This window comes from Triticum urartu, chromosome 7A (genome assembly GCF_056163025.1).
Source record: "Triticum urartu cultivar PI428250 chromosome 7A, HENAU_Tu73, whole genome shotgun sequence".
Classification (NCBI taxonomy): domain Eukaryota; kingdom Viridiplantae; phylum Streptophyta; class Magnoliopsida; order Poales; family Poaceae; genus Triticum; species Triticum urartu.
This window is the reverse complement of record NC_141879.1, coordinates 89,741,289-89,813,377: the sequence shown is the minus strand read 5'-3', so window position 1 is coordinate 89,813,377 and position 72,089 is coordinate 89,741,289. Positions and strand designations below refer to the sequence as shown.

Below are 72,089 nucleotides of genomic sequence, written 5' to 3'. Positions count from 1 at the left end.
CGACGGCTTGGCCGTCGGCATAGGCGTACACGTGGCATACAGAGATATGCCAACGGCTAAGCCGTCGGCATATACTCACCTTATCCATCCCCTGGGGCGCCCCGTCCAGTCGTTCTCCTCCTCTCTACCCGACCCCTCGCGCCTCCCAACTGCATCGCCGCTGCCGCGCGCCTAGGCCTCCACCCGCCCACGCCGCCGCCTCCTCACAACCCACGCCGCTGCCGCCGCCGAACCCCGCGCCGCCTCGCCTCCACCCCGGTCCAGCCCCGCCCCGTGCCGCACCGCCGAACCCCGCGCCTCCTCACAACCCGCGGCGCCGCTGCCGCCCAACCCCCCGCTGCCTCGACCCCGCCCCGGCCAGCCCTCTCCAACCCCGCGCCCCGACCGCCCTTGTCTCTCCAACACCCCGCCGCCCCGACCACACCGCCTCCTCCTCGACCCTGTGCGGCGCCGGCGGCGGTCCCGAGCACGGCTGGCCGCGGCTCTCGCCGGCCCGCGCCCCTGCTGTGTTGGCCAGGCTTCTCCGGCCGGCCCAACCCCGCCCCGGCCCTCCCGTCACCTCCACCGCCGGCCCCTGCCTCCAACGCCACCACCACGACGCCTCTCTGCCCGGTGAGCTAACACTTCTTTTTTTCATTTTTTTTGCATTATTTAGCTACTGTTGGATGTATGAATGGATGCATGGATGGATGTTGGATGTTGTTAGGTTGCTAGATGGATGAATGTTGTATGTGTCTGAGATGGATGGAGGAATTTCGGAAAAATGAATTATTTTGCTACGGTTAGGTTGCTAGATGGATGAATCTCGGCAAAATGAATTATCATAGTTAAAAAAGCAACTTGAGTCACTTAGTTTATAAAATTGTTAACGAAGATTTTATTTTCAGTTTGTGATGTTGTTAAGTAGCTATGTGAGATGTGCTTCAAATTTGGGATATGATAAGTGGTTATTTCATCATGATGATCTTGCTAAAAAAATTGATGTGTCAATGCTTAATGTGAGGTGATGACCTAAATTGCGATATGATTAGTTCTTCCAAATTTGAAAGTTGACAAATTATGATTTTTCTTTATAGTTTAAAGTGTCAATGCTTAATGTGAGGTGATGACCTAAATTTTTTCCACTCGGTGTAATTAACAGGATTTGTGGTGTTCCATCTTCGTGGAGTGATTGTCGACGTTGGAGGTGTTGGTCCACGATCGTCCCTCTGCTTTGATCGACTACATCGGAGGGTGAGCAACAATTCCATGACCTCGTCCACTTTTTTCCATGTCACTAGATTAAATTTTCACATCAAGTCGCGTAACCTAGGTCTCCCGTCCGAAAGGGTTGCATCGATAAATATGCATTCAATTGCATATTTATCACCGCAGCTCTTTCGGATTGTCCAGCGTTTTCCATGGACAGCCCGAGGATGTGTAGATTGGGTATGTTCTCCATGTTCTACCCCATTCCGAGACAGGATTTCGGCAGCGCCTCCCCGTTGTTCTCCGGAGCACATTCTCTCAGCTATTTGCCGAGACGTGTATCTGGAGAACAACGTGGAGGTGTTCCCGAAATTTTGTCTCGGAACGGGGTAGAATGGAGAACGTACTCAATCTACACATCCTCGGGTGGGATTAGGACCCATCTTTACCTATTAGAGATGTAGGTGGATTAAACCCGGTAGAAACTGAAAATTTGATGTGATTAATTTAAGTGAATCCTTAATTATGTTGTGTGGGTTGCAAAAAAGCAGAGGATGGCAGATAATCAGTGGATGTACAGTGGTTTTATCTGTCTGAATCGAGTAACATCAGAAAAATTCCAAGATTCAACCACTAGCTAGGAATGGTCATGCCCGCGGTTTTGACCGCATTTTGAAACGGGCATAAAAAATTCAAAAAAAATCAAAAAATTGGGAAACCTTTGCATTGTGTCATTATATGTGACCAGGTTTCCAGGAAAAATAATAAACTTATAATACGGCAATTATTTTAAAAAAGTGTTCTCAGAAATGAGCTATCACGCGTGAAGATTTAGGGTTTTCAAGCCAAATGATCAATCTTATGGCCACATTCATGGCATAGTTTGTTCAAATGATCTCATATTGTGCACAAGGGTGCATATTGGAATGGCAAGCAATGTTGCCTAAGGGGGTTTTCATTTTCTTTGTACGAAAAATCAATTTTTCATTTTTCGAGTGCCCAAAAGGAGGTTTTTTGTGAAGGACCTCGCAAATAATTGTTGCAAAATTGGACGAAATCAATTTTATAAAATACTAGGACATATTTAATGCACAATTGACAAAATGGTTGGGTGTAAAAAGTTTTGATCCACCTCTCGTGAAAAAGACAAATTTCCGTCGATTCAGTTGGAAGCGGGTCAAATTTGAACTGTAGCTGCCTCATAGTTTGCTATTTATTTTTTCCAAAAATCATTTCTAGGTACATAAGTACCTATTTAATCAGAGAAACACCAAAAAAATTCAAGATTCAACCACTAGCTAGGAACGGTTATTCCCGCCGTTTTGACCGCATTTTGAAACGGGCATAAAAAATTCAAAAAAATCAAAAAATTGGGAAACCTTCGCATTGTGTCATTATATGTGGCCAAGTTCCCAGGAAAAATAACAAACTTGTAATACGGCAATTATTTTAAAAAAGTGTTCTCAAAATCGAGCTATCACGTGTGGATATCAATGGCTTTCAAGCCAAATGATCAATCTTATGGCCACATTCATGGCATAATTTGTTCAAATGATCCCATATTGTGCACAAGGGTGTATATTGGAATGGCAAACAATGTTGCCTAAGGAAGTTTTCATTCTCTTTGGACGAAAAAACCATTTTCCATTTTTCGAGTGCCCAAAAGGAGGTTTTTTGTGAAGGACCTCCCAAATAATTGTTGCAAAATTGGACCAAATCATTTTTATAAAATACTAGGCCATATTTAATGCACAATTGACAAAATTGTTGGGCGTCAAAAGTTTTGATCCACCTCTGGTGAAAAAGACAAATTCCCGCCGATTTAGTAGGAAGCGGGTCAAATTTGAACTGCAGCTGCCTCATAGTTTACTATTTATTTTTTCCAAAAATCATTTATAGTTACATAAGTACCTATTTAATCATAAATACATGGTTTGATGGCGATACGTCGAGGTTTGGGCGGTGGCCAAGGCCCCCAACTCTAGAGCGCGTAAACTCGCATGCCCGACGTGTGGTCACCGCGTGACCGTGGCATTGCCATGTGTTTTGGGCAGCCTAGGCATGTCTAGTGGGTTGGGCACTCCCCAGGTAGGTTCTAGGAAGAAAATTACAACATAAGATTCTCACGAGGAGACCGATCGATGCTCAAACATGAATTAGCAGCCAAGTGTTTGATTAGCGGTACGGGAAATGCACATGGCCAATGGGCGTGAGTTTTTGCTAAGGATGATCATCTACTAAGAAGAATGTCTTCGCAAATTTTCAAATCAAAAGGAGGATCCTAGGTGGTACTTGCTTTGCAAAGTACCACACTGGACAGAAATATGAATGTTGAAGCTGGGCTCAAAATAATGAATGGATTGAGCTGAAATTTGGTGGAGGGTGATTATTTGGGCATTGGAAAGCACCGTAGAAAAGTGATACCATTTGGACATGCCAAAGTGGTACTTCCTTCACAATGCTCTTCTATGGATAGAAACTTGGGAAAACTAGTGAGAGAAATTGGATGAATGAAATGAGCTCAAATTTGGTGTCAGTAAGTTACATAGGTATGGTTATGCCTTGGTAGATATTTAGATCATTTGGGTAAGCCTAGATAGTACTTACTTCACAAAGCTTCTCTCGAGGTAGAAACTTTGGAAATTTCCTGAGAAAGATTTACTAGGAAAATGGAGCTGAATATTATCATGTGGCAATGATTTGGGAATGGAAGAGTGCCCAAAGAGTTTGAGGTTAATAGGAGGGGTCTAGATAACACTTGCTTTGCAACGTGCCAATCTAGCCATAAAATATAAATTGAACCTGGGCTCACATAGATAATTTTCCTGAGCTGCAATTTGGAGGAGGGTGATAATTTGGGCATATGAAAGAACTGTATAAATTTCATGTCATTTGGATATATAAAAAAGGTACTTCCTTCACAATGCTTCTAGGTGGACAAAAACTTTGGAAATTTGCCGAGCAAGATTTGCCAGGCAAATGGAGCTGAATTTTGTCATGCGGCAATGATTTGGATAGGAAAGAGTGCCCAAGAATTCTGAGGGCAATAAAGAATATATAAATAGCACTTCCTTCATAAAGTGATGTTGTCAACAGAATAGGAAAATGAATATTGTTGAATTATTTTTGAACTAGGCAAGGAAGTATTTTTACATATTTGACGAAGATATGACCCAAATAATTTATGAGATTTTTTTGGGAATTTTCGGAATGACAGAAATATATGTTGCTTCACAACCTAGGGCAAAAATTGACACATGGACATGACACATAGGCAAAACTGATGAGGTGGCGCCAAGTCATACCAATCCACCACAATTGACAAGGTTATGACCATCTATATTGGTCATGATCAGCTAGAAATAAAGCAGCGGACTAGTGCTATCTGCTTTATGACCATTTCGTGTAAGGAAATTATGACCTTTCTGACCAAAATGGTTGCAATGGTTTAGGGTTTGGAGCCCCCCGAACAGCTTTTGACCAATTGGTCTAAAATGGTCATAGATTTATGACCAATTCTTCCAGGGTCACTGACAGAAGGTCATAAGTTGACATATTGCTTGTAGTGGTTGTACATTTTGCCTGTATTGCTGCACTTGCATTTATAGCTACTTGGTTATGTAGCATCACTCTTCATCTTATCTTAAATATTCTCCATTTTTTCGTATATTATCACATCTATATTTACTCTTAACAAAATGTAGAATAAAGGCAATGCTTTTGAAGAAGATTCTGTGGTAAACTTCTTGAATTGCCTCCCCCATCGGCATGGACAAGGCCTTTATAGAGCCTGTCTTCACCAATAATGTAAGTTTGTCCGTCTCAAGCCTTCAAACTTTGTTGTATATATTTGGTTAGGCATGACTGCAACAGCTGTTTATTTTTTGTGTTTGCATCAAATTGCTTGTTTAAAGTTTATTATGTAGTTCATAAACAAAAGTTTGTCCTTTCTCAATTTAAGTTTTGAGTTTTACAACCAAGTTCCTTCTTCATACCATGTAAATTAAACTATACAGAGCAAGTGATCTTCTTTTGCACTGCATGTATGCTTCTGTTCTTCATCCGTAATCCAGTGGTGTGGTGAACCTACCCACTACAGCACAATGTCATATTCTGCAATGTCTTAACTATGAACAATGTCATATCATTCTACTATTATTTAAACTGTCTCTTTATTTGCCAATCTAAAATGGTATAAATTGACAGCACACTAACCATTGATACTTATGAGTTCTTGATCTGTAATCCAGTGGTGTCGTGAAGCTGCCAACTCCTTCACAATGTCATTTCCTGCCATGTCTTGACCTGAACAATACCATATTGTGGTAATGCAATTTTAAACTGTGTCACTTTATTCGTCAGTAAGAAATGTGATGAATTTTCAGCACTGATACTTTTATGTGCAAAACCTGTCATTTGTCTGCTTGTTTATCTTTCAGAGTGAGGAAGATATAAGTGTTGAACAAGCGCAGTCTCATCATCTTGCTCAGCTACTTGCGCTGCAGCTCCCCAGCAGTGCTAACCTTTCTTGAACTTTATTGAAGTGCTGTCAGTTTTGTATATTATTTTGTCGGCGTGTTTATTTGCACTGGTGGCGATCTTTGATACCCAGTGTATGTAATCTCCTATCTGCTTGTGCTTTATTATCATAGTGGCGAACTTTGATGCCCAGTGGATGTAATATGCCGTAATTTCTTTATTGTATAGTCTAGGTTTTTTCTTATTCACGATGCTGCAGTTATTCTACTGTATATATATATATCCTGTCTTCGCAGTAAACCAGCCAAACCGTAAAATTACGATACATAATCGGGCCGTCATGCAATCACGACGTAGGTTGGGCCTGAAACATGCCGAACAGCTCATGGGGCGGCATCAGCCCGAAATGAACCCCGGCCCATGATTGTGCGAATCAAATCACGGGCTTTTAACAGGCCAAAATTGTCTCGGTCCTTGTTTGGCCCAATCAGATATCGGCTGCGAGCAGGCCGGATGCAAACCGGGCCGTAGTTAGGCCCAACTATATGACGGGCTTTTAACAGGCCGAAATTAATATAGGGCTGAAATGTTAAACGGGCCCTTAACAGGCCAAAACTAATATCATGCCGAATTACTAAGTGGGCCTTTAGCAAGTGGGCCCAAAAGCATAGTCTACAGTTGACAGGCCGAATCTGATATGGGCCATAATTGAGCCCAAAGCCTCTTAAAGGGCCGGACCTGATCTGGGCCGTAATTTAGCCCAGAACGTGGTAGGTTTTTAATGGGTTGGATCTCATATGGGCCACTATTAGGCCCGGAGCGTGGCAGGCCATTAATGGACCGGATCAAATATGGGCCGGCATTTGGCCCAAAACATGGCAGCCAGTTAATGGGCCGGCCTACTAGGGTCCTCAAAATCTTGTGGGCCTACAGCTGGGCCGGCCCATTAATGTCGGCGAAATCTCGTGGGCCTTTAGCTGGGCCGGCCCATTATGATCCGCAAGAATCTTGTGGGCCTTTACCTGGGCCGGCCCATTATGGCACACAAAAATCTAGTGGGCCTTTACTTGGTTCGGCCCATTATGGTCCGCAAAATCTTGTGGGCCTTCAGTTGGGCCGGCCCATTTAAACTTGATAGGTCGGTCCACGTGTTAACATATCATAGGCGCGTCTCGCCCATTGGATGAGTGACACCTGTGCCAACGCGGACCTGACACGTGTCTCCTCCAGCCAATGATGATTTTACACGTGGAAAATCCCCATTGGTCAGGGCTGTTAACGGGTTATCAGATCCAAAACCCGACCCAATAGCTTAACGGCGTTCCGTTACGGTGGATGCCACGTGTCGGTCACCCTTGACGAAAGCACTTCTATGACGCGTGATTTATCGTCATGGAAGTGGACACTTCCGTGATGATAATATTGGTAATGTCATGGAACAATTCTACGACAGCACAGGTATGACTATCTTAATTCTGTCATAAAATCGTCATGGATGTACATGCATGACAGAAAATGCGACCTACTATGACAAACATGTATCATCACGGAAGTGTATTTTTTTGTAGTGCTCCTTTGGCATCCCTCCGCTTACGAGGGTGTTGACATAACTCTTACGGCTCAAAGCATCTGCTGCGACATTGGCCTTTCCTGGATGATAATGCAGCTTCATATCATAATCCTTTATGAGTTCTAACCATCCCCTCTGCCTGAGGTTCAGCTCCTTCTGTGTGAAGATGTACTTCAAACTCTTATGATCCGTGTACACATCACAATGGTTTCCGATGAGAAAATGTCTCCAAGTCTTGAGTGCATGCACTACCGCTGCCAACTCCAAGTCATGCGTGGCATAATTTAACTCATGCGGTTTCAGTTGTCGTGAGGCATACGAAACAACTCTTCCGTCCTGCATCAGTACTCCCCCAAGTCCTAAGTGAGAGGCGTCGCAATACACTTGGAAATCCTTGCATATATCCGGCAGAATCAGCACTGGGGCTGTAGTCAAACGTTTCTTGAACTCCTGGAAACTTGCTTCACATTCTTCAGTCCAATGGAATTTTGTGTCCTTCTTCAACAATGTCGTCATAGTCTTCGCAATCTTAGAGAAATTTTCAATAAATCTCCGATAATATCCCCCGAGTCCAAGAAAACTGCGGATCTCTCCAACTAAGGTGGGTGCCAACCACTCAGTGACTGACTGAACCTTGGTTGGGTCCACTGCTATACCCTCTCCTGATATAACATGTCCAAGAAATCCAACTTCCTTCAACCAAAACTCACATTTGTTGAACTTGGCATACAACTGATGTTCACTGAGCTTCTCGAGAACTAAACGTAAATGTTCCTTGTGCTCCTCTTCACTCTTCGAGTATACCAAGATATCATCAATGAACACCACAACAAACTTATCCAAGAACTCCGTGAACACCTTGTTCATCATACTCATGAAATAGGCAGAGGCGTTAGTCAATCCAAAAGACATGATCGTATACTCATACAGCCCGTACCTTGTGGTGAAAGTTGTCTTAGGTATATCCTTCTCTTGAATCTTGAGCTGGTGATATCCTGATCGCAGATCGATCTTCGAAAACACTTTAGCTCCTGTCAACTGGTCAAATAAATCATTGATCATCGGCAGGGGGTACTTATTCTTAATCGTCACTTCATTCAATGCACGATAATCAACAACCATTCTTAGAGACTTATCCTTCTTCTCAACCAAAAGCATTGGGGCTCCCCATGGTGATGAACTCCTTCGAATATAACCTTTCTCCAACAACTCCTTAATATGCTTCTTGATCTCTTCTAGATCATTTGCGGGCATTCGGTAGGGTCTCCTTGATATTGGCCCGGTACCTGGCAATAGCTCTATCAAAAACTCGATGTCTCGATCCGGTGGCATGCCTGGTAACTCCTCTGGAAAAACATCTGGGTAATCCTTCACTATGGGCACTTCCTCCTGAACAACTCCCGTGAGGGTATTTACTTGGCTCCTCCTAGGCGCATGCCTAGATACATACTTGATCCTTTTTCCCTCCGGGGTGGTGAGAAAAATTGACTTACTCACGCAATCGATGTTTCCCCCATACATCAATATCCAATCCATTCCCAGTATCACATCCAATCCTTGTGACTCCAAAATTATCATGTCTGAGGGGGAACATGGCTTCCAATGGCTAATGGCATCTGAAAACATCCACTGCTTGCCATATACTCAGCTCCGGGTGAGGTTACTAGCATAGGTGTCCTAAGAACTTTAGTGGGCAGTTTATACTTATCCACGAATCCCCTTGATATGTATGAATGCGATGCACCAGTATCAAAAGGAACGATTGCAGTAAACAGCTTAACCAAATACTTACTGATAACGGCATCAGGCTGCTCCTCAACCTCCTCCACGTTCACGTGGTTCACTTGTCCCCTGTTGAAAGGGTTGGGCTTCTTCCCAGCGCTTCCATTGCCATTTCCATTCTTCGCTTCAAGGCACTCAGTGGCATAGTGTCCAGTCTTCCCTCACTTGAAACAAGTAATGTGACTTAGGTCCTTCTTGGTGGGTGTGGCTGGGTTAGAGCGATTCTGATTACTACCTGCTCCGTTCCCGTTTCCATTCTTGGGGCCACTATGGTTGTGAGAACTCCCTCCATTGTGGTTGTGACCTCCTTGGTTATGGACAAGTCCTCCCGAGTTCGGGGTTAATCAAGGCTTCTGTTGAGCTCCTGAGTTGTACCTTCCTTGTCCATACTTCCTTTTGCGGCTCTCAATTTGCTGCTACTTCCCTTCAATCATAAGAGCCTTGTCTACCAACTCCTGGTAGTTGTTGAATGTTGCCGCCATCAACTACATGCTCATCTCATCATTCAGCCCTTCCATAAACTTCTCCTACTTTGCGGCATTTGTGGCCACATCATCAGGGGCATAACGAGATAGCTTACTAAATTCATCCATGTACTGCCCCACAGTACGGTTCCCTTGGCGTAAGTTGCAAAACTCATGCTTCTTCATGCTCATAGCTCCAGTTGAGACATGGGCTGTGCGGAATTCTTGCTGAAACTGATCCCATGTAACAGTGGCTATAGGATAGGTGACATTGTAATTCCCCCACCATGAGGCTGCTGGTCCATCCAACTGATGTGTGACAAATCGCACCTTCTCAGCATCTGTGCGTCCTGCAGTGGTTAACTCCCTTCCAATCCTGTGAAGCCAATCATCTGCCACTATCGGCTCGGTGCTACTGGAGACACCGGCGGCTGCAACCTCAGAAAATGGGCTAAGTTGTTAACTGGTGGTGGTGGCGGTGGGTTGTTGTTGTTGTTGTTGCCTTGGTTCTGAACTAACAACTGCATCAGTGTATTCTGCTGCTGGATCAACTGAGTGAGCTCCGGTGGAAAGGTAAATCCAGGGTCACGTCTCGGAGGCATCTGAGGGTTTAGAGGGAAGAGAAGTAGAATAGAATGAGGTCTAGTGAGGAAAACACTACCCATATGCACATGAGACAAACACAATCATATCACTCAATCAATCAAGCAAGGGCATACAAATCGATCTAACTATCATTATAAAAGTGCTCAGACTATACTATATACATGGTAGACTACTACTACTGTTTTGGTGGTCATCTAGAAATTTTGATCAGTGGAAGACTCCATGATGTCTGCTCCAGCTTCGTCTTCAAAGTCATCATCACTACTATCCGGGTCGGAATCGGTGTCGTCGATGATGATGTAGTCTTCAGAACGAATCTCCTTAGGTTCGTCGTCTTCTCCTCCTGGCGCGGGGTCTCCCATAAATACTCCTAGCTTCCTTGTCAGATCGTCATTCATCTCCACTAGTATCGTCATCTCCTCCTCGTATCCATCGCGTGTAGACTTGAGTTCTTCTTCAAGCTCGGTGATCCTTGTCATTGCCTTCTTCAAATCTATCATGCCTGCGCACACCTGATTCTCCTGGCGACGAATGTGCTGGTTTAACTCCTGGATGAAAGCTGCGATTGATCTATCCTTCCTGGTGCTGATCATCTCCCATTGCTCATCTCGGCGCCCACAAATCTGGTAGATAGTATCCTTAATCTCCTTATGGTAAACTTCTCCAATGCGCCCCATGGTGATGTGGGCTGCCATACTCTTTCCTAGACTCCAGGTTGGTGCATCAAAGGAAAACTCTATGGGCTTAGTGACTGGCGTGAATGTCCTTCCTGGAACTTGAACTTGAATCATCCAGCGCTCCTCTTCTGGTAAAGTGGCGTTGTAAGTCCCGGTGAAGCTTGGTATTCCAATGTTCAGGTACTTAGTGACTTCCTTCAAGTGTCGTCCAAAAGGTACTTCTTCATCCGGTTGTGCAAACGTGTTCCTTGCGTCCGCCATCCTAAAGAGTAGAAAATGGAGAGGAGTGAGAAATGAGAAGAGAGTAGTGATCTAAGGCTTTAGCTTAGTGGTCGTGTCCTACACTCAGCGTGTGCTCTGATACCATCTTGTAGCGACCCGACCTCAAACGGTCAAGTCTCTGTGCTTTAGTGTCATCCCTAGATCGGTAATGCTGACACACACAATACTCGAAGGATGTATAACAGAGTAGCAATCACACACTTATTACATCGAATGTCTCCAAAAGAGAACTTATTACAATAAATATGGCTTAAGGCCATCTAATACGATAACAGCGGAAGGCTTGGAAGATAAAGTGAGTCCATCAACTCCAACGGCATAGCTGAGCTGCACGACAATGACCTAGCGAACCTTACTCCTCGTCTGAAAAGTCTGCAACGTGATATGTTGCAGCCCAAAAATGGGCCAGCACATGGAATATGCTGGCAATGTAACATGGTAGAGAATGAACAGAAGTAATGCTAACACTATATGCATATCTGGCTAGTGGAGGCTGTATGGTTATAATGTTTTTGCGAAAAGCCAATTTTTTCCTACAACAAAGGAATAAGTTTTATTTTAACTATCATGGTAGTTGAAACATCACTGAGAAGGTTCCTCCAACTCAATCCCAATTAAAGTAGTTCATTAACCCAACAAATTAATTTAGAGTGATGAGATACAATAGGAAAATCCAAGTACTAGATACTCAAGATGTCCATAACCGGGGACACGGCCAACCATGATTAGATTGTACACTCTGCAGAGGTTTGTGCACTTTTCCCCACAAGACTCGATCCCCTCCGTTGGATTTCTCGCACTACATGATCTTGAGAAACGGATGACCGAGACACAGTCTTTCAGAAGCATTTACCCTTTACTCTGGGTGGACAGTTACACCTACTTTCCCTCTACATCTGCTAGCCCACCACTGAAAGAGGTCACACAACTTACTCATACTATGCCAGAGCCCATAATGGCTTGTGGCTGCACACGGAAGTTTCTAGCATGAATAATCTTAAGATCTCTTTGAGCCTGGGTGGCGGACCGTAAGATGATCACACGGGTACTCCGGGATATCCTAGGACAACACTGGATTCTCCAGGTGCCCAAACAAGCAATCCACCCATATGTGTATTAAAGTTGACACCTTAAGTTGAACCATTAATTAACAATCTCACATCTGTCATGGATACACTCAAACCCAATCCACGTCTATGAGCATAGCATAGCAATATAAGCAACGTAGAGGTAACTCCCGAGGGTTTGATAATAAAACAGGTAATAGGTTCTACCTCATCATCTACTTCCCAAACCCACAAGTTAATCACATCCTAATCATGCAGTGTTTGAGGATTGGAACTAATGCATAAAAACTGGGTAATAAAGGGGTATGATCAAAGTGTTACTTGCCTTGCTGATGATCCGTGAAACCTAGAGACTCGTAGTAGCACGCTTCGCACTCCGGGTGTTCTATCGTAGACAAACAATAGCATACATAAGCAATCAAACAAAGATGCATGGGTAAAACTCAAATAAGAAGATCTAACCAGAAAGTTCAACTTAAGAACTCTGGTTTGCAAAAAGAATCAAATCAAACGAAGTAACGAAACACAAACTGCGAAAGAAACAAGATCCGATTACTAATCTGGACTAAAGTCAAATTTTACAGTATCAAAATCTTATTCAATTTGGTTAAACGGAAATAGGGCTTCGAGACGAAGATCTAGGCGCTTGAATCGCCTGATTTCGATAAACGAGCGAAAAGAAAAACTAAAACGAAAATCAGATCAGAAATCGCGATTGAAAATAATCGCGAAAAACCCGAGAAAAAGAAAAATGGACAAACAGGCTAACGAACAAACGTTCGTTGTCTGTGACTAACGGGCGAAAACCGTTCGTTAAAACGAACGTACGGACGAATGTCCGCTGAATAAACTAAACCGAGAAAACCAACGAATCGGTCTAAAAAACATAACTAGGGTTTTTTTAAAAACACCGGCGATTTTTACCTAAACCAAAAAAAATGAACGGCGAGATTCGAACTCCGGCGGCTTCCGGCGAGCGGGCGGCGGCGCGGGCGACGGCGGGGTGCAGCGCGGGGCGGCGAAGCGCGGCGCGGCAGGGGCTTGGCGGCGGCGCAGCAGCATGCGGCATGCGGCGGTGGCGCGAGGCGGCTTGCGGGGGCTGGCGGTGGTGGCGGCTTGGGGCTCCAAGGGGGGGCCCGGGTCCGGCTTTTAAAGGGGGAGGGGAGGCGGCTTGCGGGAGGGGGTGAGGCCATGGCGGCGGCTCGGACTCCCTCGAGGAGTCCAGCTCGGAGACGACGGCGGCGCGGGGCTCGCTGGGCCGCGGCCCAGTTCGGTCCGGCGGGCTTCCTCTTTTTTTTAACATATTCCGCCAAAAAGACATCCTAGAAAAATAAAAAAATCTAAAAATATCAAAACAAATTTTCACCGTCTTAATAGAATATTTAGAACAAGGTGAACATTTTCTTGGCCTAAAATGCAATTTTTGAAAAATACATATTTTTTTCCTGTGCAAATAAAAATAGCAATAAAATCCGAATAAAATCAAAAAGTTGATTTTAATATTTTTCCTCCGATATTTCATTTATTTTGGAGAAGTCATATTATCTCCTCTCATATATTTTAATATGAAATATTTTTGGAGAGAAAAATAATAAAACAACTGATCCTCGTTTCGATATTTGATAAAATTCAAATATGAAAACCGTGAAATCCCCAACTCTCTCCGAGGGTCCTTGAGTTGCTTAGAATTTTGAGGATCGCGAAATGAAAAGCAAATAAAATATGATATGCATGAATGACCTACGTATAACATTCAAAATTGAAAGTTTGGGATGTTACACCCCATCTCCATCCCATCCATCTTTGTACAATTGATGTGAATTGACTAGTGTTATCACTTACCAGTGCTCTCTAGTGGTGTCCATGTGAAAGTCGACTGCATGGCACTTCACCTTTATGGTCCTAGAGGAGAGCATGGTGTTATAATAAGTTTATGATGGGAGGCGAGAGTGGCAGAAATGGTGTTCCCTGAGTTTATGAGTTATGGCTGAGTTATGGCATGAGGCTTCAATAGGGACCCTAAAGGAAGTTATGGCTATGGTTGATTATCATGCCTTAATCAAACTTAGTTGTTTCGGATGCTTGTTAAGTGCACAATCATAAGTATATGTGATTCAATAGTTTTGAAGCACGTAGAAATAGGCTATATCCCTACAACACTGACCACACAACAATATTCGATGCAACTCGTTATGGAATTAACAACTATGTGATATTCCCTTCGTCATCAAGAATCTTTGGTCATCGTAAGTAACACATCCGGCTTATCCTTAGCATTACTAGGGATTGAGTCACTTGTTGCACTCTTTTACTTTTTTCTTATTATTTACATTTTGTGGTCATACCATCCCTACAAACCACAACAATATTACACTGTTTAGCATTTACAGTGAACTCTTGCTATAATTGTACTTACCAATTCCTTCAGATCCTCGTGGGATCGATACTTTTATGTATAGAAAAGATCCACAATTCATCACCTATATTTGTGGGACATCAACTAACTATCACAATATTGTTCTGTGTTAAATGGATGCGGAAAGTGCATTCCTCAATGGTAACATCAAGGAAGAAATACATGTGAAATAACCCCTAGGTTTCAAAGATCCAAAACGTCATGACAAATTGTATCGGTTTCACAAATCTCCCAGTGGGCTCCAGCAAACTACTCGAGCTTTGTATGATACACTCAAGGACTTTATGGAGTCAAAAGGCTTCACCCTAGGATCCACATATTCTACTCTATTTACTAAATCTGGTGATGGTGAATTATTTATCTGTCAAATATATGTAGATGATATTATCTTCAGATGTACAAACCAATGTTACAGCAAAGAATTCACTAAGATGATGTCCAAGAGATACCAAATGTCCATGATGGGGGAATTAAAGTTTTTCCTCAGACTTCAAGTACAACAACAGAAGAATGGCATATCCATCTCTCAGGAAAATACCTCAATGATTTCCTAAAGAAGTTCAACATGGAAAATTCCAAAGGCATCAAGATTCCTATGCCAACAAATAACCACCTCGACTCTGGAAAAAAATTGTAAAATGTTCGATCAAAAGGTATATCGCTTCAAATTCGTCCCCTTCTCTACTTTTGTGCATCTAGGCCCCGCATTATGCTTAGTGTTTGCATGTGTGCTCTATTCAAGCCACGCCAAAGGAATCACATCATCGCACAGTGAAACAAATTCTTTTATATTTTGTTCACACCCCCACCATAGGCTTATGGTATGCTAAGGGAGCACACTTTGATCTCATCGGTTATTCTGACTTGAACTATACTGGTGGCCACGTGGATCAGAAATATACCTCGGCAACTTGTCGTTTCCTCGGATGGTCTCTGGTGTGTCGGTCTTCGAAGGAGAAGAATCACGCCTCTCTCTCTCTCTCTCTCTCTGCACCGCCAAAGCAGAAAATTTTGCTGATGGATCATGTTGTTCCCAGCTCCTTTGGATGGAGCAAATGCTCAAGGACTATGGCATCAATGTGAAGAAGATTTCACTTCTCTGCGACAACGAGAGTGCAATCAAGATCTCGCACAACCCGGTGTAACACCCTCGTACAAAGCATATCGACATCAGACATCATTTCCCCAGAGACCATGTGCTAAAAGAAGGTATTATCATCAGCCACGACAAGACCAAGAACCAATTGATTGATATCTTCACGTAGCCTTTGGATGAGGAGAGAATATGTGTGTTACTGTGTGAACTAGATATCTTAGACTCTTCGAACATGCTGTAATCTTGAACATTACAGAAATTACATACATTGATGTGGCCTGGCATTACACCCTTGTTACTCATGGACAAAAAGATTCTCGTTAAAATCACCCGCACAAAGCCACAAATTTTTTCCTTGTGTATGAAGTGTCTGAAGTCCATTTGTTATCCCTTAGCTCTTATTTTGTTCACCATCAGTTCCGGTTAAGCACCACTTGAAGCCATCCATCTCTGTTAGACTGTGACCACATCATCTATATGCATTCAACCGTTCGAAAGCAAGGCCCCAATTCCAACTATATCAATTCGTAGCCACAATATTCGATAAACCCAACTTACTTGTATGTTTCCATCACATTCATATCTGAAAGAAATAGTATATTGGGGTCCTCCCACTTCGTATCTGTTTGGTAATGTTGTTAAACTAAAATATTTTGCAGTTGGGTTGTAATAAGTTGTGTTTACCGATTTCAGTAGTACTAAGTGCCGACTTTTTGTTTGGCTGAACATTCTGTCATCGGAGGTCAGCCCCATCATTACAAAGTTTCATTTTGAAATGAAATGAAAATGGGAGCTTTGCTTCTCAATTCAAAACTAAAAAATCCACAAATTTTGGCTCTACAAAACGTATCTCTATTTCTCATCATTTTTATAGAAGTATATCTCCTTTTTTTAGGAGAAAATATCTCCCTTTGCCACGTCTAAAGTAAAACTCGGGAATACTGGGCCTCCACACACAGCTGATCCGAGTTGGGCCATGGTGGCTGGTGGATTTGGGTCGTCGAGTCAGTGCCGCACAGGTCGACCCAGAAGAAAAAAAAGTGGGCCGAATAAACCGATCATGCGTGATGCGTCCCAGGTCATGACAAAAGGAAGATCCGATCAAGACACGGCTTGGACATTCTCAAAAGTAAAGAAAGTCGACCGAATAAACTAAAGCTACCGGATATCGCAAAGACGATCGGTTTTTATTCGATCGTGTGTGCGCGCGAGACGGACGTGCCCGCCGCTGCTGCCGTGCTGCGTCCGCCGGTCAACTCCCTCCGGCGCGGCGCTCTATCCCTCGGCGGAATGGGATCAGGTGCCCGCTCTCATTCCAGCCGTAAAGCGCTGTGGGCGACGATGCGCTACACCTCGTATATAACGGAGGAGCGTCCACCGCTAGCTCCATCAGTGGCACGCCGGTCTCCGGCCGGACACTAGCACCACACACCCTATGGCTGGTACGCCGGGACACAGCGGCGCGCCTGCGGTGGCGGCGCACGAGCGCGACCACCTTGGAAGACCACCGCATACTTCCTCTACTCTGCTTTGCCCTCACTGTCAGGTGTGTCTGACCTTTTTTCTTCTTCTCACGATGCTTAATGTCCATTCTTTACTGCAGTGGTTTTTTTTTTTTGCGGGGTTATTGCAAGTGTTTGTGTCCCCGGCTCCGCTGCTTTTTTTATCATTCAGGAACAGACAACCTTTAATTCTTTTTCTTTTAGGTTTATATAACTTATTAAAACAGGATGATGCAACGAGGATATTATTCCGCGTAAACATCCCTAAAAGCTAAAAAAGGCCGTTGGGAATATCTAGGCTAGTAATGTCTACTTTCATTCCGGAAATGCACTTACAAGTGTAGATACTCCCTAAGGCTTTAAATGTGTTTAGTTATTGTGCCGACTTATAGCATCTATAGCCCTTATCAACGAGTTGTTATGCCAAACTATTTTTCATTGTTAATTTTTGACAGATCTGTTTCTTTATTCTCATTGAGCCAACAACTATCACATCGGTTTGAATGTCTGCCATCAAACAAATGTTGACATATTGACAAAAGTGATGCCTTTTTTTGGAAAAATATTTGAAAATTATTTAATAGCGCTGACATAAGTTCTCTTGATTAATCATGAAACGTTGGTGTTCTTGGCCTTCTATATTCCTCTTTTCTATCTATGAAAAACACCTATATAACATCTCTTGTGAAACATATCATAAAAGTTTGATGCATGTTCTTAACACCATATTCTGAACACGCCGCAAATGTCCACACATATTTCAAATGCATATTCACTCCTTCAATCGCTTTTTTTTCTAACAACATGATCATCTTATATTAAGTTGCATCATTTCCATTTGAAAATTTATTAAAATATATGACATTGTCTTATACTAGAATGCATTTTACATAATTTGAAACAAAATTTCCATTTGCTAGAAGAGGGAAATTCATCTTTCTATAGATTTCTTTGTTGTGAAGGGAGAAATGCATTTCTGAAGCTCGTCATGGGTGCTCACATTCTCTGTATTAAGCAATGCACTATCACATCAACTTATAGATGGAGAGGGCACTAGCATGGCCCATTGATATATACAATGTACTACATTTTTTAGAATTTGCAAAATAATATGTATTTGTATTTACAAGATTGCTATGGAAAAGTTTAACAAGAAAAGTGTTTGTGTATTGTAGAAAAATGTGTTCAGGCTTTCAAATAAAATGTTAAGTTACTTCAAAATATATTCATTATCACAAAAAATAGGCAAGTCGTATGTATACAAACAAATACTCATAACTTGAAGAATAATTCAGTTATTTCAAATAAAATATTTATATATTTGCAAAAAATAAATAAGAATAAGAATAAAGAAGAAATAAAATACAAATAATACAAATAATCTAAAAGATAAAAACAAAGGAAAAAATTATGAGCCTCTCCAGCAGTAGGTTCACATACTGGCCCTTAAGCGAAATCACACACAAGGCAGGGAGCTCACATTCAGCGTTCAGTGCATGAAATAGCTCCTGTAATGCTCAAGGCTAGCTTTATGGGCCACCCCGTTGACTACATATTTTTTTATTACTTATGAAAAAATAATTAAATATTTTTAAAATATATGCCACAAATAAAATGATGATATATTGGAAAACATATAGTTGTCTTAAGTTATAAAAAGACTCACAGGTTTAAGGAAAATGTTCATATATTAAATAAGAGTTCAAAGAGTTAAAAAAATGTTCATGCCTTTAAATAGTAATATTAATGTATTATTGAAAAAATTTCATGCACTACCCACCCCCCCGCCCCTAAAGAAAGAAAGAAAGTGAAACAATAAACAATGACCAAGAAAGGTAAAAGCAAAAAAGTGGAGATAAACAATGGTAAAAATAAAAAAGGAGAAGGTAAAATGTAAAAGATAGAAAATAGAAAATGGGCCAGATGCAGGATGTCGGGATACTGACAAAACTAAAAAAACGGCATATATTAGGAAATATGTTGTTTCCTATTCGACGTCCAGTACGTCAATATATCACGGAAACACAGAGAAGTCACCGCACTAGGCCAACCCATGTTGCCTATTTATTTTATGGCATGTTTACTTTCTCCCTTTTAATTTAACAGTTGATCTCTTAGTTTTCATTATAATTTCACTTTATATTTTATTTCCTGTCTTCTTTTTTCCTTTCCTTAGTAGTTTCTTTCTATTCCATTTATTCCCACTTTGATTTTTTGTTTTATATTTTTCCGTTGTTTTATTTCTCTTATTCAAATAGTATGTACCATTTCAAAAGTAAATGAAAGATTTTTTGATTGAATGAATATATTTTTTACAAGTCATGAAAACCTTTTGAAATAATACGTACTTTTTAAAATGCATGAACAAGTTTTAATCGCATTATATTTTTTTGTAACAGGGTTAAATATCTTATAAAACTAGATAACGCACCACATGTTGCTGCGGTAAATGCTTCACTAGGTGCTACATAGACAACTATAACTAATGAAAATAAAAGGTACAGTTATTTCTTGATGTACACTTTGAAAACATGAAAAAACACGAAGCTTGTATAAAAAAGAAAATTATTTATATTTGAATTAAAATTGTGTTATTTATATATTAAAAACTATAAAGCATGTATAAAAATATAAACTATATGCTTCAAGCGCCCAACGCATAGACAGTGGTCATGAGAGCATAAAACATAGTGCAAAAGAAATAATGTGTCATGGCAGCACTGCATGAATATACAAAAAATATAGCATATAACTTGCATGAATGGCTTGCTAATGTGGCATGGTTTTATAACAAGAAAAAACTAGGTAGTGAGTTATATAAGCAATAGAGAAAAATAGTGTCGTTCCTAGAAAAAGTGAAGAATACATTATATAGGTATCCAGCGTATGCTCCAAGTACCCAACACATATAACGTGTCTATGAGAGCACAAAATGTAATGCAAAAAGATTAATCGATGACTTACATGAATGAATTGATGATGTGGCAGTGTTGCATGGATATGCTAATGTAAAAAAAAGTCACTTATAACTTGCATGCAATCTTAATATGACATGATTGCATTAGGAAAAAAAACTAGAAGGATCAACTGGAGCAAATTGGTCTCGATTTTTAGAAGGTTCCGTCCTTTTTTCCATTTTTACTTCTTTATTTTTGTGTCTATCCTGACAGTTTTAATGGCTTTTTTTCAGTTTCACTTTTTCCTTGGTTATTTTTTCTGTTTTCCTTTTTTCAACTCTCCTTTTTATTTTCAATATTTGTGGATATAAATTTGTTGAAATCATGATAATCTTTTAAAACAGCGATCACATTTTAAAATTATCAATGCTTTTGAAACCTATCAACATATAGGTTGATTTTTTTTCTAAATTTGTTGAACTATTTAAATATTTTCAGATATAAAAAATGTCAACACATTAAAAAATTATGAACATTTTTTCATATGCATGAAAACCGGTGTCAATTCGTTACCCTAGCCCAAAATGTGGTACTTATATGCAATTGACTCGGAAATTACAAATATTTTCTGGCATCCAGAAGCATTATTTTCATTAAAAACAATCCTGCGTAATTTTTTTTCAAATTTTAAAATTCATGTACTTTTTTTCAAATTCACTAATATTTCTTAAATCATTCCTTTTTTATAATCTTCAAAATAAATGATAGCCTGTTTTTTTCGAGTGGGCCTAGTAGTTTTTTGCACTGGTCTGAGATCTATGTTTTCTTTCATTCAACTGGAAGAAAAATGAAACTAATTGTGAGTGTAGGCCAAGTCCAGTGGTCGAGCACTAGAGCACGATATTTGGTCGAGCACGCATAGCCATGTATGGACGTTTTGCGGTCGCAGGAACAGTTGCACCATACGAAAGGTATTTCGTAACTAACGCTCGGTGCGTCAAGTTATTGGACAAATGCGACTCGCACCTAGCCATGTATTTTGGGCCCATTCAGGTTGCACGGATCCCAGTTTTGGTAATTGTCTAGAAGGTTCATGACCGATAAAAAGGGTTTGTTTGATTTTCTTTCTGTTTATTTATTTATTTTATCATTATATATTTATTCAAAAGAGGTACCAAATTTTTAAATATTTCCATTATTTTTTCAGAAATTTCCTGTTTTTGTAATAAAATGTAATCATGTTTTTCATGTTACGTTTGTGTTTTAAGAATCTATAGACATTTTTGAATTATTTTAAAAGCTATTTGGGGACATCAAAACTTCAAAAAGGTATGTTTTTACCCAAAAAATGTTTTTTAAATTCTGAATAGAAATCAACTGAAAACAAAAAAATGCTAAAAAGTGAAATAGCTTTCTACAGAGCCATGGCAATGGGACGTCACAATAAATGGGTGGTGGTGGGGGTATGAAGCATGCGCGTCAACCCTCCTACAGCTACGTCGCTCATGGGAAAACCCCAGTTCTACGGTGCATTCGTGGGAGTTTTCCTTTTTCGTAGATCATTTATTCAAAACATTTTATCTCTTAAGTCGTGCTTCCAAATCTTGAAACGATTTTATTGTTGGATTCCTCGCGTTCGAGACCTTCAAAATTAGAACACATGTCTCCACTAAAGTGCCTCCACTAAAAGCAAATCCATGTCTCTTGCGAAAAAAATACATTTTTTTGTTTTTCAGAGGCACGACTGTGTCACTCGCTGAAGCAATCTGTGCGTACACGAGAAATAAATTTGTGCCTCTCGCAGAAAGAATAAAACACTTTTTTTGAGAGGTAGTGACTGTCGCTGAAGCAAAGCCATGCCTCCACAAGAAGTAAATCAGTGCCTCATGTGGAATAACAAAGGAATTTTCTTTTAGTAAATCTGTGCATCTCAAGGAAGGAAAAAAAGACACATTTTTTCTTTTACTGAGAGGCGTGACTGTGCCTCTCGAGGAAGAAAATGCGTGTCGAAGTAAATTTGTGCCACTCGCGGAAGGGAAAAATCAAGATTTTTCACGCAATTTTTTTCAAATTGATTTTGCCCAAAACTGGAGGAAACCCGAAAAAACTCCTAGAGTGCATAGTGGAAAAACTCCCAGAGCCAACTTTTTTCATCAAAAAGCCAAAATAGCATACCGAAGAATAAAAAAAATCTGGAAGAAGCGCCCAAAGCATGACACCTGGCGGCGGGTGAGAGCAGCTCAAGTGTCATGCTCCTAGCCCACAAAAAAACGACTCTTTGTGGCTCCCGAAGGATTACTCGCTGAACACGTGGTGGAGGCTGCCTTTATGCACTTTTGTTGTTTAATATCTAACTTTTTCCTCGTATTCTTATATGCTCTGAAACTTTTTAACTATTTTTCACGCTTGAAACATATTTTAGACATACAGAAAATATTCATAACAATTTTCGCAAAAAAAGAAAAATAAAAATAAAATATTCATAACAATTAATCTTTTAGAACTTTTATAACATTTAAAAATGTTTGTGACATTTAAAAATTTCATAAGCACATAAGAAATATGTCATATGTCTTACAATTTTTTAATGGAGTTCATGAAAAATGTTTGGTGTGTGTATACAAATGTTCACTGTGTATTAATAAATGTTCAACGTGCATCTATTTTTTTTCTAGTATGTAGACCAAAAATGTTCAAGGTATATTCACAAAAATAAAAAAAGACAAACATTGAAAAAACAAAAGGAACAGAAAGAAACCAAAGGAAAACCAAGTAATGAAAACGGATAAAGGAAAACGCAGAGAAAAAAAACAACCGCAGAGAGGTTCCTAAAACCAATAAAACAAATTACACTATTTGATGCAAGAGCAACTGCGAGAACTGTATTTCGCTTACAGCGAGACAACCTACAGTTTTGCCTAAAGCTTTGTCCTGCATGCTGCAGTGCATTGTTTGCTCCCTCTCGGTCGCTGCCTGGGTTGGCTTCGGTCGCACGCTTTTTTTTTTCTTCATTATATTACCGGTTTTCTTTGTTTCTTTCACAGTTTCATTGATTTTTCTTTCCTTTATTTATTCAATTATATTTATTATTTTTCTCTGTTTTCAATGGTTTTTTTACTTTTCATTCTTTCTTCACTTTTTATGCATTTCTTTGTTTCTTTTCTTTCTTAGTTTTCTATGTTTCCATTCTATTGTATTGCTCTTCTTCGGTTTTCAGTTATTTTTGCTATTCTTTATTTATTTTGGTTATTATTGAGTTTCTTTGTTTTTCTTTGTTTGATTTTCTTGGGTTTCCTTTTTGTTCAAAAGATGTCAGAATTTTCCAGTACACATTCAATATTTTTTGTATACCGTAGGAACATGCATGTTTAGTATTTTGTAATACATGATTAGAATTTTGACATTTTTCACCATACACATTATAAATTTTTTGGTATATATCTAATACATATTTAACATTTTGCAATACAAGATTAACAAAATTTGAATACATATTAACAGTTTTCAATACATGGTCTGCATTTTTAATACCCTTTACCATTTTTTATATAAATGATGAACACATACACATTTTATTTGTTTGCATATATTTTTCTTATACATGACAAACATTTTTTTCTATGCATATTTAGTATGTTTTTCAAACATAACATTTTTCAATGACTTGATTAACTTTTTAAAAAATTCTTGATTACACATTTTAAAAATATTGATCAACATTTTCGTACACATTGTATAATTTTTTTATACATGGGAATATTTCTCTATGCACATTTAACCTGGAAAGTATAAACGAAAATGAAAAAAGAAAGCAAAAACCAAAAAAGTAAAAAAAATAAAATAAAAAATGAGGCAGTTCCCTGTGGCCTCCTCTTGCTGGGCCGACTCATTTAGGAGGCGCCTGACACGTGAGCACCCTACTTCTTGAGACATAGGTGCGCCCATGAGTGAGTGCATGTTCTTTTGGTACAGTTATACATGAAATATCATTGCATTCGTCTGTTTTCATTTCTTGTAATTTTTGTCATGAGTTTAGGACCCCGAGTGTTGAGGCGCATAGTCTTGCAAAACACACTCTAGCTTTAGGGATTGATCGTTATGTTTGGTTAGGTCAATCCGAAAACCTTGTCTTTGCCCCAGTTACGTAACTCCAGAATAATAAAGCCTTGCATGTTTGCCTTCAAAAAAATAAAAAAGAGAGAGTCCCTCTAGGAAATATTGTCGAAGGCAGAATACAATTTGTTTTTTAGGGGCGAAAAAAATGATTTCTTGTTCCTCTAGCCTGTTTCCCAGCGCAGGAGCTATTTATCGCATTAAGCGATCGCTCCGGAGATGTCTCACTTAAGAGTTTCGAGATATCGGGCCAGCCCACTTAAAATAAATACAGAACCAAAGGGGGAGCTGCAGGGTTCGAACCCTGGTATATCACGCTGCTAGCCACCACGCTGCTTTGAGGTGTCTTTTTCACTGGTATTTCTGGTTTCCTTTTTTTTCATTTTTCGTTTGCTTTTTTCATAGGGTTTTCTTCATTTTTTCCTCTGGTTTTACTGGTTTTTCATTTTTTTCTCCATTTCTTGTTTGGTTTTCTTTTTTTTCTTCTCCATTTTTCTTTGGTTTTGTTTTTTTCTTCTCCCGTTTTCTCCTCCACTTTTTTTTTCTTCTTATGTTGGGTTTCGTTTTCACTCTACATTTTCATAACAAGCGGTCAACATTTTTTCATACATTTTACATTATCCGAATGCTTATTCCATATTTTTGAAATAATTTTTCAACATTTTTTCAAAAACTTCTTCAATATTTTTAATATTATTCAATATTTTCAAATACTTGTTCAACATTTTTCATACACATATTCAAAAAAATTAATATACTTTTTCAAATTTTCTAATTCTTGTTCAACATTGTCAAATACTTATTCAACATTTTTACTATACTCATTCAATAATTTTTAATACCTATTCAACATTTTGCGAATACTTGCTCATCATTTTTAATACTTGTTCAACATTTTCAAATACTTGTTCAACATTTTTCAAATCCTTGGTAAACATTTTCTAATACTTGTTCAAAAAATTTTCAAATGTTTTTTTGAAGTATTTTTGTAATATATATGTATATATGTAGAATATTTAGAAGTATAAAAAAAGTACAAAAATAAAGTAAAAATGAAAACAGAAAAAAGTTGGCTGTGGCTCCCGCGGCTGGGCTGGCCCATCTGGGTCGCCCCCAGAAGCGAGCGCATCCTCTCGTCTCGTTGCACGCGAGAAATAGGGCGCCCGTTTCCCGGCCGGCCCAACTTTGTTAGCCGTTCCACTATCTGGGCCAGTTTGCAGGGTGACCACGTTTCAGCGTAGTTCACGTCCAATTTGGGGCCCGTCAGGCCGCAAGTATGAGAAGCCCATGGCTATGAAACATGCTGGCGGAAGCCCATTACTGGAACATATGTTTAGGAACATATATGGAACACCTAAACATATGTTTAGGTGTGTCTTCTTCTGCTTCACTCAAAAACAAAAAGGTGTGTCTTCTGCTGTTTCTAAAAAAAAAGGTGTGTCTTCTGCTGATCGACGCAAAGGCAGCTGAGGACTACACACAGAGACTTTTGATGTCGGCGCGATGTGCCGCCGGCGAGCCCAGATGGACGTAACTCGGCGAAGTAGGTGAGATCCTTGAGCGCGCGCGCCACATTTTACCTTGTTTTTTTTACCTTGTTAATACTATAAAATAGACGTGACCGCATGCGGCATGCATGTGATATGAACATACTTACATACACTAATCCCGTAAGGAAAGAAGAAGAACAACGACACTTCTTGCAGCATGATTCGTGCCCCAGTTGCTACGCCTACTTGCTGCTGGTATATACGGCGGCCCCAAAGTGCACTCCAGAGCCCCGCGCGTCCGGCCGGCCAATGTCAGTACATATGCAACTTGAGTGGTGGTCGTGCATTAGTAAAGCAACTTTACCCACTGCTACTATTTACACGAGTTTTCCTACATCTACGAAGAATTGAGTGAGGAGGGGAGTTACGGGATGACTTGGCAGTGTTTAATTGGGCTTTAGTTGGGACCCGGGCCCCACCATGAAATTAGGGTGGGGGGGTTAGTTAGGTGAAAAGGACTTTCGTAAGGCTCGTAACAAGTGTATGTAGGTGTAGCATTTTCATTTTTTACACATGGTGAATCTTCACGCCGGTGAAGAAAGGTGGCTGCTGCGCCCACCAATCGCACGCCAAAGGTTGATGCTCTCTAGCTACCTCTGCTTACCCACGAATAATAGCATCCTTCCGTGTGTAGATTTTTTTCTCATTGACTTCATATAATAATACCTAGTAGAACACAAGGATCGAAGCTACTTGCTTCTAAGCATGGAGCCCTACTTCCTAATGCCATCTACCCAAAAGACGAGATGAGAGAAGAGAGAGGAAGCTGAATGACAAGAGCTGACAAAGTCGAATCAAGCCATGCCTGGAAAGAGTTAAAAAGGTTGTCGATATATGCATGCTCACTTTGAAGTTGGAAAGGCGCAAAGTGCTGATGATGAACCGATCATTGTATGCACTTTGGGTGCTGGGAAGCAAGAAACTTCTGAAAGATATTTCTGAAGCATGATACTACAAGATATTTCTGAAACCTAGGACGGCAGATCGTGGAACTCAATGAAAGAGACGCTACCCAGCTAGCATCTAGTATAAGACACAGATTGATGAGCTAGCGCACCAGACATTAATATTGTTCATCATCACAGAGAAGCCACCGGTCTCATACATAACTTGACACTTGATTATATTGCCATCATCATGAGGAAGTTGTACAAGGCCCAACACATGCATGTGCTTTGCTACTGCGCTAAGTGTGTACATATCACTGTGTCTTGTAGCAGTATCTGTCAATTACATGTTTGTCTCCCATGCATAACTATGTCTATATGATTGACTGATGTTCATGCACGCATAAGTGAACACACAAGAGTCAAGACCAACCTGCAGATATGTACCAGGTAGCTCTAAGTTGCACATGGCGTGTAGCTCCTCCAATATTGTGTGCTGTATACTATTGGCATCAGTTTATTGCAGACTATATATATAGTGCAGTACCAAGCCATTGATCTAGGGTTCATCCCCCCTTAATTAATTAATTAGCCGTTGATATGCATATATGCGTACGGCTAGTTTTACATCGATCATAGTATGCATATATGTAGTGTATGTGTTGCCAATATATAGATAATGCTTAATTAATTCGTGGCTGGCTTCTTATGACAAACTATATACTAGTAAACTAGCCACGTTGGATAATTTGCTGACTTTGCGGGTGGCGTACGTGGGCCATGGGTAGGTCAATTGTACATCCTCCTGCCACCGGAGCCGGCCTCACGCTGGCAGTTGAAGTAGACGGCGGCGACGGGCGGGCCGAGGTTGTAGAGCTCGGCGAAGTCCCTGGTGTTGAAGTTCTGGCGCCACCCGGGGGCGTACACCGTCTGCCGGCCGAGCTGCTGGAAGAGCACGAGCACGAAGCGGTGGATCCCCATGGTCGGACGAGGGCTCTCATAGCACATCACTTCCTGCCCGAACGAGGCACCAGTTGTACCGGGGATATCTGTCACAAGCCTGCACACACATGTAGATGCACACGCGCGCACACACACACACACATGAGCTAGTGTGTATATCTAGGGAAAGAGAAATTATTCAACTGAGCTACAAATTTACTTACCAGTGGAGATACTCCCTAAGGTTGGGATCGCTTGGACTTGGAGCATCTGGGTCTACCATCACCTGCGGGCAGTACACGCGTGCACATCATGATCAATACTAGAGACGTAGAGAGTACTACGTGCATAAGCATATATTTAAGATCGAGCTTTAATTAGTCGTGTGCTTGCCAGAACAAACATAAAACATGTCAACAGAAGCATCGAAAATCAATGTTCCCCGAATAGAAAAGAAGCATAGAAAATCATGATGAACACCAGAGAGCTAGCACAGAGCCATATGCAAGATGGAGCATTAGTCATGTGCCTGCCAAGACAAACATGCTGTGAACAGAAGCATCGAGAATCATCCTCCCACACGTACTATATATAGAGCTCGATCGATCATGTGCGTGTGGCGAGCACTTTCAGAGCTTAACATATATATAGGCATTAGATAGTGACTGTGTACGTACGAGTGTGTAGAAGGTCCTCATCTCATTGCCGCCCACCTCAACCCTGGGCTGCTGGGCGACCATGGACGGCTTGAGCTCGCAGCCGTTGGACACGGTCCTGTTCCCGAAGGTCACCCTGAGGTTGGTGGTCCGGACAAAGGGGTCCAGCACGTCTCCCACAACCCTGCCAACCACCAGCGGGTCCCTGTCCCTCCCGGCCATTTCCCCTTCCTTCTTCCTAGTGTAGATCGACCGGCTAGCTAGCTGCTAGGGTACGAGAGGGAGCAAGCAGCAGAGGTTATCTGGAGCAGGAGTAAGCGTAAGCTGTGAATTGAGGAAGTGGTGATGATGAGTGTTGCCCCACGGCCGGTGGCCACTTTATATAGGGCCGAAAAGCTCAGCCTGGCATGTTCCATGTCCATGTCCATGTCCAGACCAGTTCAGCCGCTGCTCTCCGCTCTAGCACTCCTTGGCGCTGCCGAGCTGGCGTGGCCACGGAATCTCGTCGCCTCTCTCTATTGAATTGGTTCTGTGGACGTGGTACAACCGGCAGCGCTTTTGACCCCCACAGGCAGAAGCGAGACCGATGGATGCATCTGTCTGCCGTAATAAGCTCCTGATCATGATCACCACGCAAATTAATGGTGGCTTCTAGGCCGTGCCTGGCTGCCTGCTCCTGCTGGCGTGTAGGTTTGCGTTGCGACCGGGGCTCTGGGCCGACCGGCGGTCACGCCGCGGCCGGCCGGCAAGCGGGCACAGGGAATGTCTGCCAATTAGCTAGCGCGAGACGGTGACTGGGGTGCATGCTTCCTTGGCTCGATTTGATGTAAGCTTCATCAGCTGCCGCCGGCCGTAGCTGGGAAGGTGTCGAAAGCCCGCCCGCCCGTTTCACGTGCATGGTGACGACGGGGAGGGAGAGCAAGATCACACAGCCTCGGATGGGTCGTACGGGGGAGATCATTGGAGGACAGGGTTCATTCTTGCTGCTGGGTGTGTGCGTGGTCGGAAAGGATGAAGAAGACGGACTTTCCCGAAACGTTAGCTTACACGGGACGCTGGCCGTATTAGGAAAAAAGCCCCCCACGATCATTTTCCCGCGAGAATATATGTACAGTGCCGGGCCCGGCTCAAGGACGATGCTAATGCTCCACCTGTCCCTGGGCTCGAAATAAACTCTCTGATTTTTTAATTTTCTTTTTAATATACCCTCGCTTTTGTTGCCCTGGTTCCCTTTGAGCGCATCTTTTACAACCCTATATCTTTTCCTTTGGATTTTTTTTAGTCCAAGGTATGAGCTGCGAAAATAATATTGAAACAAATTAATAATAGAAATGCTACCTGGCGAGCATTTCCGGAGAGGGGATGGCAAGCGAAAGCATTTTTCCGACAGGTTTAGTTGCGAAGCAAGATCAAAAGATGGCAATTTCTGTCTTTTTTTTTTTGCCTCAGTTTTCCTCCTAGAAACTGCCAACAAAAATGTTTGCAAATGCCACCCCTCACAACGAACGTTCGCTAGCTATGGAGGTCCATTAATAAACACGTGTTTAAAATATCTAAAATTAATATAGGAATGCTCTCGGCTTACATTTAGAGAACAATGAAGCTATAAGTTACGTGACAACTAGGTACAAAAAGAACTTTTTTGAATTGAACTTAACACGACGACACCAACATTTAACAAAAATGTGAAATATGAATGAGATGTTTTTGCTTCAATGGTACAACACATATACTATCCATATCAACATAGAAATTAACGTAGGAAAATTAATGTGTGATCGACGTGCATGACTTGATTCACCAGGGAAAAAGGCATGCATAAATTGATGATGTGGCATGATTTGTATGGACATATTAATGCACAAAAACATAGTTATGAGTACATGCCACACAATTTAGGTCGTACGACTACCAATAATTGAGGTGATGTGAAAGCGCATGTGAGAGAAATTAAATAGTGGCGTCTTGCTATTTAGATATATAAAAATACCTTCTCCATTGGAAATTTTATAGCCAATGGTATGAGACGCTCTATAGAAGAGCTATAGAGCGAAATATCCTTTTTGGCAGTATTTTATATCATTAGGTTTTCAGGTTCATCTAATTATTTACTTTTAGATGTATTTTCTTTAGTTTCTTTTGAGAAAAAATTTCGATCTGTTCATTAACTGTCAAGGTAGTACAAAGAACACCAGAAGTAAAAAAATACATCCAAGTATGCAAAGACACTTTGGAAATGTCTTAATCCAAACATTGAAAGCTTTGAGCACCCACATTGATAGTAGTATTTCAATCTGGAATTTATTAAATCATATTTATATGCATGTCTAGAAATATTTTGGCCGTATTATAATTTTATTGGCCACAACACATATATTTCAAAAAATCTAGTCTTAGTTGTCCCTAAATACAACCTCAACTTGGATCAATGAATGTGCGATTCATCTGCGGAACTTTAAGTCGTACGATGTTATCTAATGTCTCTAGTCACTGAGGGCGTTAGGACACACATCCAAAGACTAGTACGATTATCAACAGATTATGTTTAGTGTGGTCTCACACGTTTATAGAGTAGGCTCCAGTGTTACTGATGGGGAGCCTTCTGGATCTGCGAGCAGAAAGTCGTGGTCACTGACGGGCTGCTAAGGCGACCGGACAGAGGAGAAGGGGATTTCGCTCTATGGGGTTATGGAACCCTGGGCATCAGTGGATATCCCCTTAGCGGGTCTGGTTTGTATCTCCGTTGACGACCTATGAGGTGCATGTCAACGATAGTCAACCCCACCATGGACGATATGTGTTTGGGGTTCAACAGAAGATCAATCCGTAGTAATATGGAGAAATCATTCTTCGCCTTATAAAACTGAGTTTTTGCATCCATCGTATTTATGGGTTGATGCACAGCACCATAAAATTTGACTAAAAATAATGGTAACAAAATTTACTTTACATATGGTCTTTTAATCTAGACGTCAAATTTAAAGTCCCAAGCGGCAAAAGATGCATTAAATAAACTCAAAGAGATAAATGGCGAGAGAAAGTTGATATGTCTATCTTGATCCCTCTTGTACGAGATGCTAGCTAGGAATCCGGATGCTCTTTCTGCACACATTCTGTTTGCATACTACAACGCATATGCTAATTATCCTATTGCAATTTAACCAACCTAAATATTTTGGAATATTGTACCGTTGGTGGTGAAAAAGTTGTACAGTTACTAACTTCACTGTCAGTTAATGACCGGAGCATCTAGGCACATTCATGTATGTCTCTCCAGTATCTATCATGCTGTAGCACAAAAGTCATGTCCCTTTCTCATCTACCTTTCCTTTTATCGATGACCAGTGAGGCTAAAGTCCAAAAAAACATCTGTTTTTTAGTTAGTTCTTATTAGCTTCGAAATATGCATATCCTTTTCTGCCTTTTTGTCCCACCTAGCTAGCCTTCCCTTTCCAAATATGCAGCGACTGTATACACACGTACGTTTGCAGCTCAATTAATGGCCAGCTTACTTTCAGAAAAAAAAACCCAGCTAGTGTACTGACCAACTCCAAAATCTAAGAGGGAAATAATAAACTAATGGCTCCTTAATTTGGCCAAAGGAAAAGTGGAGAGAAAATATAGAAATATTTTCCCCTATGATGGTACTATTTATGTCTTTTGTTCAAAGGAATGGAGCAACCAAAAATTGTGGCCATTTTCTTTGATCCCAGTTCCAAGGAAAAGCACAGAAATTCTAACTTCCACTTGGACCTTTTTTCAAATCCCTATGCACAAAGAACAGAGGCTAAGACTCTTAATGGTGTAAATTGTAATAACATTCTAACTATATATCTTCATGTGGTTTGACTTTGATTTGACTATGTTTATTAAGGTTTCTGTGTTTTTCCAATTTTCGTGAACCAAACACCCAAGTTGATTGAATTTCTATGTTTGTTAATCATCTGTTTTGCACATACATCCATATCATATTCATGTGTTTCTTTCTATTCCTACGTTTTTACAACCCCGCTAGCCAAAGAAGCCCTAAGGGCAACGTCCATAGCAATTATCTCTGAATAATGCATCACCTAGGCCATAGCGCCTCTTATAGCTTCACAGTGAATCTATCAATTTCACAACCAACCGAAAGGAATGCCAACTCAAGCCATCTTGTGAGGCGAGCCACTAAATCTTGACATCCGTGATCTAGGATCTCTGTTACAAACTCTGATTTCAAGTTGTCCATACGAAGATGAAACCATAGGCGGAACAGATACCCGATCCCAAAAACAGTTGCTCGACACAAACAACGAGGTGAGGGTCTTAAACACCGGTATATCGCTCCCTGATCCACCAAAGCTGGCTCATAGATTTTCACCCATAAGATGGAACAGACCGGTATGCATGCTCGATCAAACTATGTCCTGGTATCTTTAAACATGAATTTTCCTTTTGAGAAAACAACTTATTTGGGTTGGCCTTTTTTTTGTATTTATAGTTTTTTAGATCTATTATTTTGTATCATACTTAGGGGGTGACTATGATTCACCTTGACTTAATAAATAGTTAATCACTCCTTACCAAATTATAGTGAATAATATTTTTCATAGTCTTGACTAAGTTTATAGAAAAGGAAAGAGCATTTACAATACCGAATATATATCATATGAAAAAACATTTCGTGATGAATGCACATCATGACTTCTTTTTAAGTTATGTGTGGTTCAGAATTTACACACACACACACACACACACCATGGATATATCTAATATATATCTGTACCCTAAACAACAAGGATAAATAAGCAACGATACTGGGATTATATTCATATTCCGTAGCAGATAACCTGGGAGCGAATCTATCCTGCACTGCTTTACGAACGTGAGATGTAACTCGTGCTGCTATCGCTCGCTCGATCGGTATTGTGGGATAAAATTCCCCCATATCTCTCTCCAAGTGAAACATATCTCCATTTTCACCGGAGCGCATCGATACGGGGAGGGAGGGAGAGGGGAGCCGTGCGCGCCGAGAGATCTCGCCCGCGTGTGGCAGGAACCCAGCTCCAACCGGAGGTATATATCCCTCTGGCTTTCCGGCGACAGTACGGCACCGCGCACGTCGTTTCACAGCCCCCTTCCTGCAGCCCGATCACATGCATGGCTCGCCTGATCGTCCCAAAAGGTCTCGGCGTGACGTGTCGCCGCGCCGTGCTCGGGCGCCGGAGGACACGTATCGGGCGGCGAGCCCGGCGGTCCGTCTTGTCGCCGGAAAGACAGGCCCGGTCAAATCGGCACAGATGCACGCACAAAAATACGTGGCTGCGCATCGGGCATCGGCGTTCCGTTTCTTCTTTTCGCTCCTAAGTGGAGCCGGGGAGCACGCATGGTGGTGTACGTATGGTGGTTGCCTCTGATTCGTAGAGAAAAGTAAGAACCACTACCACCCGACTTGGCGAATCTCACAGTCTGTCTAGCGAGGACGCTGGTTCTAGACGATCGAGCGGGACACATCCATGCTTGCATGCGGTTTAAATGTTGCGTCATGCATGCGCACCGTTGATAAAAATGCAAGAAAGGGTTCAATGTTTGTAGAAAAAAGTTTCACATTTAAATCATCACTAGGATCATGTGTAGTATTGTGAAACGTGGACAGCTGAATGGCAGATGGCCTGCCTTTTCCTTACAAAAACTCACTTAGGGCAGGGGACACCAGAAATATGGTATGTGGTGCATTTCATTGTCATGCTTCTCCGTATACATGTAAGGCTAGGGCATCTCCAACGCTGACCTCAAACCCCACACATTCGTTCGGACCGTGCGGTTCTCACGTGTTTTATCATCTAACATGATATGCATCCGGCTGCGGACCGTTCTAGACGTCCATTTTCCTACAAAATGGGGTCGGGGGGCTTTGCAGACGTCCGGATTGCTGACGCGCATGCGTCGACCCACCAAAACCATCTCCCGCCTCTCTAGCACTTTCTCTCCAACGGATGATCCGCTTCCCACGCTGCATTCATGCCGGCCTAGAGTCACAACGCCGACATTGATGTGTCGTGATGTGACCTAGCGGGTGTTCTCGCATCAAAGCGGACACGTTTTTCTAAGAAACCAACTCCAACCGCTGTGCCGCATTGAAGCGAGATGACCGTCTGTTCACCTGGCCTGGTCGGGCCTCTATAATCCGTGCTCTGGCGATGTCCGCATCCACACCTCTACGCTCAGCCGCATCTCTAAACTCCTCCTCCTCCTCTTCCATCCACACACACAACATGCCCAAGTCATGGTTTTTCAAGCCGGCAGGTGGCGGCGGCGGCTCCAGATCTTGGCATGTTTGGTAAAATCCTTGCTCTAGCGACATCCACATCCACACCTTTGCCAATGTCGGCAAGGACAAGGCCGCCGACAGGGCAACACGGTTGGGTTAGCATTGGCCGTGGCGGCCCTCGACATGGCGCAAAAGAAAGCGGAACGGCTCCTTCACGAGCGCCAGGCGACGACTGGGCAAGACTGTCACGGCCCCATGCCTTTCCGTGGCTGGAAGGGCGGCGACGACGGTGACACGGACGGCGACAATGGCGCAGTTGGTCAGGGCGGCATGTGTACGAGGTCATCTCGTCTGCTATAAGGTAGCCTCCAAGTTTAAAAAATAAATAGTTAAAGAGTCAAATTATCGCCCGTTTCACGTAAATCATGTCCGAACTAAGCTTTGTTTTGAAATGTATGCGGGCATGATTGGATGGTCAGTGCCCGCATCACTGTCTATGAACAAGTCCCCATTGATCCGCGGACGGATACAGTGTCGGATTTTTGGGTTAGCGTTGGAGATGATGCCCTAAGGTTATCACATATAGTGCAAATAATAGATGAATATGTGCTGTGGCTAAGAGAGAAAATCCTGCCAATTTGCTTCCCTTTGGGTTCTTATTGCCAACGACATGTTTTGTCCTTTCAAGGGCTGATTTGTATAGATACCTAAGTCAAGTTGGTGTTTCTTGAAAAGTGCAAGCGCACATAAAAGTGTGACTAATTCCTAGTATTAGCCAGTGGGGCATAAAATTGAACTCACAATCCAAAGTATCAATAAGTCCATATAGTATATATTTAACGACTTTCTAGATAGGGGACTATTACACGTAAGTAGCCAGAGGTTTTCTTATGTCTAAGTTGATTATGAAAAGTGCAACTTGCATTTTTTTCCCTCCTTTCAAAAAGTTCTATTTTACACAAATTGAAGTTGTACTTTTCAGAAATTGTGATTTGGAATTAGAAAAAGCATTAAAGTTAGGGAATGGCTACACGTCAGTTGCCTGATTTTCAAATTTGAGTCAGTCGATCGTTTTTGGCTGTTGGATGCCCCCCCCCCCCCCCCCCCGGAACCGCTCCCCATCACCAGTCTTGCCGCTGCCACAGGCCATCCCTCTAGCCCCACCCGCGTCTGGTTTTTTTCTCCGAAGAAGTTGCACCACCGCCGTCCACCACTACCCCGCCCTAAACCCTAAGATAGATAATGGGACAGCCCTCCGGCGAGCCCCTTCCTTCTCCTTCCTTCCCTCCGGCGAACTCTCAAAATTGACTGACCCCAAATTGGAAAGTCATTCGACTGACATTTAGCTAATGTGTTAAAGTTACCCTAACCATATGGCGCGGACGTTTTGCTTGGTGTCTTGCGGCGTGGCACACTTCATACTGTGCCACCGACTGTTGTGCAACGCATGCAAGGCGCAGATGATGAAACAACGATCCTTAGCCGTCGTGTGTGGCGACGAGTGCGTGTCGCTCCCATTGCGCACTGCACTCGCACACTAGTGATGCCCGTTAGTTATATTTAATGTTAGTATTTATGTCATTAGACCATTACGGAATGTAGACGAGGAACAATGTTTGTTAACGATGTCTTAGGCTAGTAACATGCATATGTTACTACTCTATATTATTACCTCTATAGTGGGGAGTAACATATGTGGAATGTCATGCAACTCTTCATTTATTAGGTTGTAGACTTATCTTGTCTTGGTATGTGTGATGTTACTCATAGTATGAGTAACTAGCAATATTACTACATGCCTCTCTTCCATTATTAATTACTTGTCACATCATCTATTTTATCTAGATAAGTGTGGTGTTATCACCTATCTTACTCCCACTATGGGTAGTCTGAGTAACTAGCAATGTTACTACATGCCTCTTTCATCATTAACTATTTGCCACATTATCTATTTTGTCTAGATAAGTGTAATGTAATCATCTATCTTACTCTTATTATGGGTAGTCTAAGCCATCTCGCGTTGCCAACTGAGGGAGGATGTATGCTCCGGCTTAGCTGCTTTGTCCATGCATGTGTACAGCGTGGAAAGATGCACGTGATGAAAGCAATCGTCTAGGCACCACCTCCACAAGCTGTCTCGTACTACACCCTGCCGGCGCCACTGGTTACGTAGGCGAAGTTGCACCGGCGCCCGCAGGCCTCGTCCCCTCCGGCCACGAGCCGCCGGGACCAGCGTCGTTGTCGTGGCCACGAGGGGGCTTTCTCTCCGGGGAGATTCCGGCAGCTTTTTCTCCAAGGCGGATAAAAAAAGGAGCTTTGATTGGCTCGAGCTTGCGCGGATCAAAATGCTACACATTATTGGACAAGGACGCCAGCATGATCACAGAGAATCGGATTGCATTTGCATGGCCACCTTTTCCTCTCCCCCGCGCTACCTAGAATCGCGCTAGAGGAGCTACGGTCGCCCATAATGATATGACCAAGGGAGCTGAGACTAACCACAGTAGAGTAACTTCAGCAGTAATATCGAGTCTAACTCAGTAAATTTGCTTATGTGGCAGTGAGTTAATGAGGAGAGAGGTAGTAGTACTAACTTAGCTAGTTACTGTAACATCACATGTCCCAATGCAATATGAGTCTATAACCTAATAAATGGAGCTACGCATGTTACCACACTTATATTACTACCCACTATGAAGGTAGTAATATAGTCTAGGAATACGTGTATGTTACTAATGTATGTTACTCTCCATTGTGGTTAGTCTGACTAGTCATGGAACAAAAGAGAAAGAAAGAGCTAGCCCTAGGCCCTAGCTTTCGCCATCGATCCATAATATCATTGGACACTCTCTAGAGTTCTCTCCGTGTTCTAGCCTTTTGGTGAAAACTAGTACTATTACCTCTTCAACTGTCCATAACCCGGAACACTTTGCATTGGTCGAGTGTGCTATACTGTCTAAACCTCTCTCGCTTTGGTCGTCGATATGCAGACATTAATGAATCGATGCTGTCAATTTCTCAAAAATATCTACATTTGCTTGCACATCGCAGGCTGCAGTCCTTCAACATAAATGCCAATATGGAAGCTCGATCAAGCTATATGATAACTGAAGATTGAGGGTCACAATCAATTCTGACTAAGACCCGCTATTAGAAGGAAGAAAGAAGCCTATGAATTTATCCGATTTGGTTATCCCCTTATAGCAACTGTTTGAAAATTCTCACTCTTGTGCTTCGAGCTCTTTCCAAAAACGATACTGACCAACATCGATCGGGTTGAATTTCTAAGTACCCCCTGTTCGCCCTTCCCTCCACCCAAACCTCATGATCCCAGAACCAACCGGTTCACTGGATCCTTACATGGTTATTACTACAACATGTGAAGGCTCAAAGCTTCTAGACCGTGGATGCAACTATTTGGAGATGGTCATACAAACTTTATTCAACCAATTGATGACGGCTTAATGGTACCCCCACTGTAAAAAAATATAAGAGTGTTTAGATCACTAAATGCTCTTATATTTATGTAAGAGGGAGTGACATTATTAATACATAAGTGCACTTTATGTAAGCCCTATTGATTGTTGCCGTATTTTTTTTACCTTTTCATATCACACTTAAAAATGTTACAACCTCCCTGTTGAAGAAAAAAAGTCGCGTGATATGAGTTGCTTTGACTCATTGTAAATGTGTTTGCAACACTTCTTATGTCATCGCGGAGATCACTATCATGACCTCGTGGTTTTTTGCCGAAAGGTTTTTCCGCGTGAAGATTCGGTGGCGATCATTGTTATTGATTTTATTCTCTATTTTCTGTTGATATCTATTGTTTTCTACAGGATGGAGTGCTCAAGTTTTTAGCATTCAATTTTTCCGCGTGATGCATGCTTCTTGTTGGCTCCTGTGGTCAGTGATGAGTTCAAACTATTTATGAGCACCCGTGCGTAGATAGGTTTATATTTGCCCATGGGTGGTCATAAAATAGTTTGAACTCAACTCGTTCAAACCTTTTTCTACCTTTAATTTGTTTTATTTTCTACTAGGGCTTGCCCAAAGTATACTTAGTGAAGAAAAATTAATATGAACAAATAACTAATTGCTGGTTTTCATGGTTTAAGCGCAACTCATTTTTGAACAACCCCTGTAAGGCGTCAATCCTAATACTTACAAACACATTGTTGGCAATGCAAGCATATTGACAGTGTTTAGTTGGCCCAAAGGAAATTACACTAAGCAAAAGTGCCATAGCATTTCAAACATTTCAAAATTCAGATCTACCCCGTTGCATTTGTACGCCCATTCATTTGAAATTTCGACTATACAATCAAACATTGTGTTGCAACTTCCCAGATGACAAGGTAGGGGCACTTGGATCGAGTCAGATATAAATCCTTCAAACCGTTGGATATTACCATGAGAATCAGGTTGCATTTGCACGGCCACCAACACCAGGTCTTTTCCAGCGGCCAGGAGGATCTGTATCGTCACTGCGTTTGCATGGACTGCAGCGGCCGGGAGGATCTTTATCTGTGCATACGCATGGCCCTGGGGATATCTTTTTCTCCCTGTAGGATAACGCCTGTTGGAGTTAATCCCGAGTCCGGCTACGTGCAGCTATCCGTGTTCAAGTAGTATACGTGTTGGCCATCTAGTCCGACTGGTTTTGTGCTCTAGCTAGTATAAATATAGGTGTACCCCTATCCTTGTAACCGTGAGTTGAGTTGATCAATAAAGTAATAAGGCTCGATACGAGCCTTTGGCAATACGCCGAATCTTTTGTGCTTGCATTGAGTATTAAGCCCAAAGGCTGTTGCGTACATAGGTGTTTAGGCGTGGAGCAAAATCAATCAGCTCGGACGGCTAGCTTTGCACTGCGGTACATCAGCTAGTTGAAGCTTTCTGTGGTGCGGTGCATCTCGACGTAAAGAGACTTCGTCGCGATTGCATCGGCAGAAGCAGTTCAGTAGGTAGCGTTGGTTCGTCATCATCGTTTGTCGTCGGTCATATCACCGTCGCCGGAAGTACTCGGCGTCGGGACTGGGCCAACAATTGGTATCTAGAGCAAGGTTGATCTTCTAGTAACGGAGGATTATGTCGGACGACGAGAAGAACAAGTAGCTGGCGGAGTACTCCGGTGCGGCTAAAGTAATTGCTGCTTCGGCGAGTTCGCCGTATCCACGGTTTGATCGCGAGAACTTCGGGGTCTAGAAGGCCCTCATGGAGTGTGGTCTCCGCGCCAACGAGCTATGGGACGCGGTGGATCCCGGAGGCGACGCGTTCAAGAAGGAGGGAGCCGAGCACCGGAAGGATCGGCAGGCGGCATCGGCGATTTACTCGGTGATGCTGATGGATGTCCTTCAGCACCTAATCGCCAAAGCAACGGCGAAGGAGGTGTGGTATACGCTGAAGCTCATGTTCGAGGGACACACCCGTGTCAAGCAAGCTAATCTCCAAACTCTCCTAAGAAACTACGAGACTTTGGTCATGGGCGACGATGAGTCCATGGATGTGTTCGCTCCACGGGTGGCTACTCTCGTCAATCGGATCCGCGCGCTTGGAGAAAACCTCACGGAGGCCTCGGTTGTCCGTCGGTTCTTGCGTGCGGCCCCTCCCCGGTACCTGCAAATTGTCACGGTGATCGAGCAGTGCGTCGATCTCGAGACTCTCTCCATCGACGATCTTGTCGGACGGTATAAGGCTCACGATGAGCGGATGCGATACAGTCTTGGGGACGGGAGGAACGACGAGCTTGTGATGCTCACAAGGGCGCAATGGGTCGCTTTGTCAAAGGAAAAGTAAGGCGGATCCAGGAGCAGCAGCAAGAAGAAGGAGAAGTAGCGTTCGGCGAGAAAGAACTTCGCTGACTCGGACAACGACTCAGGCGATGAGGCTGCACCACCACCGAGGAGAAAGTTTGACATCAGGAAAGTAAGGTGTTATAACTGCGGCCTCCTCGGTCACTTCAAGGCTAACTGCGAGGAAGCACCGAAGCAGAAGGCGCTCATGGCCCAGCAAGGTGATGAAAGTGACATGATATTGATGTGCAAACTGGTGGACAAGGTGGATCCGGTTCTTCAAGCGTCGGCTAAAGAAATTGTCGTGCTCCGTGAAGAAAAAGTTCACTATTAAGATCATGGTTCGGAAACTCATGTCGACGCTTCCGAAGCTTACGTCGATGTTACGGGCATAAGTGCTAACTTTGCTGGAGCGGACGCAGCGATTGCCGCATGTGGTCGGCCATGGAGAAGCAGTCTTGCTGCAGACATCGATGGTAATCCGAGAACTTACGTCGATGCTACTGACATAAGTGCTACTGCAACGGTCACATCCACGACGCTTGGAGGATATTCAGCCAGGGCACCATCAGAAGAAGCAGCAGGCAACACAGCACAAGAAGGAACCGAGCTCGAAGGCAAAAGCAACGCCAACGCTCGGTCTGATGCTTTGCTGAGTAGGCCGAAAGTACAGGCCACAGGCATCTGTGTAGATGGCCCAGAAACCAAAGATGGGCGTGACCCAAGTGCTACTTCGTGTGCACCAGAAAGCAACAACAGCATACTCGGTACATGCGTTAGTGGTATGCCACTATGTCCTAGTGGACCAGGAGCTGGTGGATCACGTGGTGGTCTATCCCAACCAAGGCAAAGGTGGAGGCCAGAACGGCCAGAATATGGAGACAAAGATGCAGCGGCAATTCTATGTGCACGGGGTGCACTGGCTTCACGCGGTGGCCATGCTAGCAACCCAAGGGGTGCTACACGTGGAGCTTGGGCTGGGATTTTTACAATGCCAAAAGAAATGTGCATAGTAGAAAATGAGACGTCTCCTCGGACAGCAATGGAAGAGAAGGCACCAACACCCACATCCATATTGCCACAACCGGTGTTACACCCATATTTGGAGAAAATTCTTCGGACGCTTGACCCGGTGATGGAGGAAAAGAGTGGGCGACGGTGTCTAACAAGTGCCAAGGAACCGGTGGAAATTAAGGACGCAAATACGAAGGAGTGTTGGCGTCAGGCTATGGAAGCGGGGTTGAGGTTGATCCACGATAACAATGCATGGGAGCTCGTGGATCCTCCACCCTACGACAATGAAAATGCCATGGATCTGAAGTGGGTATTCAAGATCAAGAAGGATGTCGAAGAAAATTGTGTGAAGCACGAAGCGAGGCTAGTAGCCAAAGAGTATGTGCAAGAGGAAAGTGTGGACTTCAAAGAAGTGTTCATTCCCATTGCAAAGATGGAGTCGGTGAGATTACTCATCGCTCTCGCGGCTCAGGAATCATGGAAAGTACATCACATGGATGTAAAATCCGTGATTTTGAATGGCGAGATAGAAGCAGATGTGTATGTTAATCAACCACCGGGTTTCATCAAAGAGGGAGAGGAGCACAAGGTACTGAAGTTAGACAAAATCTTGTATGGGCTATGGCAAGGACCTCGAGAGTGGAACGTCAAACTTGATCAGACATTGCTTTCTCTTGGATTTGAGAAAGCCCCACTATGCAATGTACAAAAGAGGTGAAGGAAGAGATCGCCTACTAGTTGGCATCTACGTCGACGACCTGTTGATAACTGGAGCAGATGAAGAGGTGATTGCAAAGTTCAAGCTACAGATGAAAGAACTTTTCAAGATGGATGATCTAGGTCTTTTGAGCTACTACCCCGGGATAGAAGTACATCAAAAGATGGAGAGGATCACACTATGTCGGGAGGCATACACAAGAAAGGTACTTGAAACCCGTGGCATGAAAGATTGCAATCCAGTTGACGCTTCAACGAAACCTCGTCTTGAGCTGAACAAGAAGAGTAAAGCACCCGCAGTTAATGCAATAGAGTATATTGCAGCTGCCACTGCGGCGTGTGAAGGTGTGTGGCTAGGGCGGCTACACGATGATCTCATGGATCGAGATCTGGAACAAGTGGTGCTTAATGTTAATAGCAAGTCTGAAAGTTTTCTACGCGAAGATCCAGTGCGGCATGATAGAAGCAAGCACACTAATACGGTGCATTACTACAGATGAAGGTCAACTACGTTTGCACCGATGATCAGATGGTAGACATGCTAACCAAGGCTTTGGATCGAGAGAAGTTTTTGGAGATGGGAAGAAGGATTGGCGTCGGAACTGTGACATGATGACGTCGTGATTAGGGGATGAATGTTGGAGTTAATCCCGAGTCCGGCTACGTGCAGCTATCCGTGTTCAAGTAGTATACATGTTGGCCATCTAGTCCGACTGGTTTTGTGCTCTAGCTAGTATAAATATAGGTGTACCCCTATCCTTGTAACCGTGAGTTGAGTTGATCAATAAAGTAATAAGGCTCGATACGAGCCTTTGGCAATACGCCGAATCTTTTGTGCTTGCATTGAGTATTAAACCCAAAGGCTGTTGCGTACATAGGTGTTTAGGCGTGGAGCAAAATCAATCAGCTCGGACGGCTAGCTTTGCACTGCGGTACATCAGCTAGTTGAAGCTTTCTGTGGTGCGGTGCATCTCGACGTAAAGAGACTTCGTCGCGATTGCATCGGCAGGAGCAGTTCAGTAGGTAGCGTTGGTTCGTCATCGTCGTTTGTCGTCGGTCATATCACCGTCGCCGGAAGTACTCGGCGTCGGGACTGGGCCAACAACGCCGGCCACTTTGCATGCAACTTGCAGTACTGGTCTTTCAACGGAAATACTCCTGTGTGTGGAGGCAGAACTTCCAGAATGAAGCGATGTGCAGACGTTTCCATGTCATTGCCAATTTGCCATCATGATTCTCATGTCCCTCTCCCCCACGCCCAGTGATGGCGTAGCGCGAATTTCACATATTGTAATGCTAGCTCTAAATGTGTCTGTCCTAGATTATTTTTCTGTGGTTCATGGATTGCTGCTAAAGTTTTTGGACCATGACAGCCACATCTTGCTGCACTTAGATTTAGAAGAAACAAAATATAGAGTATCAAAGTGCAAACTTATACTGTGTATATTTTAGTAGCTGTCTGGCCTAAAAATAATTTCCATAAAAGTGATTTTTTTGGTCAAGCTAAAGAGGCTGGGGACGAGAATAAAAACAACTATCTGGTTGTGAGGATCAACGACGGAAAGTTGTGTAACGAATAAATGGAAAGGATCAATTATCGTTTCGGAAAAAATCTTAACAGTTCAAAAGATAAGTTGCTATCATATCAAGGGCGAATTATTTTAATCAGCATGGCACTCACACCCTTGCTGATGTTAATGTTATCATTCTTCGAAGAGCCTATAAAGGCGTGGAAAAGAATAGACTATTACAAATTCAATTTTTTTTGCTAAAGTGATGAAGAAAATCTGAATTGGCTAGCTAAGTGGAGTATTATATGTAGGCCGAAGAAAGGTCAAGGTGGACCGGGGACTGAGAACCTAGACATCAAGAACAAATGCCAGTGGGGAAAATGGTTGTTCAAACTAGTAAATGGGAATATGGTGTCACTTTTCTTATGATATGACATGAAGATAATGGCCCTACATTTTACCAAAACTAATTTCCGCTTGAAAATTATGTGTTCCTTGTTATTGATTTACTTACCGTCTATTGATATCCAACATTGCTCTCTGATGGGGTACTCAAATTTTGAGCATCCAGTTTTTCCGTGTGATTTGTGCTTCATGTGGCTCCAATAGCCAACGACGAGATTCTTAGCCACTCCCGAGATTGTTCTAAAGAACCACTCAAAGGATAAAGTAGAGAGGAGTATTAAATAAGAGAGACCAGTTATTTCGATCATTTAATTAGTCATTTCTTGTGTGACATGTTTTTGCTAAAAGATATGGTATTTATACATTGAACATGCTGTTATTGGCTTATTACATGTAGAGTTATTGAGACGACAACCTTTTCTTATCCTCTCCACATCATCTAAAGATTAGTTTTTTGTTTGATCCACATGTTTCATGAAATCCTCCATTTCTGTAACATATATTTGAGCCAAGGCGTCAATCTCGCTGTTTAGAAACACTTTGCTGTCAGTGAAAGGATAATGACTATATGTTTTGGTTGGCCTGAAGGAACAGTAAATAGTAAAAAAACTACCACAATTCAAATTAGGGTTCCAGAATAACTACCACTTTATTATTTTGTTCAACAGATAACTACCACTTTGGTTCTTTTTTTTTGGAGAAAGCACTGGTTACTGCTTTGGCCGGAACTGATCCTAGTTATGACATGCCGGGCCCGCCCATTAGGTCCATGCTGCACCACTGCCACATGGACCCAATGGGCGGACGCGAAATGTCATAATAGAGAAAAACAATTTCGGCCAAAAGCGGTAACTAGTGTTTTCTAAAAGAAAAAAATACTCAAAGTAGTGGGTAGCTGTTATCTGTCACACAAAAAGCGGTAGTTTTTAGAACCCGAACCCGAATTCTGGTAGTTTTTTGCTATTTACCCTCTGAACGAAATTAAACAATGTGAAAATCATGTAGCATTTCAGGCATTCCAAAAGTCAAATCCATTGTTTGAAGTCTTGCCGGTCGAAAAGAACATTGTGTGACAGGTTTTCAAATTTAAATCAACTTTCTGAGATGACAAAGAAAGGGCACTTGCTAGGATCGAGTGGATCTAAATCCTTCACGACGTTGGACAAGGAGATGTTACAATGAGAATCAGATTGTATTTGCGCGGCCTCCAACGGCCATGATCTTTTCCTGCGTTTGCATGGCCTCCAGCGGCCATGCAGCCGGAGGATATCTTTTTCTCCCGGGAAGATAACCGGCGCCACTTTGCTTGCAACTTGCACAGCTCTTTCAACGGAAATTCTCTGGTATGTGGAGACAGAACTCCGACAAGGTGACAAAGATAACGCTCGGGCACGTGCAAGCTGCAGGCGCTTAAGGCTGGTTGTAACGAGGAGTATCATATACTAGTATCATGCATATGATACTATATCCGTAATGCATATTATCATATGTTGGTATCATTACATTTATTATCATGCATGACATAAAATAGCACATCATTTAATATGATACTAGTATCATGCATATAATACTACATCTGTAATGCATATTATCATATGTTGGTATCATTACATTTATTATCATGCATGACATAAAATAGCACATCATTTAATATGATACGGTATCATGATATGATACTAGTATCATGCATATAATACTACATCCGTAATGCATATTATCATATGTTGGTATCATTACATTTATTATCATGCATGACATAAAATAGCACATCATTTAATATGATACGGTATCATGATATGATACTAGTATCATGCATATAATACTACATCCGTAATGCATATTATCATATGTTGGTATCATTACATTTATTATCATGCATGACATAAAATAGCACATCATTTAATATGATACGGTATCATGATATGATACTCAAGACTTTCTTTTTTCATTTAATTCTATGTCACCTCATCAAAATTGATTAGTTGACGTGCATGATACTGCTTATGATACTCCCATTACGACCAGCCTAACGGCGGACATCGGAATGAGGCGATGTTCACATGCTTCCGATCCTCCTTCTCTTGTTCCACTTCTCGCACTTCACGGCGACGGTGTGTGACGCGAATTTCACTTATTATTGCAACTAACAATGAGGAGTATCATATGTTAATATGATGTAAGTATATGACACTAGTGTAGAATATTACCTCTACAATGCATAGTATCATAAAGTGACCTTATTTATTGGCATGCATTGCATACTATTACATCATTTAATATGATACATATCATATATCATGATACTCAATCATCTCTTTTCTCATTTAATACCGTGTCACCTCAGCAAAAAAGGTCTAGTTGGCATGCATGCATGTTAGAGTACTATCTATTATACTACCATTGTGACCAGCATAAATGTCCTCTCAAATTATTTGTTATAACCTAACTAATGGGCTGCCGTCACACTTTTTTGGACAATGACAGTCACATCTCAGTATAGATTTAAAATTTTATTTTTATGAAGCATTAACATGGAACTCATTTTGTGATTATTAGAACAGTTGTCTGGCCTAATACTTAATTTTCATAAAAGAGAAATTTTCTGTTTGGTCAAACTGAACAAGTTGATGAGTAATATGTACAACTATATGTTGCGAGGTTGAATCTGTACCTTTTCAGTAGCTTGGCATCCCTATTTAGCTCATAAAAAACTTGGAATTACCGGAGATTTCGCTTCATTGGATCCCAGTAAAATTTTCTACCACGCAAAGTAGGTTTATGTTACAGTTATAGATTACCTGATCAATAATGTTAGACCTACAAAGATTCTACAAACATTTAGTTAACTTTCTAAACTATAATTCCCCCTTCGAATTTAACTGGGGTGGGCCCCTTCTTCCCACTATTACCAATCATAATCCTATACATCGGCGTGCCTGTAAAAAACTTAAGTAACCTTTTGTAAATGTAGCATTACTCTTACTGGGTTACCATGACATGCAGCCCGCAGGGGAAGTAGAGTCGATGTGGCGTGTTGGGCATTGGGACTGTTGTAGCTGTACATCCTTCTCCTCTGTAACTGGGTCAACATGATATTGTCTTTAACAAAGTGAGAATTTGGAGAATTTACAGTTTATCTACAGGGCTGCTCATAGGAGCCGTACATGGTTCTTACAGTATGTGAAGGCTTGGGAGCTTCTAGACTCTGGTTGCAACTATTTGAAGGTGGCCGGACCGGCTTTATTCACCAATTTAAATGGTGGTTTAACAAAAGGATTAGTAATGCATAAGTGCTTTATGTAAGCTCTATGGTTGTTTATGTGTCCTTTTTTCTACCTTTTTATAATGCATTTAAAAATGTTGCAATAAAATGGTTGTGTGAATCAGTCAATGCAAAGGTTGGGGGTACAATCTCCTTTCCAAAAAAAAAAAATATCGCATGAGATGAGTTGCTATGACTCAAATGCAAATTCCTTGTGTTTGCAACACTTCATCGTGAAGATTGTCAAAAAGGAGGCAAAAATTGCCTAATTGATTAATTAAGAAGCGATTTCTAGTTAATTAAGAACCATGTGAAAACCGATACAGGCAGACCACCTGCGCACTACTCACAAAGCTTGAAACCCCATGACCGCACAGTCGATCCAACAAACACACACATTTACATCACAAAGGAGGTATCATGAAGATCACCATCATGACCTCGTGGTTCTTTGCCGAAAGGGTTTTCCACATGAAAGATTCGGCAGCGATTGTCGTTATTGATTTTACTCTTTACCATTATTTTTGTTGATATGTAGCATTTTCTCATCAATGGACTACTCAATCTTTTAGATTCAGTTTTGCTATGTGATTCATGCCTCTCGTTAGCTCCTATGGTCAAGGACGTGATTTTTGCCACGCTCCGTCTGGATTAGGTTTAGGTTTAGCACATGTGCTCATTAGGCAAATTTTAGCATGCTCATAAGCAGATTGAACTCAGTTCAAAACTTTATTTAAATTTTACTGGCGTTTTCTCAAACTGTACTTAATAAACGTGAATGAATATGAACAAACAACTAATCGCTGGTCCTTAAAAAAACAAACTAATCGCTGGTTCTCACGGTTAGAGCTCAACCCGTTTTTGAACATCCCTTGCAGGGTGTCAATGTTAATACTCAGAAACACATCGTTAGCAATTCCGGATATTGGCCGATTCAGTTCGTTCAAAGGAAATTAGATTAAGAAAAGGTTCCATAGCATTTAAAGCATTTCAGAGGGCAAATCTACCAGGCTACAATTATGTTGCGTCATTTAAAATTTCGACGATACAATCAGACATTGTAGTTACTAAAGAATTAAAATTTAATTCTAAACTTTCCCAGGAAAGGGCACTTGGACCGAGCCAGATCTAAATCCTCTATACTGTTGGACAGGGAGATGTTGCTAGGAGAATCAGGTTGCATTTGCACGGCCTCCAAAACATCAGGATCTTTTCCATGGCCTCCGGCGGCCGGGAGGATCTTCTTTCTGTCTGCAATTGCATGGACGCCGGCGACTGGGAGATCTTTATCTCTGCATATGCTTGGCCTCCAACTACCCTGAGGAGGATATCTTTTTCTCACCGTAAGATAACCGAGGCCACTTTCCTTGCAACTTGCGCTGTTCTTTCTAAGGAAATGCTATGTGTGTGGAGACTGAACTTCAGAAAAAGATAACGCCACTTTGCTTGCAACTTGATCTGCTCTTTCAACTGAACGGGCACCCGAGTTGCTCTGCAAGCTATGTCCCATAATATAAAACGTTATTACATCTAATATAAATGTATATTATACTATTCTGGTGTGTGGAGACAGAACCGGAACAAAGGTAACGACCGGGCGCGTGCGGGCCGTTGTCCTCAACGGTACATCGAGAATGGAGTGCACGTTTCCATGCATGTTGTCATTACCGTCATCCATGCATGCGTTGTTAGACTTGAGTCTTTACCTTCTCGCTAACTTGGCATCCCCTTCACCACAGTAAACTGTTGGCACATGGGTAGACTACACTAGACCAAATTTAAATTTTCTATACCATGAAACTAGGAACATGATGTTATTGTAGATCATTGGTTACCTCCCTCTGCCACTGTTTACCGTTGTTGGCGCAGGCCTCTGCCACGGTGGTGGCAGGCCCGGCTACCGAAGGTGTCGGGGGTTCCGCTCGAGGAGGCGCTAGGAGTCGATCCCGCCGTCTGAGACGGCGGCGATCAGCCTAGCGCGAGAAGGCCCGAGTGGCAGCCCGGGACAGGCTCGCCGTCGTGCCTCGTTAGGAGGTGGCGGCAGCTTGGATGGTGGCCAAGGCGGCGGCGTCCATGCTCGGCTGCGAGCGGCTGATGGCTCTAGCGATGGAGTGGTAGGCTGGCAGCATCCTAGGCGCAGATCTGGGGTTGCACGGCCCAGATCTGGTGCGTGGCAATTGTCTTGGACACTTGGCTACCGGTTCTCAGGAGGAGGTCGGGACGTGATGCTATGACTTTGGGCATGGTGAGCTCCAGGCGAAAGCCTTGCATCGGCCTCGGGGGATGCCGATGATGGCGGCGGTCACAGGCGTCATTCACCTTTTGGAGGCGTCGTTGCGGAGCCCCTTCATCTCTCGTGTTATTTGGGTCTCAAGCTGTTAGGATGAAAAACTAACTTATGTCCATGGCCGGGGTGGGCGGCAATGGTTTGCGGCTGCCACCAAGGTCGATGATGAAAATGTATTACAACAGCAGCCACCAAGGTCTGACAAAATACTAGGAATTCAAGACAACGCCCCAATTCTAGCTCTTCTTCTTAATGAAAAGATAGAGCGTTCGTGTCTTTCTACTTATATAGATGTCCTTACATGGGATGCGACTCTTGTGTCCCAACAAGACTCCAAACCCTTATCCAATTGGATTATATACACATACTTATAAGATTCTCACACCCGTGTCCCAGTAAGAATCTAAACCCTTATCTACTCAGATCTACTCCAAGTGGGTTCTGACCCATTAAGGCCTTTTTTGGTTCATAGGATAGGATTATCATAGGAATAGGAATTTTGTAGGAAATGAGATGGTATGTATCTCAAATCCTATGAGTAGGAATAGGAAACAAGATGTCATTTGGTTGACACCAAAGGAATTTTTCCATTGAGTCTAGGCTCATTTTTATTTTCCTATGAAATGTGGAGGATAGGAACCAATCCTACGTAGGAATAGGAATCTATTTCTATGAACCAAGGGGCTTTAAAGGAAAAAATCCTATCCTCTAAAATTCCTATGAAATTCCTCCAAACCAAAGGAGGCCAAGTTGTTGGGGAACGTAGTAGAAATTCAAAATTTTCTACGCATCACCAAGATCAATCTATGGAGTAATCTAGCAACGAGGGGAAGGAGAGTGCATCTACATACCCTTGTAGATCGCTAAGTGGAAGCGTTCATGTGAACGGGGTTGATGGAGTCGTACTCGTCGTGATTCAAATCACCGATGATCCTAGTGCCGAATGGACGGCACCTCCGTGTTCAACACACGTACAGCCCGGTGACGTCTCCTACGCCTTGATCCAGCAAGGGGAGAAGGAGAGGTTGGGAAGACTCCATCCAGCAGCAGCACAACGGCGTGGTGGTGGTGGAGGAGCGTGGGACTCCAGCAGGGCTTCGCCAAGCACTACGAGAGACGAGGAGGAAGAGGGGTAGGGCTGCGCCAACAGGGAGATTGAATCGCGTGTCTTGGGCAGCCCAAACCTCAAGTATATATAGGGGGAGGGGAGGGGCTGCGCCCCCACCTAGGGTTACCTCCCTAGGGGTGGCGGCAGCCCCCAGATCCCATCTGGGTGGCGGCCACAAGGGGGAGGCGCACCTGGGGTGGGCCTTAGGGCCCATCTGCCCTAGGGTTTGCCCCCTTCCCCTCTTGGAGGCGCCTTGGGCCTTGGTGGGAGGCGCCCCAGCCCACCTAGGGGCTGGTCCCTTCCCACTATTGGCCCATGTAGGCCTCCGGGGCTGGTGGCCCCACCTTGTGGACCCCCGGACCCCTCCGGTGGTCCCGGTACACTACCGGTGATGCCCGGAACACTTCCGGTGGCCAAAACCATACTTCCTATATATCAATCTTTACCTCCGGACCATTCCGGAACTCCTCGTGATGTCCGGGATCTCATCCGGGACTCCGAACAACATTCGGTAACCGCGTACATACTTTCCCTATAACCCTAGCGTCATCGAACCTTAAGTGTGTAGACCCTATGGGTTCGGAAGTCATGCAGACATGGCCGAGAAAACTCTCCGGTCAATAACCAACAGCGGGATCTAGATACCCATGTTGGCTCCGACATGATCCACGATGATCTCATCGGATGAACCACAATGTCAAGGACTTAATCAATCCCGTATACAATTCCCTTTGTCTAGCGGTACGATACTTGCCCGAGATTCGATCGTCGGTATCCCGATACCTTGTTCAATCTCGTTACCGGCAAGTCTCTTTACTCGTTCCGTAACACATCATCCCGTGATCAACTCCTTGATCACATTGTGCACATTATGATGATGTCCTACCGAGTGGTCCCAGAGATATCTCTCCGTTTACACGGAGTGACAAATCCCAGTCTCGATTCGTGCCAACCCAACAGACACTTTCGTAGATACCTGTAGTGTACCTTTATAGCCACCCAGTTACGTTGTGACGTTTGGCACACCCAAAGCACTCCTACGGTATCCGAGAGTTGCACAATCTCATGGTCTAAGGAAATGATACTTGACATTAGAAAAGCTTTAGCATACGAACTACATGATCTTGTGCTAGGCTTAGGATTGGGTCTTGTCCATCACATCATTCTCCTAATGATGTGATCCCGTTATCAACGACATCCAATGTCCATGGTCAGGAAACCGTAACCATCTATTGATCAACGAGCTAGTCAACTAGAGGCTTACTAGGGACATGGTGTTGTCTATGTATCCACACATGTATCTGAGTTTCATATCAATACAATTCTAGCATGGATAATAAACGATTATCATGAACAAGGAAATATAATAATAACCAATTTATTATTGCCTCTAGGGCATATTTCCAACAGTCTCCCACTTGCACTAGAGTCAATAATCCAGTTCACATCGATATGTGATTAACACTCAAGGTCACATCCCCATGTGACTAACACCCAAAGAGTTCTGGGTTTGATCATGTTATGCTTGTGAGAGAGGTTTCAGTCAACGGGTCTGCAACATTCAGATCCGTATGTACTTCGCAAATTTCTATGTCATCTTGTAGATGCAACTACTACGCTACATTTGGAGCCATTTCAAATAACTGTTCTACTTGGAGCTATTCTAAATTGTTGCTCCATTATACGTATCTGGTATCTCTACTCAGAGCTATCCGGATAGGTGTTAAGCTTGCATCGACGTAACTCTTTACGTCGAACTCTTTATCACCTCCATAACCGAGAAACATATCCTTATTCCTCTAAGGATAATTTTGACCGCTATCTGGTGATCTACTCCTAGATCACCTTTGTACCCTCTTGCCAGACATGTGGCAAGGCACACATCAGGTGCGGTACTCAGCATGGCATACCGTATAGAGCCTATGACAAAAGCATAGGGGACGACCTTCGTCCTTCCTCTTTCTTCTGCCGTGGTCGTGCTTTAAGTCTTAACTTCATACCTTACAACTCAGGCAAGAACTCCTTCTTTGACTGATCCATCTTGAACACCTTCAAGATCATGTCAAGGTATGTGCTCATTTGAAAGTACCATTAAGCGTTTTGATCTATCCTTATGGATCTTGATGCTCAATGTTCAAGTAGCTTAATCCAGGCTTTCCATTGAAAAACACTTTCCAAATAACCCTATATGCTTTCCAGAAATTCTACGTCATTTCTGATCAACAATATGTCAACAACATATATTCATCAGAAATTCTATAGTGCTCCCACTCACTTCTTTGGAAATACAAGTTTCTCATAAACTTTGCATACACCCAAAATCTTTGATCATCTCATCAAAGCATACATTCCAACTCCGAGATGCTTACTCCAGTCCTTAGAAGGATTGCTGGAGCTTTGCATACTTGTTAGCATCTTTCAGGATTGACAAAACCTTCTATTGTATCACATACAACTTTTCTTATGAAAACTTGGTAAGAAAACTTGTTTTGACATCCATCTGTAAGATTTCATAATCGAAAAATATAGCTAATGCTAACATGATTCCGACGGACTTAAGCATCGCTACGGGTGAGAAATTCTCATCGTAGTCAACTCCTTGAACTTGTCGGAAAAAACATCTTAATGACAAGTCGAGCTTTCTTAATGGTGATACTTACCATCATTGTCCGTCTTCCCTTTAAAAATCCATATGTACCTAACAGCCTTACGACCATCAAGTAGTTCTTCCAAAGTCTACACTTTGTTTTCATATATGGATCCTCTCTCGGATTATATGGCCTCGAGCCATTTTGGAATCCAGGCCCACCATCGCTTCTCCATAGCTCGTAGGTTCATTGTTGTCTAGCAACATGACTTCCAAGATAGGATTACGTACCACTCTGAAGTAGTACGCATCCTTGTCATCCCACGAGGTTTGGTAGTGACTTGATCTGAAGTTTCATGATCACTATCATAAGCTTCCACTTCAATTGGTGTAGGTGCCACAGGAACAACTCTCTGTGCCCTGCCACACACTAGTTGAAGAGACGGTTCAATAACCTCATCAAGTCTCCACCATCCTCCCACTCAATTATTTTGAGAGAAACTTTTTCCTCGAGAAAGGACCCGATTCTAGAAACAATCCCTTATTGCTTTCGGATCTGAGGCAGGAGGTATACCCAACTATTTTGGGTGTCCTATGAAGATGCATTTATCCGCTTTGGGTTCGAGCTTATCAGCCTGAAACTTTTTCACATAAGCGTCGCAGCCCCAAACTTTTAAGAAATGACAGCTTAGGTTTCTCTAAACCATAGTTCATACGGTGTCATCTCATCGGAATTACGTGGTGCCCTATTTAAAGTGAATGTGGTTGTCTCTAATGCCTAACCCATAAACTATCGTGGTAATTCGATAAGAGACATCATGGTATGCATCATATCCAATAGGGTGCAGTTATGATGTTCGGACACACCATCATACTATGGTGTTTCAGGCTGTATTAGTTGTGAAACAATTTCCACAATGTCTTAATTCTGTGCCAAACTCGTAATTCAGATATTCATCTCTATGATCATATCATAGATATTTTATCCTCTTGTCACGATGATCTCTCACCTTCACCCTGAAATTACTTGAACCTTTCAATAATTCAGACTCGTGATTCATCAAGTAAATATACTCAACATCTACTCAAATCATCTGTGAAGTAAGAACATAACGATATCTACTACACGCCTCAGCACTCATTGGACTGCACACATCAAAATGTATTACTTCCAACAGGTTGCTTTCTAGTTCCATTTTACTGAAAACGAGGCTTTCAGTCATCTTGCCCATGTGGTATGATTTGCATGTCTCAAGTGATTCAAAATCAAGTGAGTCCAAACGGTCCATTTGCATGGAGTTTCTTCATGCATATACACCAATAGAAATGGTTCGCATGTCTCAAACTTTTCAAAAACGAGTGAGCCCAAAGATCCATCAACATGCGTTTTATACCGATATGACTTACGTGGCAGTGCCACAAGTAGGTGGTACTATCATTACTATCTTATATCTTTTGGCATGAACATGTGTATCACTACGATCGAGATTCAATAAACCATTCATTTTAGGTGCAAGACCATTGAAGGTATTATTCAAATAAACAGGGTAACCATTATTCTCCTTAAATGAATAACCGTATTGTGATAGACATAATCCAATCATGTCTATGCTCAACGCAAACACCAATCTCGATGGTAGAGGGAGCGTGCGATGCTTGATCACATCAAGCTTGGGAAAAACTTCCAACACATATCGCCAGCTCACCTTTAGCTAGTCTCCGTTTACTCCGCAGCCTTTTATTTCGAGTTTACTAACACTTAGCAACCGAACCGGTATCTAATACCATGGTGCTACTAGGAGTACTAGTAAAGTACACATTAAGACAATGTATATCCAATATACTTCTATTGACCTTGCCAGCCTTCTTATCTACCAAGTATCTAGGGTAATTCTGCTCCAGTGGCTGTTCCCCTTATTACAGAAGCACTTAGTCTCGGGTTTGGGTTCAACCTTGGGTTTCTTCACTAGAGCAGCAGCTGATTTGCCGTTTCATGAAGTATCCCTTCTTGCCCTTGCCCTTCTTGAAACTAGTGGTTTCACCAACCATCAACAATTGATGCTCCTTCTTGATTTCTACTTTTGTGGTGTCAAACATCGCGAATATCTCAAGGATCATCATATATGTCCCTGATATATTATAGTTCATCATGAAGCTCTAGCAGCTTGGTGGTAATGAGTTCAGAGAAACATCACTATCTCATCTGGAAGATCAACTCCCACTCGATTCAAATGATTGTTGTACTCAGACAATCTGAGCACAAACTCAACAATTGAGCTTTTCTCCCTTAGTTTGTAGGCTAAGAAAATCGTCGGAGGTCTTATACATCTTGACGTGGGCACGAGCCTGAAATCCCAATTTCAGCCCTCGAAACATCTCATATGTTTCGCGACGTTTCAAAACGTCTTCGGTGCCTCAACTCTAAACCATTTAACTGAACTATCACGTAGTTATCAAAAATGTGTATGTCAGATGTTCGCAACATCCACAGACGACGTTCGAGGTTCAGCACACTGAGCGGTGCATTAAGGACACAAGCCTTCTATGAAGCAATGAGGACAATCCTCAGTTTACGGACCTAGTCTGCATAATTGCTACTATCAACTTTGAACTAAATTTTCTCCAGGAACATATCTAAACAGTAGAACTAAAGCGCGAGCCACGACACGATTTGCGAAGACCTTTTGACTATGTTCAGGATAATTAAGTTCATCTTATGAACTCCCACTCAGATAGACATCCCTCTAGTCATCTAAGTGATTACATGATCCGAGTCAACTAGGCCGTGTCCGATCATCACGTGAGACGGACTAGTCAACATCGGTGAACATCTTCATGTTGATCGTATCTTCTATACGACTCATGTTCGACCTTTCGGTCTTCTGTGTTCCGAGGCCATGTCTGTACATGCTAGGCTCGTCAAGTCAACCTAAGTGTTTGCATATGTAAATCTGTCTTACACCCGTTGTATGTGAACGTTGGAATCTATCACACCCGATCATCACGTGGTGCTTCGAAACAACGAACTGTCGCAACGGTGCACATTTAGGGGGAACACTTTCTTGAAATTATTATGAGGGATCATCTTATTTACTACCGTCGTTCTAAGTAAACAAGATGTAAAACATGATAAACATCACATGCAATCAAATAGTGACATGATATGGCCAATATCATTTTGCTCCTTTTGATCTCCATCTTCGGGGCTCCATGTGTAGGGTTTCGTAGTAATTTCAAAAAAATTCCTACGCACACGCAAGATCATGGTGATGCATAGCAACGAGAGGGGAGAGTGTTGTCTACGTACCCACACAGACCGATTGCGGAAGCGTTGACACAACGTAGAGGAAGTAGTCGTACATCTTCACGATCCAACCGATCAAGCACCGAAACTACGGCACCTCCGAGTTCGAGCACACGTTCAGCTCGATGATGATCCCCGGACTCTGATCCAGCAAAGTGTCGGGGAAGAGTTCCGTCAGCACGACGGTGTGGTGACGATCTTGATGTACTACAGCAGCAGGGCTTTGCCTAAACTCCGCTACAGTATTATCGAGGAATATGGTGGCTGGGGGCACCGCACACGGCTAAGGAATAGATCACGTGGATCAACTTGTGTGTTCTAGGGTGCCTCTACCTCAGTATATAAAGGACTAGAGGGGGGAGGCTGGCCGGCCAAGGTGTGGCGCGCCAGGAGAGTCCTACTCCCTCTGGGAGTAGGATTCCCCCCCCCCAATCCTAGTTGGAATAGGATTCGCGGAGGGGGAAAAGAGAGAGAGGGGGCCGGCCACCTCTCCTAGTCCTAATAGGACTAGGGGAAGGGGGAGGCGCGCAGCCCATGTAGGGCTGCCTCTTCTCTTTTCCACTAAGGCCCATCATGGCCCATTTAGCTCCCGGGGGGTTCCGGTAACCTTCCCGGTACTCCGGTAAAATCCCGATTTCACCCGGAACACTTCCGATATCCAAACATAGGCTTCCAATATATCAATCTTTACGTCTCGACCATTTCGAGACTCCTCGTCATGTCCGTGATCACATCCGGGACTCCGAACAACCTTCGGTACATCAAAATGCATAAACTCATAATATAACTGTCATCGTAACCTTAAGCGTGCGGACCCTACGGGTTCGAGAACAATGTAGACATGACCGAGACACGTCTCCGGTCAATAACCAATAGCGGGACCTGGATGCCCATATTGGCTCCTACATATTCTACGAAGATCTTTATCGGTCAGACCGCATAACAACATACGTTGTTCCCTTTGTCATCGGTATGTTACTTGCCCTAGATTCGATCGTCGGTATCCAATACCTAGTTCAATCTCGTTACCGGCAAGTCTCTTTACTCGTTCTGTAATACATCATCTCGCAACTAACTCATTAGTTGCAATGCTTGCAAGGCTTATGTGATGTGCATTACCGAGAGGGCCCAGAGATACCTCTCCGACAATCGGAGTGACAAAACCTAATCTCGAAATACGCCAACCCAACATGTACCTTTGGAGACACCTGTAGTACTCCTTTATAATCACCCAGTTACGTTGTGACGTTTGGTAGTACCCAAAGTGTTCCTCCGGTAAATGGGAGTTGCATAATCTCATAGTTATAGGAACATGTATAAGTCATGAAGAAAGCAATAGCAACATACTAAACGATCGGGTGCTAAGCTAATGGAATGGGTCATGTCAATCAGATCATTCTCTTAATGATGTGACCCCGTTAATCAAATAACAACTCATTGTTCATGGTTAGGAAACATAACCATCTTTGATTAACGAGCTAGTCAAGTAGAGGCATACTAGTGACACTTTGTTTGTCTATGTATTCACACATGTATTATGTTTCCGGTTAATACAATTCTAGCATGAATAATAAACCTTTATCATGATTATAAGGAAATAAATAATAACTTTATTATTGCCTCTAGGGCATATTTCCTTCACCATGATCATCGTTGTCACCGACATGACACCATGATCTCCATCATCGTGTCTTCTTGAAGTTGTCTCGTCATCTATTACTTCCACTACTATGGCTAACGCTTTAGCAATAAAATAAAGTAATTACATGACATTTATGTTGACACGCAGGTCATAAATAAATTAAGACAACTCCTATGGCTCCTGCCGGTTGTCATACTTATCGACATGCAAGTCGTGATTCCTATTACAAGAACATGATCAATCTCATACATCACGTATATCATTCATCACATCCTTTTGGCCATATCACATCACAAGGCATATGCTGCAAAAACAAGTTAGACGTCCTCTAATTGTTGTTGCAAGTTTTTACGTGGCTGCTATAGGTTTCTAGCAAGAACGTTTCTTACCTACGCAAAAACCACAACGTGATATGCCAATTTCTATTTACCCTTCATAAGGACCCTTTTCATCGAATCCGATCCGACTAAAGTGGGAGAGACAGACACCCACTAGCCACATTATGCAACTAGTGCATGTCAGTCGGTGGAACCAGTCTCACGTAAGAGTACGTGTAAGGTCGGTCCGGGCCGCTTCATCCCACGATGCCGCCGAATCAAGATAAGACTAGTAACGGCAAGCAAATTGACAAAATCGACGCCCAAAACAACTTGTGTTCTACTCGTGCATAGAAACTACGCATAAACCTGGCTCATGATGCCACTATTGGGGAACGTAGCAGAAATTCAAAATTTTCTACGCATCACCAAGATCAATCTATGGAGTAATCTAGCAACGAGGGGAAGGAGAGTGCATCTACATACCCTTGTAGATCGCTAAGCGGAAGCGTTCATGTGAACGGGGTTGATGGAGTCGTACTCGTCATGATTCAAATCACCGATGATCCTAGTGCCGAACGGACGGCACCTCCGTGTTCAACACACGTACAGCCCGGTGACGTCTCCTACGCCTTGATCCAGCAAGGGGAGAAGGAGAGGTTGGGAAGACTCCATCTAGCAGCAGCACGACAGCGTGGTGGTGGTGGAGGAGCGCGGGACTCCAGCCGGGCTTTGCCAAGCATTACGAGAGACGAGGAGGAAGAGGGGTAGGGCTGCGCCAACAGGGAGATTGAATCGCGTGTCTTGGGCAGCCCAAACCTCAAGTATATATAGGGGGAGGGGAGGGGCTGCGCCCCCACCTAGGGTTCCCTCCCTAGGGGTGGCGGCAGCCCCCAGATCCCATCTGGGTGGCGGCCACAAGGGGGAGAGGGGGAGGCGCACCCGGGGTGGGCCTTAGGGCCCATCTGCCCTAGGGTTTGCCCCCTTCCCCTCTTGGAGGCGCCTTGGGCCTTGGTGGGAGGCGCCCCAGCCCACCTAGGGGCTGGTCCCTTCCCACTATTGGCCCATGTAGGCCTCCGGGGCTGGTGGCCCCACCTTGTGGACCCCCGGACCCCTCCGGTGGTCCCGATACACTACCGGTGATGCCCGAAACACTTCCGATGGCCAAAACCATACTTCCTATATATCAATCTTTACCTCCGGACCATTCCGGAATCATCGAACCTTAAGTGTGTAGACCCTACGGGTTCGGAAGTCATGCAGACATGGCCGAGACAACTCTCCGGTCAATAACCAACAGCGGGATATGGATACCCATGTTGGCTCCCACATGCTCCACGATGATCTTATCGGATGAACCACGATGTCAAGGACTTAATCAATCCCGTATACAATTCCCTTTGTCTAGCGGTACGATACTTGCCCGAGATTCGATCGTCAGTATCCCGATACCTTGTTCAATCTCGTTACCGGCAAGTCTCTTTACTCGTTCCGTAACACATCATCCCGTGATCAACTCCTTGATCACATTGTGCACATTATGATGATGTCCCACCGAGTGGGCCCAGAGATACCTCTCCATTTACACGGAGTGACAAATCCCAGTCTCGATTCGTGCCAACCCAACAGACACTTTCGGAGATACCTGTAGTGTACCTTTATAGCCACCCAGTTACGTTGTGACGTTTGGCACACCCAAAGCACTCCTACGGTATCCGGGAGTTGCACAATCTCATGGTCTAAGGAAATGATACTTGACATTAGAAAAGTTTTAGCATACGAACTACATGATCTTGTGCTAGGCTTAGGATTGGGTCTTGTCCATCATATCTGAAAGTGCGTTATATCGACTAGAGGGGGGGTGAATAGGCGATTTTTATGAAAGTCTTCAAAACGTGAGAGTTATGAAGACAAACAGCGAAGATTATGCCTATTACTATGCAACGGAAGTTAGATTACACTAGGCCAGTCATGGTCATGTATTCAATAGAGTAAAAGCACAATGACAAACAACTGCAGTGTAATAAGGATCAGGTAGGAAGAAGTTATGAAGCCAAACAGTTCATACATTCACGTTGTGAAGACAAAAGATAAAGCAAGCATGCAATGGCTTCACAATGTGTAACAGTAAGAAAAGGAAGTGAAGATGAAACCAGTGACTCGTTGAAGACAATGATATGTTGGACCAGTTCCAGTTGCTGTGACAACTGTACGTCTGGTTGGAGCGGCTAGGTATTTAAACCATAGGACACACAGTCCCGGACACCCGGTCCTGAACACACAGTCCAGGACACCAAGTCCTCACCGTATTCTCCTTGAGCTAAGGTCACTTAGTCCTTGCCCAATCACTCTGGTAAGTCTTCAAGGTAGACTCCCAAACCTTCACAAACTTCGTTCACTGGCAATCCACAATGTCTCTTGGATGCTCTGAACGCGACGCCTAACCGTCTGGAGGATTCACAGTCCTCAAGTGTAATAAGTCTTCAGATCACACAGACAAGAAGACCTAAGTGATGCCCAATTTGCTCTGGCTCTGGGTGGTTAGGGCTTTTCTCCTCACTAGGAATTTTCTCTCAAAGGCTTCGAGGTGGGTTGCTCTCAAACGACAAAAGCCGTGCACTGAAATCTGAGCAGCCAACCGTTTATGGTTGTGGGGGTGGGCTATTTATAGCCACTTGGCAACCCGACCTGATTTGTCCGAAATGACCCTGGGTCACTAAGGAACTGACACGTGTCTCAACGGTCAGATTTCAAACTCTCATGGCAACTTTGCTTGGGCTACAAGCAAAGCTGACTTGTCCGGCTCTGGACAAGATTCGCTCTCATTGTCTTCGCTTGAAGACATAGGTTTTTGATTTAGGCATCACTTCAGTCATTCTGACTGGTTCTCCTGGACCCCACTTAATAGTACGGTGGTTCCTATGACTCAACACAAAAGAAAAAGAACTACGAAAGATCTAAGTCTTCGAGCTCCATAGGCTTCATAACGTGTCTTCTTTTGTCATAGTCTTCAATGTGAATATCTTCATATACCACCTTTGACTTCAATGTCTTCATACAATTTTAGGGGTCATCTCTGGTAGTAAAACCAAATCAATGAGGGACTTCTACCTGTGTTTTCCTGCAATTCTCACAAACACATTAGTCCCTCAACTAGGTTTGTCGTCAATACTCCAAAACCAACTAGGGGTGGCACTAGATGCACTTACAATCTCCCCCTTTTTGGTGATTGATGACAAACTAGTTGAAGTTTTCAACGGGGAATATAATGTGTGAAGCTTGTAAAGGATAGGGAATTGTCTTCATAAGTTGCAAGGGCTCCCCCTGAAGATGTGCATATAAGTTAATTTGCTTTTGGGATGCAAATGCACATGACAGGTTGTACTTGTGGAGATCCTCTTCAGCTTATGATGACAATCCACTATGCATGTGAAAGTATATGAAGACAATGGCATGCATAATGGAAAATGGACGTCTGCAGAATGAGATAAGTGCGGAATTTATCGTCGCACATGCGGAATTTATCTTCACAAGCAGAGTGGCAAACAAGTAGCAGACGACCATCGAGTTTTAGTGTTTACAACTCAAAGAACCAAATGAAGCAAAAACAAGAGTTGTAAACACGAAGCAAAATATAACAAAACATAAGGCACCCGCCCATATTGACCCGCTTGAAGACTATAAACATCATACGCTTCTCCCCCTTTTGTCAGTAATGACCAAAAAGGTTTGAAGACATAGAGTTTGCTACGCGTTCCCAGGCGCAGCAGGGTCGGTGGAGTTGTTTGGTGGTGCAGAGCCGGGATGTGCTGAAGCAGGTGGTGGTGATGTGGCATCATCGTCTTCATCAATGATCCTTGCAGTAACTGTGGCAGCAGATGAAGAGAACTCAGAGTCTTCTAGTGATGGTGTGTTGCGCATCACATCCCTTCTAGGAGGTGTGGTGTCAAACTTGAAACGCTCTGTGAAGCCATCCTCTTCAAGTTCAGCTTCAGTACATATCATTGAGAGCCCTTTCCATGTACGACGGCACGTTTCATGTGTAACGAAAGCATTCTTGGTGGCTAGGTTTCGAAGACGATTGACATCCACCAAGAGGCTCTTCATCTGACGCTTTAGCCAGTCGTGATGCCTATCTTGCTTTTGGTGAAGGGCCACAAGAAGCTCTCGGTCAGTGAGAACACGAGTGCGCTTCTTGGGTCTTGAAGCAGGTGCACTATCAGTGGCTTCAGTTGAAGCAGGGTGTGGCGCACGTGTAGTGCCAGCCAACGGATATACCCTGGATATGGCTTCAACACCTTCAACATTCTGTGTGAAGCTCTGGTGTTCTGCATTCTGAAGACTTATCGGTTTCTTGGCAGGCTCAGGATATATTGCTTCAGCAGAGGTATCCACATCTGGCAAGAAGATCCGATGGTTTCGGGCAAAGGGCTGATACGAGATCGCAGAGTACAGTTTGATCAGCCTCATCACCCAAGGAGCATAGAACTTCAAACCAAATAATTCTGAGCCTGACGCTGCAAGTTGGCGTATGAAGAAATCCTAGGCGTTGAACCATTTGCCATGAAGGATACAGAATATCATAGTCTTCATTGCACCTTCGATCTTGGCATTTTGAGAGTGCCCTTTAATGGGCCAGAGAGTCCGCCGGATGATGTGATATATGGTCCTGGGCAGGAACTCAAAGTCTTCAACGAAGAACTCTGTTGGATAAGGAGCATCGTGGGGCAAGGGCTTCATCATTGAGAGCATCTGACTCATATTTGGTTCAGGCCTATGGAATATGCTCTCAATAGCTTCAGCATGTAGTTGACAGCCTTCCTCGTAGTATTCGCCAGGAGTGGGCAGGCCGGTGAGCTCAATGATATCAAATGCATTGGCTTCATGATGGACATTTCCGGTCATCCACTCCAGTACCCAAGTCTTCGGATCTCTGCTGTATCCTTTAATGTGGAGGGTGGCATAGAATTGAAGCAGAAGCTCTTCATTCCAGTGCTCTTCATCTGTGAAAAACGGCAACAGACCCACTTGCTTGAAGCAATCCAAGGCTTCCTCAAGACATGGCAGACCAGCAATGGCTTCAACCTCAAGGCGCTTGTGCGGGAAGATGCGACCTTGGTTGTATAGTATGCTTGAGTAGTAGCTGCGCTGAGGATAGCTCCAGAACCTATCTGATACAATCCTTTCCCTTGAATAGGGGTTCTTGGAGCTGTTGAAAAATGTATTGTCTGCCTTGAAGCTGTTAATATCAAAGGAGTCAGGTGCTGATGCAGGACCTGGGAACCTTGGAAGCCTTGGGACTGGCTTCTGGACATGAGGCCTGTGCTCAATATGATAATCAAACTGTGGACCTGCAGCAGACTCAGGAACAGAAGTGTCTGGCTCAGTAGCTTCGCTGTCCGCTGAAGCATTTGGTGGGACAGGCTCCACATTGGCTTCAGTGTTTGTGGTGGCAGCCGCAACATTTTCTTCTTCTGCTTGTGTAGTTGGAGGGACAACCTCAGGCACGTTCTCCTGGAGAACTGCATCTTGATGGAGCGGGGGAGTGGGTTCTGGTGGTGCTTCTTCATTGTCTTCGGCTGATGCAGCCAGAATTTCTGTAGTATGGACTTGAGGTCGTGGACCTTTGCGAAGCCTACGGAACGCAGACGACGCTTGTGGGGTCAGAGTGGGCTGGACCTCAAAGTCTTCTTCCTCCCGAGGGCGATCCGCCCATGACTCATCTTGAGCCATTGGCGTCAGAGGACGGCCAATACTGATGAGTTCGCTTGTTTCAAGCTGAGGAAGGGCTGCATCATCTTGTACATTGTCTTGATGACCAATGTCTTCAGCAGCTCTGGGGTCGGCCGCTGGAATATCTTCAGCTTCAGGAGCCTCTGTGGGAGCAGGCTCATGAACTGTCAGTCTTCTTTCTGCATTGGGGTGAAGGACAGAGAGGGGTTCAACTATCAAGGGCTCTGTGAGAGCAGCCCGAGATCTCTTGATCTTGCGCTTCTTTTTGCTAGGGGCAGTAGGAGAGGCTTCAGTGCTCTTCCTTTTTCTGGCTTCAGTCTCTGCAGTTCTTGTCTTCTTTAGCTCTGAAGCTGTTGACCGGCTCTTTGGCTTCGAGCCAGTCGTTGCAGTGGGGAAGACAATTTGAACCGCTTCTTGCCTAGGTGCCTCTGGTTCATTCACAGCAGGCTTCTTCTTCTTCTTCACGGCCATCTTGGGGTCGATGCCAGGACGCCCAAGTGCCTTGCGCTTTTCAGCCTCGTTGTAGGCTTGAACACATCTTTCTGCCAAAGACTTCATCCGCTCACGTGAGCCCTGAGCTTCTGCACGCTTCTTCAGAAAATTTTCTTTGAGCTCATGCAACATGGTTTTGAAGCTCTTCACTTCCTGCACGCTGAGCCTGGCCATGTGCTTCTTGAACTGAGCCTTTTCATGATCAATTTTCTGCTTCAGCTCAACTATGCGCTGAGCAATGGCAAGTTCTGAAGCAATTGCGCCTTGGAAGGCGACGCTGAGACCGACAGGTAGCTGCAGATCTTCGAAGCTTATGTCTGGGGAGGCAAACCATTTGTCGATGAAGTTGTGGATGATGGCGACATCAAAGAGAGGTAAATTGTTGAAGATTTCAGCTTCTTCTTTGCTTTTGATAAGCTGCTCTAGAGCGTCATCTCCCAGATCTTCATCGCTTGATAGATCAATGGCTTCGCTGCGCAGAACAGCAGCAGCAGTGAGCTCTTTGCCTGTTTGTTGCTGGGGCTCCTTTTCCTTCTGGGGCTTGGAGACGCGGGATACGTCTTCAGACTGCACACTGACTTCAGGAGGTGCAGTTTTCAATGGCTTCGCCCTTGAGATTTTTGAGGCAGGGGCCGGCTTTGAAGCTTTTGGTTTCTTCGTCTGCTTTGGCTTCGGCACAGCAGGAGCTTCATCAGACTCAGAGTCAGCTGGAGGGTCATTTACGGCAGTCCCTTGGACTAAGATGTGAGTGATCAGGCCCTCAAGATTGGCAAACAGACCGATGACATTGGGTTCCGCGTCGTGTGTGCCATCTGCCCTTGGTGCGGAGGGACCAGGGTTGATGTCTAACCCAAATTTCTTCTTGTTTAGCTTCGCTGACTGTTGGGCAAACTGAAAGTTGCGATTGAAGAGATTGTCGTCACGACACCAGAGGAGTGACGACGGATGCGCATCATCAGGCTGTGGTCATCGGACCATGCATGGGTAGAAGCCTTGAGCAATTGCTTCATCTCTGGTCTGGGGCAAGAGATTCTTGAAGTGGATGTCCCCCCATGGTCTCCTGATGGCACTTTTCTCAGCATACTCCTCGGTGACGAAGCGGTATTTGAACCACTGTTCTGCCCAATAGCGTCGAATCCATTGGATTCGTGTCTTGCGCTGCCCATAGCTCTCTTCTGGATCTGTTTTGTACATTTCTGCCAAGTCTTCAGGCAGATCCTTGGAAGTTCCCTCACGTCTCTGTCTGCCCCCCTTCCTTGCTGCTGCTTCTGAAGCCATAAACTTTAACTTGAAGGGCTTCAAAGCTTTCAAAGGCTTCAAAGGCTTTCTTTTTCTAGACCAACAGGAACTGGCTTCAGGAGAGTTTATGTGATGCTGTAGGAATTCTGCAAATGAATGCAGACTATGAGAACCGAAGGATTCTCCCACGGACATGTACCTGTGACAGCATTAAGGTGCGAGGGAAGGGGAAGAGGTCATATGCATTCTCAGAAGGTTTTGAAGATTAATCAGTTTTGAAGACATTGACCTCATCGTGCGAAGACATTCACTCATAGATAAGAAGTTGGTTCCAGATTTGTACGAACCCACAGATCAGTACAAGTGAGGAATCTAACTACTTTATGAAGCACAAGTGAATATACTAGGCATGTTATGAGATGCAGCGAGAGATCTAACTACTGTGAAGAGAAACTTCTTATGGTAGAAAGTGACAGAACCATGAGATCAAAAGAGGCTGTAAAAAGAAGTTTTATTTACCACACTGGAACTTCTAGACGGAAGGGAGTTGATGCCGAGCAGTTCAGCCCTCCGTGCCCTAACTTGGCGACGGAAAACACCTACGATGACGGCGGAGAGGACGATGTCCGCGGTCGGCGTGAGGACGGCGTTGGAGAGGTTGCGGCAGCGAAGCGCTTCGTCTCCGGCGTTGTCGAGTGCTAGCGGTGGCGCTAGGGTTCTTGCGAGGGTGGAAGAAGGAGATAATGACTGCGGTAAGTGTGAATTTATAGGCTCAGGGGCGGCACTGTGCTATTACACAGGTGCCCCTGGCGGTTCGCATTTGAGGAACGCATGGCCAGTTAGCGGAAGTTTGGGGTTTGTTCCACGTCCCACGCACGCCTAAATTGTCGGGCGGTCGTTCCTGCTTCTCCGGATTTTATGTGGATAAATGAGCATTGAAAATGGACTTTATGGTTGTCTCTTTATCTTCTGCTGACAAGGACGCAGTGAAGACATTCGACAGTTTCAATAGAATGCATATGACTTGGAGCGATAGAATTTGAGATGGAAAGCATAGAGAGATTAGGGTCCGATCACATTCACTTAGTTCAAAAGATTCAACCAAGAAGACATAGCTATAAGTGAATGCTGTAGAGGACAGAACACTAGTATGTATATATCTATGTAATCAACGTAGTGAAGATAATCATGAAGACATGTTGAGTTCGAAGCCAAACCAAATGTGAAGATATTGCAAGGTAACGCCATGAGTGAAACACTTCAAAATGGAATGTTTGGTGGTGGCGTTACCCACCGTATAGGAAGTATTAGACCCAGACACGGCGCACAATTATCGTGGCGCTCCGAAGTCAAATTCCATATTAATGTATTCACACTTAGAATGTATGTCTTCATTGATTGAAGATATACTTTACTTTGTGTGTTGCACATCTAAGTCGTCAATATGCATAAGTGTTAGGATGTGTGCCTGATCACAGGACATTTGAGGATTCCAAGATATTTAGCTCACACCGTAACTTGCAAAACCTCTTCTCATCCAAGGGCTTGGTGAAGATATCTGCCAATTGCTCTTCAGTGTTGACGTGTATGATATCAATGTCTTCCTTCATAACATGATCTCTGAGAAAGTTATGACGAATTTCAATGTGCTTTGTCTTCGAGTGCTGAACTGGGTTGTTGGCAATCTTGATGGCGCTTTCGTTGTCGCAGTAGAGTGGCACTTGCTTCAGATGAATGCCATAGTCCTTGAGTGTTTGCTTCATCCACAGAAGCTGAGCGCAGCAAGATCCAGCAGCAATGTATTAAGATTCAGTAGTGGAGAGAGATACACAGTTCTGCTTCTTTGAAGACCAACATACAAGTGATCGTCCCAGAAAGTGACATGTGCCTGATGTAGACTTGCGATCAACCTTGTCACCAGCATAATCAGCATCCGAAAATCCAACCAAATCAAACTCTGAGCCCTTTGGATACCATAATCCTAGAGTTGGGGTGTGAGCCAAATATCGAAGAATTCGCTTCACAGCTAAGTGATGCGACTCCTTTGGTGCTGCTTGAAATCGAGCACACATGCAAACACTAAGCATGATATTTAGTCTAGATGCACATAAATAAAGCAAAGAACCAATCATGGAGCGGTATACCTTTTGATCAAACTCTTTACCATTGTCGTCAGGACCTAGATGATGTTTGGCTGGCATTGGTGTTGTGAAGCCTTTGCAGTCTTGCATACCGAACTTCTTCAGGCAATCTTTGAGATACTTCTCTTGAGATATGAAGATGCCATTGCGTTGTTGTCGTATTTGAAGGCCAAGGAAGAACTTCAGCTCCCCCATCATGGACATCTGATATTGCTCTTGCATCATATATCCAAACTCTTCACTGTACTTCTGATTGGTGCAGCCGAAGATAATGTCATCCACATATATTTGGCACACAAACAGTTCACCATCATATGTCTTCGTGAAAAGAGTGGGATCCAGGGAACCAGGTATGAAGCCTTTGCTCTTCAGGAAGTATTTGAGTGTGTCATACCGGGCCCTAGGGGCTTGTTTGAGGTCATACAGTGCCTTGTTGAGCTTGTATACCATGTCAGGATGTTTTGGATTTTCAAAGCCAGGTGGCTGTGCAACATACACTTCTTCTTCAATCTTGCCATTGAGAAAGACACTTTTCACATCCATTTGATATAGAAGTATGTTATGATGATTTGCATAGGCCAGCAGTATGCGTATGGCTTCAAGCCTAGCCACAGGAGCAAACGTTTCATCGAAGTCAATGCCCTCCACTTGAGTATATCGTTGAGCAACGAGACGAGCTTTGTTTCTGACAACTTGACCATGCTCATCTTGCTTGTTGCGGTATATCCATTTGGTGCCTATTATGTTGTGCTTCCGTGGATCAGGACGCTTAACCAGTTCCCATACATTATTCAGTTCAAACTGTTGAAGCTCTTCTTGCATAGCTTGAATCCATTTAGGTTCCATGAAGGCTTCTTCAACTTTCTTGGGTTCTGATATTGATACGAATGCGAAGTGCCCACAGAAATTTGCTAGCTGAGTTGCCCTTGAACGAGTGAGTGGACCAGGTGCATTGATGCTGTCAATTATTCTGTCAATCTGCACTTCATTTGCAACACGAGGATGTACAGGGCGAAGACTTTGCTCTTGCTGATCTGTGTTGTTGTTGAGAGGAATGTCTTCAGGCTGAGCATTGTCTTCATGTTGATCAGGTGCTTAGATGATAAGTTCTTCTTCAGGATGAGCTTCAGAAGGTATAATCTCTCCAGTTCCCATAAGCTTGATTGATTCACTAGCTGGAACTTCATCTAGCACATTTGGCAGTTGCTCTCTTTGTGAACCATTTGTCTCATCAAACCGCACATCCACTGTTTCAACCACTTTGTAATGGAAGAGATTGAAGACTCTGTAGGAGTGTGAATACTTTCCATATCCTAGCATAAACCCCTCATGTGCTTTTGGTGCAAACTTTGAGGTGTGGTGTGGGTCCTTGATCCAGCACCTTGCTCCAAATACTCTGAAGTAACTGACATTTGGCTTCTTGCCAGTTAGGAGTTCATAAGATGTCTTGTTCAGAAGCTTGTGAAGATAAACGCGATTGATTGTATGGCATGCAGTGTCAATGGCTTCAGTCCAGAATTTTCTTGGAGTCTTGTATTCATCTAGCATTGTTCTGGCCATCTCAATGAGTGTTCTGTTCTTGCGTTCGACGACGCCATTCTGCTGTGGCGTGTACGGAGCTGAGAATTCATGTGTGATGCCCAAGGTATCAAGATATGTATCAAGGCCAGTGTTCTTGAATTCAGTGCCATTGTCACTTCTGATGTGCTTTATCTTGGTGCCAAAATTGTTCATAGCTCGATTGGCGAAGCGTCTGAAGACATCCTGCACTTCAGTCTTGTAAAGGATTATGTGCACCCACGTATATCTAGAATAATCATCAACAATCACGAAACCATAGAGGCAAGCAGTGGTGGTAAAAGTTGAGTAGTGAGTGGGGCCGAAAAGATCCATGTGGAGCAGTTCGAAAGGTTGAGTAGTAGTCATGATTGTCTTCGAAGGATGCTTTGCCCTTGTCATCTTCCCTGCTTCACAGGCACCGCATAAGTGATCTTTCTTGAACTTGACGCCCTCGATGCCTATGACATGCTTCTTCTTCGCAAGGGTGTGGAGGTTCCTCATGCCAGCATGCCCAAGCCTTCGATGCCAAAGCCAGCATTCTGAAGCTTTTGCAAGAAGACATACTGCAAGTTGTGGTCCTGCTGAGAAATCTACCACGTACAGATCACCTTTCCGATACCCTTCAAACACTAGAGACTTGTCAGATTCCATTAGTACCAAGCAACGATATTTTCCAAACATTACGATCATATTCAAATCGCAAAGCATTGAGACAGACATTAAGTTGAAGCCAAGGGATTCAACAAGCATGACTTTATCCATGTGTTGATCCTTTGAGATTGCAACTCTACCTAGACCCAATACCTTACTTTTACCAGTGTCAGCAAATGTGATGTGGCTCTTGTCGGATGGACATAATGTTGAGTCCATAAGAAGGCTTCTTTTGCCAGTCATGTGATTTGTACACCCACTGTCAATAATCCATTCTGAAGACTTTGAAGTCGCTGGTGTCGTACCCTACAGTGCAGTTAGGGGGATAGGCTTCACGAAGAGAATTGTGAAGCATAAACATTTGACGAACCAGTGGGTTATGAAAACTTAGATCCAGATTAGGACTAATAGGGAGAGTAGCATGCGATTCAGGAACGAAGTACATAATGATGCCATTTGGGCATTTTATCTTGCGCCCCACAAGATTTTTAAGGTCCCCAGCAATAGCATCAGAAGATTTTGTTTTTGTGCTGGAGACCTTTCCCTGCAAAAGAGAGTTAAGCTTTCTTAACCACCCACATCTTCAAGGGTGGCTTAGAAGCTATAAGTCTAAGTGCAGCATCTGAGAATTTTGGCTTTGAATCCTTAGCAAACAGTCTAGCAGGTGGACAATAGTACTCATAGGAATAGGCAGAATAATTTTTGGTCATATGAACATGACGGTTCGAAGAACCGCTCTCATATTCGTATGCCTGAGTATGGTTTCCCTGCAAAACATTTGCGTTAGTGTGACTCAGGTGAGTCCTCTGTTTGTATGAAGCCTTTGGACCGTATGAAGCCTTTGGTCTGAGGTTTGTCTTCTTCAAGTGAGGTGTCATGAAGACATTCACAGGAAGATTTTCCAAACACTTTTTCGGAACCCAGATCTTCTTCATAGGCGGTCCATTCCTGCAGTTAGTACCAATGTACCTGGCAAACACTTCACCATTCTGATTCTTAAACAGTTTATAGTTTGCATCAAAGGATTCATCAATGATAATGGGGTTAGCACAAGTGAAGCCAGATAAATTGGATGGATCTGCTGAAAGTTCCTTTGCAGCAACCCATGTGGTTTTGGGGTATTGCTCAGGTTTCCAGTAAGAGCCATCTGCGTTTATTTTCCTCACGAACCCAACACCCTCTTTCCTGGGGTTTTGGTTCAGAATCTGCTTCTTGAGGACATCACATAATGTCTGATGTCCTTTAAGACTTTTGTACATCCCTGTTTCAAGCAATGTCTTCAACCTAGCATTCTCATCAGCAATAGCAGTGATATCCTCAGCAGAGGGGTTAGTTACCACATCAGTAGTTGAAGATATTGCAACAGCAGTAGCAGTGGAACATTCAGCAACAGAAGTAGCATTATCACGCTCAATGCATTTAAGACATGGTGGTTCAAATCCTTCCTGAGCGGGACTGATCTGTTCGGCGCAAAGTGACTCGTTTTCCTTTTGAAGATCTTCATGAGCCGCTCTCAATTTCTCAAGTTCTTGCTTCCTTTGAAGATAATCATAGGAAAGCTTTTCATGAGTCGTTGAGAGAGTATCAAGACGATCTTCAAGTTCCTGATACTTAACGTGAAGATTTTTTATGTCTTCAATTAAGGATTCAGATCGAGTCATTTCAGCACCCAACAGATCATCGCTTCTGTCTAACAGTTTTTGAATATGTTCCATAGCTTTCTGTTGTTCAGTTGCAATTTTAGCAAGTGTTTTGTAGCTGGGTTTTGAATCACAGTCAGAGTCATCGTCACTAGATGTTTGATAGCGAGTAGTGCGTGGGTTTACCTTGGCACCGCGTGCCATGAAGCAGTAGGTAGGATTGGAGTCGTTCTTGTCATTTGCATCGGCGTCGGTGATGC

The 72,089-nt window shown here is 43.3% G+C and overlaps 2 protein-coding genes across 2 annotated transcripts; one reads left to right on the top strand and one right to left on the bottom strand.

Annotated features, from left to right (window-relative positions):
* Nucleotides 1-26,788: 26,788 nt before the first annotated feature.
* LOC125529877 (protein VERNALIZATION 3) lies at nt 26,789-28,513 on the bottom strand. Its single transcript, XM_087536926.1, has 3 exons — nt 28,196-28,513; nt 27,743-27,804; nt 26,789-27,636 (listed from the first exon to the last, which is right to left on the bottom strand). Exons 1-3 carry the CDS (start codon nt 28,394-28,396, stop codon nt 27,366-27,368), a joined length of 534 nt encoding a protein of 177 aa, XP_087393052.1. The 5' UTR covers nt 28,397-28,513; the 3' UTR covers nt 26,789-27,365.
* An 11,128-nt stretch (nt 28,514-39,641) lies between these two features.
* Nucleotides 39,642-40,223, top strand: LOC147958134 (uncharacterized). The gene has a single exon (XM_087531972.1). It carries the CDS (start codon nt 39,642-39,644, stop codon nt 40,221-40,223), a length of 582 nt encoding a protein of 193 aa, XP_087388098.1.
* The last annotated feature ends 31,866 nt before the right edge of the window (nt 40,224-72,089 follow it).

Bases quoted from the DNA above. Each gene is read 5' to 3' on its own strand.
- LOC125529877 (XM_087536926.1), bottom strand. From the start codon at position 28,396: ATGGCCGGGAGGGACAGGGACCCGCTGGTGGTTGGCAGGGTTGTGGGA. The intron at 27,805-28,195 runs GTACGTACACAG...TACTGCCCGCAG, and splicing joins TGAGGACCTTCTACACACTC to GTGATGGTAGACCCAGATGC. The intron at 27,637-27,742 runs GTAAGTAAATTT...ATGTGTGTGCAG, and splicing joins CTTAGGGAGTATCTCCACTG to GCTTGTGACAGATATCCCCG.
- LOC147958134 (XM_087531972.1), top strand. From the start codon at position 39,642: ATGGAGTGTGGTCTCCGCGCCAACGAGCTATGGGACGCGGTGGATCCC.